The 71861-nt window shown below is 46.7% G+C and overlaps 1 protein-coding gene across 2 annotated transcripts; it reads right to left on the bottom strand.

Moving 5' to 3' along the window:
- Positions 1-2123: 2123 nt before the first annotated feature.
- DISP3 (dispatched RND transporter family member 3) lies at positions 2124-40470 on the bottom strand. Of its 2 annotated transcripts, none has more exons than XM_033159494.1 (20): positions 39543-40470; positions 37631-37850; positions 34511-34647; positions 32829-32963; positions 32120-32280; positions 30695-30834; positions 28210-28355; positions 22525-22686; positions 21090-21251; positions 19152-19277; positions 18132-18268; positions 17060-17241; positions 15761-15891; positions 11743-11918; positions 10053-10179; positions 7473-7618; positions 5591-5750; positions 4619-4732; positions 4252-4418; positions 2124-2531 (listed from the first exon to the last, which is right to left on the bottom strand). In XM_033159494.1, exons 1-20 carry the CDS (start codon positions 40468-40470, stop codon positions 2169-2171), a joined length of 4020 nt encoding a protein of 1339 aa, XP_033015385.1. In that variant the 3' UTR covers positions 2124-2168. The 2 variants fall into 2 exon arrangements, with proteins under 2 accessions (XP_033015385.1, XP_033015384.1); XM_033159493.1 differs by having other exon boundaries at positions 18132-18271.
- Between the last annotated feature and the right edge of the window lie 31391 nt (positions 40471-71861).

Raw genomic sequence — 71861 nt, forward strand, 5'->3', positions numbered from 1 at the left:
CTTTGCCCTATGTTGAGTTCTACAAAGGGCAGCTCTGGGACTGAAACTGGCAGGGCCACCCCCTGGACTGGGTAGCAGACAAACCAAGATTGGACAAGGGCAGATTGAGATGGGTAGGGGCACAGCCCCTTTTGCCCTGATGGGCCAGCTAACTATGCGCATCTTCCTTCAACCACGGCCACATTCACACCATGTTTCCACTTTAGTCAGTCAGGACTACTTTCTACAGAGAATCCTGGGAACTGCAGTTTGTTCTGGGTGCTGAGAGTGGTTAGGAGACCCCAGTTCTACCGTTCTTACAGCGGTTTAACAACCGATCCCTAGTCCCAAGGAGCTCTGGGAACTGTAGGTCTGGGAGGGAAATCGTGGGATTTTCCTAACAACTCTTTGGGGGAAGCCATGGCTGTTTATAGAGTGCATGTTTGGTGTGGATGTGGCCGACAGCATCCCCAAACTGACAATTCTCCCACCACCAGACACCGCATACGTCTCTCCCACATCCCTCCCAATAAAATTAAAACACAAGCAGGTTCAGAGCAAAGGTAAGAGCAGGTAAAGCGCAGCTCAAACTTGGGAGCCGGGGGAGAGCAAGGAGAGGAAAGTGGAATCGATTTTCTCCTGGACATACAAAAAAATATTCTTATAAAACTAGACACAGAAATCCAGCAAGTCGGACTAGAGTACAAAACTGGTTCAGAGCTGGAAAAGGAGACCCGTGTCCCCTAAACCCCACAAGAAAGGGGATCAGCATAATTCCACCCCCTGCCTCTCCTACCCCCATATCCATGGGGGAAGACCTATCCTGCTGGGGTCTGTCACAGGACAGGACAGGCTTGGTGGCCTTCAGATGTTTCGGACTACAAGAGGTGGCTGCTGGGAGTTGCAATTTCATGGCCCTTGCTCGCCATTTCCTGGATGTCATTTGTGCACTGAGAGTCCTGCCCTTAAACAGAATTATCGAATCGTAGTGCCGGAAGGGTCCGCGAGGGTCATCTAGCCCAACCCCCTGCAATGCAGGAATCCTTCACCCAAATGTGGGCCTCGAACCCACAAACCTAGGATTAAGAGTCCCATGCTCTACTGACTCAGCTATCAAGGGTTTGGTGATGACAGGCAAGACCCAGAGCAGCCTCCTCCAATCTCGTACCCTGCGGCTGTTCCTGGACTCCGAATCCCATCAGTCCCAGCGATGGCTTGGACCAATGGTTGGGGCTGATAGGAGTTGTGAGTCCCCAAAATCTGGAGGGTGCTAACTTGGGGAAGGCTGAGCCAGGGGTTCAGATCACCTTTCTTTTTTAAGTCTGGCGTGTCAGAGGGGAGAGCTGAACCTTACATTCCTGGCTATCCTTGCCCAACCTCAATATGCCACCAGACTTGAGAGTGGTAAAGTGGTTAGAGTGTCAGACTAAGACCTGGGAGACCTGGGTTCAAGTCCCACTCAGCCATACAACAGAACCTTCCTTTTCAAAGCAACCCACTTCCCAAGCCTGGCAAACCCGGAATTGGACTTGATAATCAGATAATGCTGATTATCTGAATATTATTCTTTATTTGGAGTTGTTATTTTAACCCTTGTACAACTGTACTCATCCTACGTGTCTGTTTTATAGTTTCGCTTTTCGTCCTTTAATTCCCATCTGTTGTTACAGCTGCTCTCTCTGTTTTATACACATTATAAAATGAAATTTGTGGGTTCCCCTCCCCCCAACTCCTCGGCTATGAAGCTCACTGGGTGGCCTTGGGCCAGTTGCTCCCTCTTGGCCTAACCTACCTACCTTGCAGGGTCCTTGTGAGGATTAAATGAAGAGGAGGAGAACTCTCTTCTCCGCCCTGAGCTTCTTGGAGAAAAGGTTGGGGAACAAATGCCACAAATCGAAGCAAACGCCCATCAGCCCTGGCTGTTAGGGAAGCCATCGCTGGTGCTGATAGGAGTCGGAGTCCTGCAAGGTTGGAGAAATCTGACCCGGGTGCTGCCCGCCATCCCCGCACCCTTAACCCACAGAAAGAGCAGGACTCTTGGGGGGCACGAGCGACATCCCGGAAACGGCAAGCGAGGGCTGCAATTGAAAGCACCCCTGGATATCTTCCAGGACTCCTGCGGGAAATTCCAGTTTGGAGGGAGAAGAAGAACAAAAGATATACAAAGAGGCCGCTGGGGAAACATGGAACTATAGGACTGTCCCGTTGGGCAGGGGGATCTTGAATCCGCTTCTGAGCAGCACCAAGCAAACGCACAGCCCCACCCCGGCGGCCACCAGCACCCCTGCCAGGGCCTTCAGGAAGGAAGTCCGGCTGCGGGTGAAGGAGGGGGGCCCCATGATGCTCAGCAGGGCGGTGCTCACAGTCAGCGTGTACACGATGGAGACCCCCGTGTTGAGGGCCACGATCTTGCCGAACTTGGCAAAGGGGGCGATGATGCAGAAGAAGAGGGGGACGGTGGCCATGACGGTGGTGATGGCGCTGGAGACGATAGCTACGCCCACGTGGCTGACCGCCTCGATCGTCCTCCACTGGCGGCTGGAGTTGGGGTCCTGAAAGGAGGAAGCACGAGGAGGTGGGGGGGGGAAGAGAGAGAGAGAGAGAAGTGTGTTACAAAAGAAGATAAAAGTGTCAACACTTAGCTGGGGCATCCCCTAAAGCTAAAACAACAGCAGACCAAAGCCAGATTTAAACATGCCATCAAATTGCTATAATAACAACAACAAACAACAACAACAACATTCATTCATTCATTCATTCATTCATTTCCTGCCCATCTGGCTGGGTTTCCCCAGCCACTCTGTGCAGCTCCCAACAGAATATGAAAAACACGATAAAACATCGAACATTAAAAACTTCCCTAAGCAGGGCTGCCTTCAGATGTCTTCTAAAAGTCAGATAGTTCTTTATTTCCTTGACCTCTGATGGGAGGGTGCTCCACAGGGTGGGTGCCATTACTGAGAAGGCCCTCTGCCTGGTTTCCTTTAACCTCACTTCTCACAGAGAGGGAACTGCCAGAAGGCCCTTGGAGCTGGGCCTCGGTGTCCGGGCTGAACGATGGGAGTGGAGACACTTCTTCAGGTATACTGGGCCGCTTAGGGCTTTAAAGGTCAGCACCAACACTTTGAATTGTGCTCGGAAACGTACTGGGAGCCAATGAGGGCCTTTCAGGACTGGTGTTATGTGGTCTCAGTGGCTACTCCCAGTCACCAGTCTAGCTGCCGAATTCTGGATTAGTTGTAGTTTCTGGGTCCCATTCAAAGGTAGCCCCACATAGAGCGCATTGCAGTAGTCCAAGCTAAACATCTGGATAGGTTTGTCCAAACGAGAATGTTTTTTAGAGCAGGTACCTGCCTGTGTATCAAGGGGTAGGGAGTTCCAAAGCGTGCCACATTTAAAAATGGAGTTCTTACAAATGTGCAAAAACAGGCAGTGCTATTTTTTTAATGGGGGGGGGGGGAGAGAGAGAGATGCTGGAGCTCACTATGAACGTCTCCCTTGTTATCTTAGAATGACAATGGTACCCACGTGAGCTGAACTCTGGCTGGAAAACAAGCCCTGGGAATAGGCACCTGTAACAAGCCTGATCAAAGTGGTTGAGTGGGCACTTATGGGGTACAAAGGTAAAGGCAAAGGACCCCTGGATGGTGAGGTCCAGTCAAAGGCGACTATGGGGTTGCAACGCTCATCTCGCTTTCAGACCGAGGGAGCCGGTATTTGTCCACAGACAGCTTTCTGGGTCATGTGGACACAGAACACCGTGACGGAAGCCAAAGCGCACGGAAATGCCGTTTACCTTCCCGCCACAGCGGTACCTATTTATCTCCTTGCACTGGCGTGTTTTCGAACTGCTAGGTTGGCAGTAGCTGGGACAGAGCAATGGGAGCTCACCCCATCATGGGGATTTGAACTGCCGACCTTCTGGTCGGCAAGCCCAAGAGGCTCAGTGGTTTAGACCACAGCACCACCCACGTCCCTATTATGGGGTAAGGTGATCTTGTTGGTAAACTAGCCCCAAGTTTTTAAGGGCTCTATATATTAATAGCCAAACCTTGAATTTGTCCCAGTAGTGAACCAGCGCAGATCTCTGTGCAGAGGGTCTCACTCCTTCAGCATTCTGCACTAACTGCAGCTTCTGGACCAAGTGCAAGGGAAGCCTTACACAGAGCACATTGGAGTAATCTATAGTCTTGAGACTTGAGCCATTTGTTGTCATAAAATCAAGAAAATGTATTAATTAATTTTTTTTATAAAAAAGGACAGCTGTCCTACCTCCGCCAGGTGAAGCGGCAGGTTCTCTCCTGCCAGAAGGAACCCTTCCACAAGATGGACGCAATAGTCCACAGAGGAGCCGACGAGGATGGAGAGGGAGATGGCCTCCACTGCGCCCATTTCCCAGCCGGACAAATACATGATGGTCACTACTAAGCATACGACCCCTGCAGGGAGGACACACACAGAGAGGTAATGAAATGAAAGTTTACTATGAACATTAGGAAGGTCTAGCTGGAGAGCTGCTGCCAGTCAGAGCAGACAATACTGGGTCAAATGGACAGATAGTCCAATCAGGCAGGCTCCCGCATTCTCAGGAATCTAGGCAAAGGAAGCCAAAGTTTCAAAATCACAACTAGGTACCTACCTAAAATGGTGAGCAGCACAGAGAGGAGGAGGAGGACGTGCGTGGTAAAGATCGCAACAGCAGCGACACAAATCACGAGTGAGAGGATGAGGCCATATAGGGCACTCTGCACACCTGGAAAAGAGAGGCGGGTGGGTGGGGAAGAGATTTTATTAATTATGTTTAAAACATGCACACAAACTGTTTGTCCAAAGAAGTGCAGGGAGGGCTGCAGCTCAAGTGGCAGAGCATCTGCTTTGGAGAAAGGTCCAGGCTCAGCCCCCAGAGGCACCTCAAAGGCAGGAATGGAAATGTCCTACAGAGCTGCTGCCAGTCAGTGTTGACATCAATGGTTGGAATCAGTGTAAGGCATCTGCTTCCTGTTCCTTAAGGGAAAGGCCTTGGATCTTTGGGGAAACAGCTTCTTGCATGCAGAAGGTCCCACATCCAATCTCCTGCTAAAGGGATTTTGTGGTGGGCTATGAGAAGGTGTCTTTTTGCCATTGCTGCATATTCCTGCATTTTAGGGGGTTGGACTAGATGATCCTTTGGACCCCTTCCTACTCTACAATTCTATGATAGCCTATGTTTTCTACAATCTCCAATTTATTCCTACAACAGCCCTGTGAGGTAGGCAGTGACCCAAGCGAGCTTCAGGGCTGAGCGGGGATTTGAAGCCTGGTCTCTCCCAGTTTCCATCTAGCCTGACGCTGGCTCTCTAGTATAGAAGTTAGACTAGGTCCACAGAGAGACGGGTTCGAATCCTCACTTAACAGGGCAGCCTCGGGCCTAGCCTGCTTTGGGGGGATAATAAAGGTGGGTGGAGCACAGACATGCAAACCACTCTCAACTCCCTGGGTCTGCAGCGAATGGATGCTCCCGATTTGCTGCCATTGACCCCATTCACAGCCACCCCTGGTTCTCCAAGTGGCTCTCTGACCAGGAGACAGAGGCAAAAAAAAAAAGAGAGAGAGAGGAAAAAAATCCACTTACCTATGATCTCCATGAAGATCTGTTTCCAGTGCTCACAGGTCTGGAAGCCCCGGCGCAGAGCTGAGCCTTCGGGGAACTGCTGGAGCTGATCCTGGAGGAAAGTTTCCCACTTGAGATAGTCAGAGTAGGTTTGAAAGGATGACTTCCCTTTGTAGGTTGTCTGAGAGAGACAGAAAGAGGTCCCCACTTCAGTCCTCAGGGTCCACCTTGTTAGACTCCAAACCGAGATCGGTCCAGCAGAAATCAACATTTCAAATATACTGGACAACATTTTTATAGAAGTCACTGTCCGATGATGCTGAGGACGCCCTGTTGAGGTACAGGCTGTGAGCCTGCGATATATTCTTTTTGGTCTGAAGTTGCATCAATTTTGAACTCCTTCCTAATGGACGTCAGTTTCTTGTGGGTACCTATCTGGACATCTGAAGGGCTTAGATGTTCGGCTTAAGATGCATGCACTAATGGTGACTGTATCTGCAATGATGGTGGGGGGCTTTTCGTTACTCATATTTTTGTGCTATTCATATATCCTTCCTTCCTTCATTTTCTTTGTTCAAGGCACCCATGAGGCACAGAGAGGCTCTGAGCCCTGGTATCTGGCGACTATGTCTCCCTTACCCAATGAGGGCTAGAAATTTTACTTGTAGAGCTCAAATGAAGAAATGGTTGGGGATAACTTTCTTTGTACAGAAAGTATTGATCTGATGTATTGATCTGAAAGTATTGATCTGAAAGTATTGATCTTTCCTATTCTACCTAATTCAAGAGGGTTCTGGAAGGTTCCTGATGTTTGGCTTATTCCTTTAGAGAGACTGATGACAGCTGGCTTAAACTGATTCTCTTATCTCTTCTGTCAAAGTCATACTGACTATAAAAGTAAGGCCAGAAGGAGCCTGGGTTTCATTTTCTCTTTCTATCTCTCTTCCTTCTGATGTGGTGTTCTGTACATAGTATACTTAGTGTTAAGGTTTAGACTTATTATAAGTTATTGTAAGTTTAAGTCTGCTGCAACTGGATTTCTCATGGACAGTGCCGATCCTGAATGTATTGGATTTGTGACCATTATGCTCATTTGCCTTCAGCAGCAGTAAAGCTCTGCTGGATGAAATACAATTGCCTCTGGTCTATTTTTGGGGAATCCTGCAACATGTTTAAGTTTTTACTTGGCTAAGTATACATTGGAATTCTGCTCTGGCTCGATACTGAGTAGAATTTCAACGACAATAACACACACAAAGGAAATAAAATAAAAAATTCCTTCCAGTAGCACCTTAGAGACCAACTAAGTTTGTTCTTGGTATGAGCTTTCGTGTGCATGCACACTTCTTCAGATACACTGAAACAGAAGTCACCAGACCCTTAAATATAGTGAGGGAGTGGAGAAGGTTGGTGGGAATGGGTGATCAGCTGATAGGTGTGGAAAACCTGTTGACTGTGCAATTTTTACAGGGTCTTACGGGGAAAGGCAAGGGGTGAGATGGCTAAAGATAGCTTTGTCATGTACACAAAAGAACAGAAGGTTGTCATCAGTGCTTGTCCTGCTCAGCGTAGACCCAACTGAAGTTCACAGACTGGGTGAATTCAGGTCCATTTATTTCAAGGAGTCTACTCTGAGTATATACAGTGGTACCTTGGGTTGTGGACACAATCTGTTCCGGGGTGCCATTCACACCCTGAAAAGTCCACAACCCGAGCAGCGATATCATGCATGCGCAAAAGTGTGATATTGCGCTTCTGCACATGCGTCGAAACACGGAAGTAAACACCTGAAAAACCGCAACCCGCAGCTATCGTAACCCGAGGTATGGCTGTATAGCTCAGCTGGCTCAAAATCCAAAGCAGCTGCAATGGGGGTGACAGAATTTGGGTGGGGAGTCCTCACCGACTCAAAGGCCATGGAGATCCACAGGACTTTGCCTTCCTTCACCCCCACCGCCCCGTGGGAGAGCTGTCCAGGAAGGAGGTTTGGCTCGGGAAGATTCTTGCATTCTGGGTGCAGCATCTGAAGGACAGTGGAGATACTGTATCCTAGAAAGACAGGGGGATAGATAGATAAATAGATGTACGGTTCCTTTTTGTGCAACCCAGAATACAGAACCATCATGGTAAGGCTTTCGATGGCTGCTAACCCTGGTTGGCTGTGTTCTAACTTGAACACTGGAGGCAGTAAATACCAGTTCCTGGAAACTGCAGGAGTGGAGAGTTGCTCTTGTGTTCGAATCCTGCTTGTGGGTTTCCCACAGGCATCTGGTTGGCCTCTGTGAGAACAGTATGCCGGGACTAGATGGGTCATTGGCCTGATCCAGAAGGCTTTTCTTTTTCTTTTTTTATATAATTTTTAAATTAAATTTTCTGTTTTACAATTTAGAATACTCATTTAAACATCCTTAAAATCTCAATGACTTCCCTTCTTCTCTTTCCATGGTTCATTTTGCATAAAACAAATCCCTGCATATTTTACATAAACTAAACCATTCAGTATTCCATTATTAAATCCACCAAAACTTATTTGCACTGTTGAATTTATCTTAATGCTGCCAACGTTTTCAAGTGCACACAATTCCCCCCCCCATATATTCAATAAACGTTTTCCAATCTTCTCTAAACGTATGTTCTTGTTGTTCTCTTATTCTATGTTAAGTCTGCAAGCTGCACGTATTCCATCACTTAAGTTGCCATTCTTCTTGGGACCTCACTCGTTTCCCATTTTTGGGCTAACAAAACAAGGGCCACAGCAGTGGCGTACATAAATAACATTTTTGGACACCTGGGAATTTCAGTCTGAATTATCCCCAACAGAAAGGACTCTGGGTTTTTTTGGGGGGGGGAGGAAGTACTTTTAAACATTTTTTTCAATTCATTATGGATTATTTCCCAATACTCTTTTACTGGTCCACCACATATGAAAGAATGTTCCCTCAACCTCATTGCATCCAGCAGGCTGTTCTTACCTTCTTCCGAACTCCAGCATAAGACTGTGACTAAAGGAGTATTGTTTGGCTTGTACATTCCTTGGCTTAAAAGTTCTTCTTCACACAAAGCATATTTAGACTATGGAACTCCCTGCCACAAGATGTGGCGATAGCCACCAACTTGGAAAGCTCCAGAAGAGGAATGTAAAAATTCACGGAGGAGAGGGCTTTTGAAGGCTGCGAGGCACGATGGCTGTGCTCTGCCTCCATGGTTGGATGCAGCAATGCTTCTGAGTGACAGCTGCTGGTTATCACAGGAAAATCTTGGCATTCAGGTCTTGCTTGTGGGCTTTCCATCAATGACATCTGGGTGGGCAATGTGAGGACAGAATGCCAGACTAGATGGGCCCCCTTCAGCCTGATCCATGTATATATAACCCACAGAGGGGCAATCAGAATAGGATCCACTATTTGACTATTGATTCAAAAACCTAAAATGTATTTTATACAATGGACTTTTTATTTCTGTTCTTTGTATATCGTATTGTTGTTTTATTGCTATGGCCGATGGATGATGCAAATAAAGATTCATTCATAATCCACATTGTGTGGATTACACAACTTGGTTGGATTCGCAGGGTGTTTCTGCTTATGAAAACCTACGAATTTGATGGTGCATAGTAAGTGGCGATTGTGCTGTCAAAGTGCACAGGGAGTTGGAAATACTCCGAGATGCCCGGTTCATGGCATGTTAGCAAGGCGTTACTCTGAATTGTGCATGCACTGAGCACACACACACACACACACACACACATGAATATATACATTTGGGGGGGAATGATATATATGCATTATTATTTTCTTTGAAATTCACAGATTTTACAATGGATGTCACAAGCAATTGGGCAAACAATTATACAATCGTAGAATTGGAAGGGACCACTAGGGTCTAAATCAGGGGTTGGCAAGGCTCCATGGGCTGCACCGGCACAGCGCAACACTGGAAATTGCATCTGCACATGTCCACGGCACTGGAAATCGCTTCTGCGCAGGTGCGTTTTTCGGCATCTGGGCATGCACTGGCGTGATTTCTGGAGTCTGGGCATGTGCAGAAGCGATTTCCAGAGCCATGGAAGAAAGTCCTTGTGCTGCGGTTTACTGCAGTGCGCAGAGACTCACCAAGCGTGCAGCTTGTGGGCTGGTTAAACGGCCTCCGTGGGCCGCTTCTGGCCCATGGGCCTTAGGTTTCTGACCTGACCCCTGCTCCAAATTTAGTCCAACCCCCTGCAACGCAGGAATTTTTTGCCCAAGGTGAGGCTCAAACCAACAACCCTGAGTTTAAGAATCTCCTGCTCTACCAACTGAGCTATCCTCACTTGAGACTACCGAGAAGGACAGAAGCATAGGCAAGGTAGCCGGTCTCTGGACCCCGGTAGTTTCCACTGGCTCCCTCGCCTTTCCTGTCGGTTCTGCGTAACTCTGTGATAACAAAGACACCCCCCCCCCACTCCAAATGGTGGGCCACAATACAGGAAGAGGAGTTGACATACCCGAGGGCAGGCACTGGGCTCCTCCCGGCTTTACCAGCTCCACGTTGCTGGCAATAGCTTTGCAGATTCTGCACAGGTTGCCAATCTCTTTGAAGAGGTCGAAGCCGTCATCATAGATGACGCTGCCCTTTCACAAGGAGACACAAACAGAAAGAGACAAACACATGAGGCAACGGGATCAAGTCGGGAAAGCAGGGACGTTGCCAGAAAGGGGTGTGCGTGTCATCCAGACTGGCCCTCAGTCCAGTACAGGACCTGCAGTGCGGGAAATGGTACGATGGCAGCATCCCAGGCAAAATGGCTGGTGAGCTCAGGGGTAGAGAATCTGGGTTTTTTGTAGGGTTTTTTTGACAAAGTAATAACCATAAATAAATAAGAATAAAAATGTGCACCCCACCACCGAGACCATTCTATTGTAACTATCCAACCTCCCAAAATTTCAACACCTCTTGCGATGGTTCGACTCGCTTCCACAAACACCCTCCCTATCATGCCTCCTGCATATTCCCCGTCTTACCTTAATGGCACATGTTAATTTATCATTAATAATAGCTGTATCCCACACCTCTTTATACCATCGTTACATTTTATATTCTGCTTTCCCCTTCCACTTCCTGGCTATCATAATTTGTGCAGCTGTCAATAAATTTGTGAGCAAGTCCTTCCTAGCCTGCGAATCTTCCACCCCATCGTAAATTGATAATAATGCTACCCTCTGGACTTTCGGTCAGTTTTAACCCAGTGATTTCTGTTAGGACCTTAAACACCCTTTGCCAAAGAAAAAAAAAAAGTACATATTTACACCCCCCCCCCCACCACATGTGAATGTAATTCCCTGTTTCCCAGCACCCCTCCAACATAACACCGAATATTCCTTGTCTATTTGACTTAACTGACTGGCCTTAAAGACCATCTCCAAATTAATTTATAATAATTTTCTTTTATTCTTATAGACAACATTTTCAACATATGTTTCTGCCATATTTCCCCTCAGCTTTGATCTATTTGCCCTGTTGTCTCCTTTTCCCACACCTCTTTTAACTGATCTTCTTGATCCTCCGTTTCTAGTAATATTTTAGAAATTTCACTGGTTTCCCCTTTTATAACTGTATTTTCTTCTTTAAGAGTATCTGCTTTGCATGCAGAAGTTCCCAGTTTCCATCCCCTGCAGCATCTCCAGGCAGCTTCAGATGTTCTGCGGGCATAAAGGTAAAAGGACCCCTGACCGTTAGGTCCAGTCGCGGACGACTCTGGGGTTGCGGCGCTCATCTCGCTCTATAGACCAAGGGAGCCGGCGTTTGTCCGCAGACAAAGCCGCTTCTGGCGAACCAGAGCAGTGCACGGAAACGCCGTTTACCTTCCCGCCGGAGCGATCCCTATTTATCTACTTGCACTTTGACGTGCTTTCGAACTGCTAGGTGGGCAGGAGCTGGGAACGAGCAACAGAAGCTCACCCCGTGGCAGGGATTCGAACTGCCGACCTTCTGATCAGCAAGCCCTAGACTCTGTGTGGCATATTGGACTGCAATTGCCACCATCCCTCACTGGCCTGGTTAATCTTCTTCTCTGCATTTGCAACCCACTTGTTCCAGCCTGGTCCCTTGTAGCAGCAAAGAACTAACCTGGGGAGAGCAGAGAAGGTATTGCATCCCTCCAAACCCTCCCACCCTGCGCAAGAAGGCAGGTGTACCATGTCTCCGATGACGTGGTTGTCCATGCGCCGGGAGCGGTTCACCCCTAGGATCCCGAACACCACAAACACCATGGCTCCTGTGTCCACTAGGGGGCGCACCGCTGGTTTCCCGCAGCTAGCATTCCCGCAAGGGTTGAATCCAGAAGTGATGGACAACTTGACTTTAGGGGAGGCTGGAGGAGAAGATGTACAGGAAAAAGGCTTTGATTAGGATCTTGTCAAGGATCACTTGTTTCATTTAAACATAAGGACTTATGAAGAGCCTGGTAGGTGGGCCAGACCAAAGATCCATCTGATCTATCATCATCATATATTTATATTCTGCCCATCTGGCTGGGTTTCCCCAGCCACTCTGGCTGGCTCCCAACAGAATATTAAAAACACGATAAAATATCCAACATTAAAATCTTCCCTAAAAAGGGCTGCCTTCAGGTGTCTTCTGAAAGTCAGAGAGTTGTTTATTTCCTTGACATCTGATGGGAGGGCGTTCCACAGGGTGGGTGCCACTACCGAGAAAGGCCCTCTGCCTGGTTCCCTGTAACCTCACTTCTCACAGTGAGGGAACCACCAGAAGGCCCTCGGAGCTGGATCTCAGTGTCTGGGCTGAACGATGGGGGTGGAGATGCTCCTTCAGGTATACTGGGTCGATGTCGTTTAGGGGTTTAACGGTCAGCACCAACACTAACGGCATTAATTAGAGGAGGTAGTAATCAGAAATTTTGTCAAAGCTGGGAAAAATTTGGTGAATATATGAAAAAACAGTGCCCCACTTTAATGTCCTGGATCTATTTCTAATAATCTGTACTGATATTCAATAAAGGAGGATTTATAATAAAATAACTCGTCAAACATAAGGTTTAGTGGTAATGGAAGTAGTATTGAAATGGTCTAATTAATTAACCCGAGAGGACGACAAGTGGAAGTTTAAGATTTGGATAGGATTGAGTGTTGAATGTACGTATGTTGGTTTATTTTATTTGTTTTGTTTGCTTTTGTTAGATTAGTATTTGGTTGTTTATGATTTGTTTTGTTGTGTTTTGTTGTGTTTGTCAGTAATTACCAGTAAGTTTGAAATTTTTATTCGCTTGGTTTTTTGTTTGTATGTTTTGATATAATTTTCAATAAAGATTATTTTAATTTTAAAAAACCAACACTTTGAATTGTGCTTGGAAACGTACTGGGAGCCAATGTACGTCTTTCAGGACCGGTGTTATATGGTCTTGGCGGCCGCTCCCAGTCACCAGTCTAGCTGCCACATTCTGGATTAGTTGCAGTTTCTGGATCACCTTCAAAGGTAGCCCCATGTAGCCTGTTCTCAGAGTGGCCAACCAGATGCCTGTTTGCAGGATCCAAGCACAAGAACCCCCTGCCCTCCTGCAGTTTCCAGCAACTAATCTTCAGAAGCATTTCCTGCCTCCGACAGTCGACAGCTGTCAGGATTCGAAGCCAACGGCAGCCTCACCGCAACGGCTATTTGTCCCGAGTGGAATGAAAACAAACTCTTTATCTGTCTCTCTTTCCAGGATGCGGTTTCTCCACCATCCTTTGAAGGCTGCACAACAGAGATAAGTGCCCCTGGTGGTGGTAGAAATCTCAGGCTCCATCCTGGCAGGTGAGATGCTACTGCCAGGGGCTCTCTCACAGAGGGTAGCCATTGGAAAACCCCTCAATATTCAGAAGCAGGTTTTTGCTGGGTGCAATGTCCGGAGGCTCCTCTGAGGGGCCTGATCCTCAGCTCCCTCACTTGCAACAGCATGGATCTGATGCAGGAAAAAAATACGCCTTCCGACTTCTTCCTGAGGTAGGAGTCAGCAAGACTTTGGATGTGCCAGTGAATGTGATACTCCACCAATCCCTTGCTAGGTCTGCCCCGGAAGCAAGTGAATCTTCGGGACCCATTTAAAAAAACATCCAGAGCAGCAGCGACATGAACCAGATCCCACGGGAGGGAATTCCACCGGCGTGGGGCCACCCCCCCAAAAGGCCAGTCTGGTATATATCAGTCTGATGCTTTTGCAAAACATGATGGGGGGGGAAGGGCACAGCTCCCGGGACCAATCTTAAGGTCTACGTGGGTTTATAGGAGCATAGGTGTTCCTTCAGATAACCATGTCCCAAACCACTTAGCGCTTTCAAAAGGTCAGGAGCAACACTTTGAAATGTGGCCTTTGCAACCGTGGGGTTGGGCTTCAGAAAAAGAACCAGGCTATTTCTGGTGAGGTCTTTAAAAAAAAAGTTAGTTCTGTTTCATTTCTGAGTCAATCCAATGTCTCTATTTTTATTTTATTTATGTTTTTCAGTTTTATACCATAGCTGTCAACTTTTCCCTTTTCTTGCGAGGAATCCTATTCAGAATAAGGGAATTTCCCTTTTTAAAAAAGGAAAAAAGTTGACAGCTATGTTTTATACATTTCAATAATTTTCCATTCCTTTTAACATTTCAAAACTCATCTTCCTTCCCCCCCCTCTTTCTGCGGTTCCTTATTATTATTATTATTATTTAGTATTTTCAGCCTATCCAAATTAACTTAATTTACTCATTTATCCGCCTGCTTTAAATATATACTCTTATGAAACTGCAGGTTATTACGATCATCTAATGCGGCACGACTCTGGCAACAAACTGAGGCTGTGTGAATTGCACCAATGTGATTTAAGGCATTTGCTGAATTGCCATTGACGGATCTTGGTCCTGCTAGTCCTTGACTGCTCAGGATGGGAAGCAGGAGTCAGGGAAGAGGGAGGGGGAGGTTTTGTAGCTGTGACCAGGAAACATGCTGATGCTTTGAGGGAACTGATGCTCCCAGTGTAGATGACATTAAAATAGGATTAAGTACAGTCATACCTCCGGATACGAACGCTGCATGTTGCATTCATCATGGTTTACGAACACGCCAAACCTGGAAGTACCGGAACGGGTTACTTCCGGGTTCGGCAGTTCATGCATGCGCAGAAGCACCAAATCGTGTTGCACACATGCGCAGATGCGGCGCTTCAGGATGCACGCTGCTCATGTTGCGAACGGGGCTCCGGAACGGATCCCATTCACAACCAGAGGTACCACTGTAAATCCATAGGAGGAGGAGATATTTTACACATCACTTGGGAAGACAGACGAACTACTGGAACTGGAAGAAGCAAAGATCCCCAGTGTCGAAGCGATGATTCTTCAACATCAACTTGGTTGGACTGGCCATGTTGTGCGGATGCCTCATTATCGTCTTCCAAAGCAACTGCTCTATTCCGAACTTAAAAATGGGACAAAATAAAAAAAATTTAAAAAAATCCTTCCAGTAGCACCTTAGAGACCAACTAAGTTTGTTCTTGGTATGAGCTTTCGTGTGCATGCACACTTCTACCAAGAACAAACTTAGTTGGTCTCTAAGGTGCTACTGGAAGGAATTTTTTTATTTTTTTATTTTGTTTTGACTATGGCAGACCAACACGGCTACCTACCTGTAACTTAAAAATGGAAAGCGTTAATGCTGGTGTTCAACAAAAGAGGTTTAAAAGACTCTCTCAAGGAAAATCTAAAAAAAAAATGTAGTATAAACACCAACAACTGGGAAACACTGGCCTGCGAACACTCCAATTGGAGAACAGCCTTTACCCAAAGTGTCATGGACTTTGGAGATGCTCGAACTCAGGACGAAAGGGAGAAACGTGGTAAGAGGAAGGCACGCTTGGCAAATCCACACCATGATCAACTCCCACCTGGAAACCAATGTCCCCACTGTGGAAGGACGTGTAGGTCCAGAATTGGCCTCCACTTATGGACTCACTGTTAAGACCGTGTTTAGGGAAGACAATCTTACTCAGCTATGAGGGATAGCCAAAGAAGAAAGAAGAAGAAGGTCTGCCTCTGGGGTCAGAGGGGAGAGGGCTCATGTGCTTGTATCCTGCTTTCCCACAGGGATCTGAGAAGAGGATGCTAGACTAGATGACCCACTGACCTGCTCCAACGGGGCTTTTCTGACTTTCTTATTGAAGCCACACAAACCCCACTGCGTCTCACCTTTCTCGCTCGGCACGTACAAGAAGCCTTTGTTTGGTCCATCGGGGCTCGAGCTAAGGAGGCAGCCGGGTGGAGCCATGCAGACTCGGCCGTGGTAAGGGGGCTTGTGGGACTGAGCAAAGTAGAGCTTCCTACAAGAAGGAAAGAGGAGAGCAATGAAGTTGGATGATCGATACGAGCGCTACAGAACATCACACCCATCCCTTGGGGCTTCAGGGACGTGCCAAAACAATTTCAGTGTCTGGATCTCCCCCTCTGTCCCAAAGAGTTGACCCAGATTTTGCAGCTTTGACAGCAGAGACCAACAGGTAAATCGTCTGCCGATAGGGCAACAAAGGACGGTGAATGTCCTGACTTGTCAATATTTTGCCACTCACATAGAAGCTTTTCTATGGGATTCTATGGGGATTATACAGTGGTACCTTGGTTCTCAAATGCCTTGGAACTCAAACAACTTGGAACCCAAACACTGCAAACCCGGAAGTGTTCCGGTTTGCGAACTTTTCCCGGAAACCGAACGTGCTCCATTTTGAGTGCTACGCTTCTGTTCACCAGATTACGAGTGCACCGCTCTTAAGCACTACATCACACTGGTATTAGCAGTGCTTTCCCCCCTAAAACAATGTTTAAGGCTACTCTCATTTTGACTCAATAAAATCACCATGTTATAGTTTTAGTACTTTGGCCACCTCATGAGAAGAGAAGTCTCCCTAGAAAAGACCCTGATGTTGGGAAAGATGGAGGGTACAAGGAGAAGGGGACGACAGAGGATGAGATGGTTGGACAGTGTTCTCGAAGCGACTAGCATGAGTTTGGCCAAACTACGGGAGGCAGTGAAAGATAGACGTGCCTGGCGTGCTCTGGTCCATGGGGTCACGAAGAGTCGGACACGACTGAATGACTGAACAACAACAACATACCAGTAGTTCAAATTGGGGAAAATAAATACAGTAAATGGACAAAAGTACAAAGGTTCTCAAAATGTTTAGGGGTATTCGTCCCCCTGTGTGTCCCCCAGAAAAAAAACCACTGGGTATTAGTAGTTATATTATAATTTGGTATTGTTATAATGAGGCTATTATTGGATTGCAATGGAAAAATTAATAAAAATTATTATTAAAAAAGAATGTTGCTGCTTCAGTGGGATAGCTCAGTTGGGAGAGCATGAGACTCTTAATCTCGAGGTCATGAGTTCGAGCTCCATGTTGGGCAACAGGTTCCTGCATTGCAGGGGGTTGGACTAGATGACCCTCCTGGTCTATTCTAACCCACGTCAGAGTTTAGTCACCGGGCGTTTACCTCGTGCGCTGCTGTTCCTTTGCAGCCACGTAGAAACTGAAGTCGAATTTCCACCCTCTCTTGGCGTCGCACGACAAGGTGGTCACCATCCACTTCTTGGGGCCCGTCTGTTGGACATGCCCTACTGTGGACATACAAGCGGTCAGCCTCTTGGTGAAGTTACCGTAAGGAACTCTATACACCTAAGCAATGGATTAATGAAAACAGAAGACTTCACTAACACATGTCTCGGAGCCAAGGAAAATGGGACGCAAAAAAAAAAAAAAAAGGGAGAGAGAGAGAGATATATTAGCACCGCACACTTTCCCCTGCATGAAGTGGCAACTACATTATAACCCAGATTGTGTGCTAAAACTATTGCAGAAGCCCAGCTCCCTCTAACCAGTAACCAATGGATGCAAATTGCAAGGACTAGACATTCGGAATGACTTTTGCATGGCCAAGAGCTGTTCAACCGTGGAACAGACTCCCTCGTAAAAAGATAGACTCCATTTCCTTTTAAACAGGGGCTGCTTGGGCCATCTGTTGGGGATTCCTTTGCAGCGATTCCTGCATGGCAGGGGGTTGGGCTAGATGACCCTCAGGGTCCCTTCCAACTCTACAACTCAATAATAATAATAATAATAATAATAATAATAATAATAATAATAATAATTTGTTTATACCTCACCCATCTGACTGGGTTTCCCCAGCCACTCTGGGCGGCTCCCAAAAGAATATTATAAACACGAGAGAGAGAGAAATCAAACATTAAAAACTTCCCGAAACAGGGAAAAGTTCCCTGCAAATTCCACAAGATAGCAGTGGGTGAGGCCAAATGTAGTTTAGTTACATCGGGAGGGGCAAACGTCCCCCTCTCCTGCCCTAAACAATGAACCTTGAGCGCTATCAGACAATTACTAATAATATACAAATAAAACCAGTCACACATATTGCAACAGGACTCCGGGGGAAAGGAGTCCACCAGAGATGTTCCCCATATCGCTGCTTTCCCTGCCTTGCATGGAGCTGCATTAATGAGAGCATTATGTCTTAGCCACATGGGTAATTGATTGGCGCTCTGGAAACTCACCAGGAAAGAGGGGATGTCCCCGTCTCCTGCTGACACCGTCTGCCACGGCGCTGGGACGGTGGCATTGAGAGAAAATCTGTAGACCACTGGCCGGCCTTTGCCTTTGGATTTGAAGATGTAGACTGTTCCCTGGGGGTCTGCTGCAGAACATGGTACAGTCAGCCTGAGGGAGCCCTGAATAATCCACCCACCCTCAACATCACCACAGACAATGGGGCTAGACGACCCTTCCAGACCTTCCCAGACCTTGGTGCCAGCAGAGGACTAAGAGAAAATCATTGTTTTTAGGGGTTAAAGGTTCTTTAAAGGCGGCATATTCACAGAGGAGGCTGACTTCCGCCTCTCTGTATGAGTCACTGCTATTGATCACATTCTGACACTGGGTGGGGTGGGGTGGGGTGGATTGTTGGATCCATTCCTTTTCAATGTGGAATATCCTAGGCATGCCATGAATCCAAAACACATTTAAATCACATGGCTCCCCCCCGCCCAAGAATCCGAGGAACTATATTTGTTAAGTTGCAGCTCTGTGAGGGGTCGGCTACGGTTCCCATCAGTCTTTGGAGGAAGCATCATGCTTTAAATGTATGTGTGGATGTGACCTGCGGATGAATGGTTCAAATCATTCCACATGCAGAAATGTGACATCAGCAAGAGGAAGAGGCTGTCTGTCCCATCTCTGTATGACTACTTGTTCTGAGCCTAAATCAGTGACACATGCAGAAAAATAGAAGGCTTATACCAGCCTTCTCCAACCTGGTTTCTTCCACATGTTTTGGACTACAACTCCTTATCATCCCCAACCAGAGGTATGAAAAGACTACTACATTTCTCAGCCCAAGATGTACCCAGCAAGGGAACAACCTGAGATAAAGAAATGGTGCCTATGTTTGCATATTTTCCTCTTCCCTCCTCCTCTCTCTTTCCTTTTGTGTAGTGACTTTTAGATTGCCCTGTTTCTATTAATCTTATGTGAGCTGCTTTGGGCACCTTTGCGGCTGAAGAGCAGACTTAACTCACCTTGTACGATTCCATCCCCTGCAGCGCTCCCTCGGCTACCCCACACAAGGCCAGGTCCCCGCTTCTTCTTCTCCAGAGAGGTGCGGATGTTATTCTGCAGATTGCGGGGTTTTTCCTGAAACAAGCCTGTCGCACAAGGTTAGTCAGGGACAAAAGGATCTCCAGCATCAAGAGGAGGACAGCGAGGCTGGCCAGCCCACTGCCATCTTGGACTCTTATCCCAATCCCACCTGGAAGTCACAGGGATCAAACCTGGGGCCATTTGCATGCGTACCTTGTACTCTGCCACTGAGCGACAGCCCTTCCCTTAAGACACAGGAACACCAGAAGCTGCCCTATACAAAGTGAGGCCACTGGCTCATTAGTATTGTCTACTCTGACTGGCAGCGACTCTTTCGGGCTTCAGACAGGGAGCCTTATCCCAATTCTGGAGGTGCTGGGCTTTAAACTTCTGCACACAGAGCAGATGTTCTAACCACTGAGCTATGGCCCTTCCCCTTCCTATGTACTTATTTATTTTTCCAAGGAGCTCAAGGTGGCTCTCCCCAACTCATTTAATCAACCCTGTTAGGCTGAGAGGCGGTGACTGGTCCAAGGTCACCTAGCCAGCTTCACGAGCGAGCATGAATTCGAACCTTGGTCTCCCACTCCTTTGCCTGACACTCGAACCCAGTGGGAGTAGTAGTCCAAAAACAGCCAAAGACCCCGGTTTGGGAAACGCTGCTCAAACCATTACACCACACTGGGGAGGAGTATCTTTCACCCTTTGGTCATGATCTTGGGAGAGGCTGACGGGAGCCTAAGTCATAGTGGCTTCTCCCACAATTTGATGCAAGTTCTGCACCACAGCCAGCTCCAAAACACAGTCTTCTAAAGATCTACATGCCTGGCATCCTCAATAACCCTACTGACTTGGCCCAAGTGGAATATCTATATTTCAACGGACTCCTTGCTAGAGCGGTGGTCACATTTTGTGACGGGGGACTGGCAAGATTGGTGTATAAATGCAGAGAACATCTGATCACAAGTGGTGTAAGAATATCAAGATATTTTAAAAATGAAGCACCCCCAACTCCACTTTTTCTTCAAACTGTAATTTTGCCAAATTCTCTCCGACACAAGGCTGACCAACACGCTCTAATTGACATAATCTCGGCTGATGACATCTCTAACCATCCCACTGGCTTGGCCGCTAAGGTCCCTCAAAAGTTGGATTCTTCTGAACCTATGTATGCGGTGAATCAGGGAATCGTCCTTGACAGTTTTGAAAATAATTTACTTCATTCTTATAGTGCTCTTCCACAAGAAGCCCAAAATGAAATACTCTACAAAATTGATACCCTTCGTTTCTGTTTGGCAAAACTGACGAAGGAACAGCTGGAATTACCCAAACAAAACATCCCTGACTGTGCTCCAGATCCTGCCTCATTCTTATACCATCATGAGCTGGACCTGTGGGTTGGGAAGGTGTCTACTCCACCCTGCCATCAGGTGGCTGCTGAGGTGAACCCACTTTTTCATAACCAGGAGGCGATAATCTCTCCACCAGACCCAAGCTCCATACATCCTTCTGAGGCCAATGGGGCCACAACATCCACTTGGGACAAAATGAGAGAACTTAATGATGTCAAATTGGGCTCTCCATATAAAGTGCCCCGTATGGATGCGTCTCCTTGCAATCATATTTATCCACTCTCTTCAAATGTGAGCAGGCTCAATATATCCATAGACATCATCGAATCGGCAACAGAAGCAACTGAACCAGCCCAACCACTGAAAGAATCTTCGTCCACATCAGGAAAAGTGCTGAATAATATACCAGTGCCTATGCAGAGAGCTCCTTCTAAGCAACCAGTACAGCCAACAGACCTCAGGGCAAATCTCTTGACCAGCAATCTCCAGACCCAGCTGGGTCTCTAGCCGAGAGGCCCGACTCACCTGAGCAGGTGATGCAGGAGATGCCCTCAGCGCTCAGGTTGTACTTTAGGTCCAGCAGGACCTGAATGTTGGTGTCGGGCCTGAAGAGAAGGGGAGCCCGGCTTGCTGGGCGGAGGCGGCTGGCGAAGAAGACAGACAGAAGGAGAACGGAGAGGAAGAGCCCTGGAGGAAGAAAAGGGGAGAGGGTCAAAGATGGACCATGCCAGCATCTTCTCACCTCGCATCCCACTTCCGAATAGGAACAATGTCAGCATTGTGGACCCAGCAGGGAATAAGGAGATGAGGCACAGCAGGTTGGATCACTACTCAGAGTAGACCCAACTAACGTGTTAGACATGACTAACTTAGGCCCCGTTTATTTTGATGGCTGTGCTCTGCACTGGATCCAACCCCAGGTGCTCAGGATCATCATGACTCGCTCGATGCAAGGAATGGAAACAGTTTCCACCCTGAGGGCCACATTCACACCCTGGGCAGGCTTCTGGGGGGCCACATGCCAGTGGGGTGGAGGTAGCCAGATGGAAGAGCTGGCAGGGAAACAGCTAGGGCTCTCAATTTTGTTCCAATCCTGCAAAACAGAGGAGGGTTCTGGACACACACAGAGAGCTTTCCGTTCTCCTTTCAAGCAAGGAAGAGGCATTATCACAGTTCACATTCCTGCCAGAGAGGTGTGGCCATGGGAGAGTGGGTGTGGCTTAGGGGAGGTGGGTGTGGTCTGGGGTGGACAGGCGTGGGCTGAGGAGGGGGGCGTGGCCTGTGGAGATTCCTGAAGCCCCGACAGAGAGACCTGTCAGGTGCCACGTGGCCACCAAGTCTGGAGTCCCCCACCTCTGATGTTGTCCGAACTTTGAGTATTTAAGTGATTTCTGTTTTGAAAAACCACATAAGCCACTTTTGGCAGGTGGGGGGAGGGTAGTTGCGCCGAAAAGCATACCTGAGTCTCTTGTTCTACAAATTGTAATTACAGAAGTTTACATTTGAACCTTTCAATGGAATTGCTCTTATCTGTAGTCCAATGGATTTGTTTTTATATTGCTTTAATTTTATTAACGTTTAATTACTTTTAAATAATTATCTTTTACATGTTTTCAGCTCTTTGTATTTTATCTGTGTACAGTAGTTTTAAGCTGCCTTGAGTCCTGCTCTGGAGAAAAGCCAGGATATGAATACATTGATTATGATTAATAATAATATAGTTTATTTTGTGCATTTTGATTATATTAATAATAATATAGTTTACTTTGTGCATTTTGATCACGTTTTATTGGATTTGAAATACAGAAGTCCTTCTATATTTCATTGGTTGTGTAACTGGTCTCTACAGTTTGCAAACTGCTTTGGAACCTAATTGGGCATCAAGCAGAATATAAATTAATAGATAATCATATAGCAATAAAATATTGGATCCCCACAAAAAAGATCCAGGAATGCTTACCGACAATCACCCATCTGCTCTTCACGGCTGACCACAAAACCCAGACCTGGAGGAGCTCCTGAAGGTGAGCGATGAGATGCCCCTGGCTGTTATTCTTGGTGGGGAGTTGAAGACTCTCAGGCAGCACTGAGACCAGCGGAACATCTCCCATTTCCAGAGTCACTAGCAGAGGAGCAAAGAACACTTTTAAGGAGAAAGGCTCCTTTCCCTTGCTTTTTATCTGTCCCAAATCTTCCAGTATTCACCTCTACTGGGTTAACCTCTGATACTGCGAGGGAGGAAAGTCCTTCTTCACACAGTGAATAAGTTAGACTGCGGAACTCTCTCCCACAGGAGCCAGTGAGGGCCACCAACCCAGATGGCTTTAAAAGAAGGTTGGGCAAGTTCATGGAGGCGGATAGGCTTGCTGTCAGTGCCAACTACCCACCAATACTTATCATTCATTCATTTTCTTTACATCCCACCTGGTCCTTTAAGAAGCTTGTGGTGGTGCACTTTCCCTTTTTATTCTCATAACAATCCTGTGAGGTAGGTTGTGCTCAGTGCCACTGGCCCAAGGTCATGTTGAGATTCATTCCCTGTGTGCAGCCATGGGTTTATTATCTATCACATGACTGGGTATGTGTTTTGATTCCACAGGAATGGGATCTGACGTAGACAGGATGTTTGTCTTACTGTGTTCCCTGAAGTGGGACTATTGTCCTTTGTTCTTTCTCTTTGCCATGTTGAAGAGCTCCGTGTATGTTTATATGTAAATAAAGTAGATTAGCCTAAATGCTGAGTTGCTGAGGTCTGTTACGCAACTGTGCACACTCTGCGGATCAGTAAGTGTGCTGATGTTTCTTGGCATCAGTCGCTATGGTGTTCGGGCAGAGGAATGCTAATGAAGCTCCAGAAGGATCGCCCAGGAGGGAGGGAACATGCCAGTCAGGCATGTGTCTCTGCCAAGGTCCTACTTGTGTGTAGGACGAATCCTGACAGGTCGCACCCAGTGAGCTTCACGACTGAGTGGGGAGATTTGAACCCAGGTCTCTAACCACTACACCAAACTGACTCTATCTTTTATGAAGCGCAGCAACCAGACCCATACACAGATTGCCCACTGCAGTTGCACCATGGATTTGCACCAATGGGTGATATAATATCTGCAGCTTTATTTTCAATCTCTCTCTCTCCCACCAATCCCAGGGATGAAATTTGCAAAGCTTTACAATAATCCTCTTCGTCCCCCCTCCCTAAAAAATTCTGAAATGATGACCCCTCTATTTAGCACCTCCCTATTGTTAGTCTTGTTTCCCCCCCAAAAAAATAATAATCCTGAAAGCATGGGTTTAGCCAGGGAGAGTCAGGGGGTCAGCAGCTGCCCTGAAGTCAAGTAAAAATAATAATAATACTTAACTAAAAGTAGAAATTGTCAGCATCAATGTCCCAACTAAAGGTCCCAACCAAAGAAGAATGGCAACTTAAATTGACGGAATATGTACAACTTGCAGAATTCACAAATAGAATAAGAGAACAAGAAGAACACACGTTTAAAGAAGATTGGAAAGCGTTTATTGAATATATGGGGAATAATTGTGTACAGCTGAAAATGCTGGCAGCCTTAAGATAAATTCAACAGTGTAAATAAGTTTTGATGGGTGCAGTAATGGAATACGGATAACCAACCATGAGATACCCAGAAAAGATAGAGTGTTTTTTATGTATGCCACAACAGCTGCTAGGATTTTGATTGCTAAAAACTGGAAAGGTGAAGAGCTCCCAACAGTAGAAGATTGGCAGATGAAGTTGATTGAGTATATGGAACTCGCAGAACTGACCGCAAAACTCCGAGACCAGAGGGAGGAGAAGGTGCAAGAAGAGTGGAAGAAATTTAAAGAATATTTGAAACAACGTGAAAAGTTGGACATTTGAAGTGAAATCAGTGAATATAATAGGTGATAGCTATGTTAGGTTAAAATAGTATATAAGAAGTTAAGATTGTGATTTTTATATTAGATATTATGGTTATGAATAAGTTGATAGAGATAAGATAAGATGTTAGCTGATTAAGATTAAGAATAATGGTGAATGAGTGTTAAAATAGTTACAAAGTTACTAAAGTAAATTAGAATTGAACGCAGAAGAGAGAACGTGAGGAAGTCCCCCAAGTAAGATTCGAAATAAGGTTATAATAATAATATAGGTGTGTTCCTGTGTTCTGGTGGGGTGATAGGTATGTATTAGTTTTATTTGATTGTTATTTGTATTTTGTGATGTGTTTGTTTTTTGTATGTAGTATGTATGCTATCATTTGTTGTTTTGTGTGGAAATACCAATAAAAAAGGAATACGGATTGGTATAGTTTTTTTAAAAAAATATATGCAGGGATTTTATGATATGTAAAATGAACCATGGTAAGAGAAGAAGGGAGGTCATCGATATCTTAAGGATGTCAAATGTTTATCTTAAATTATAAAACAGAATATATATATATATACAGAGAGAGAGAGAGAGAGAGAGAGAGAGAGAGAGAGAAATCGTAGAAAAATTCTGACAGATTTTTCTGAGCAGTTGGGGTCAAAAGAAGGTAATTTAAAACAACTATTGTGGAGACATTTCATTCAGAATCTGCTAGACAGAGCCAGACAGAGGATGATGAGGTGGGTGTTCTGCCCCCCCCCCCATCCCGAAACATAAATCCTGGCTATGCCCATGGCTGAAAGTATGGTTCCTCCTCGGTTTAGCATGTTGGAGAGAAACACTCTCTTCCTTCATTATAATTACAGCCTCATGCATGCAAACACTGAACTACCTTCCCTGCCCCATTGACCTGAGGGGGTCCCTGGAGGAAATTGCCCTCCTGTCTCATATTATTCCAGAAACGCTGCAAAGAAGCCATTTCCATAAATTACCATGCATGGCAGGGATGGCATATCAACGAGGTGAAGCGCCTGGCGAAGCAGGAATTTCGAGCACCCGGGGGCTGTTTCCTGAGAGGCACCTGACCCTGGATTGCAAAGGAGCGCTTTGCGGGAAGAAAGGTTTGTGCAGAAAAACAAACTCTCCATCTGAGCAAATGCTCTTGGTGAGGAAGCCGGTACCCCAAGTCGGCTCTGAGAGTTTCAGGGGATGGTTGGTGGGGAGATCATAGGGATAAAAACGTAAAGGAGAGCCCGGCTGGATCGAGCTAACGGCCTGTCTAGGCCAGCATCCCATTCTCTGGGTTAAAGGTAGAATTGCAGAGTTGGAAGGGACCCCGAGGGTCATCTAGTCCAACCCCCTGCAATGCAGGAATCTTTTTGCCCCATAAGGGTCTCAAACCCACGACCCCGAGATTACGTCTCATGCTCTACAGACTGACCTATTGGGATGGAAGAATCTGGCAATCCCAGTTCTCTGCATCTCTCATTTTTTTCCAGCCTTAAATTCAATTTTCCACGCTTTTCTCCAGCAAAAGAGAATAATTCTTATGCAAATTCTTCAGCATTTTAGTGCTGATACATACATATTCACTACATACTTTTGACTTTTGCTATGCTTGCAGACCCCCCCCCCCCCCAAGTGTAGCTATTTTCCAGGGACAGTCCTGGATTTACAGAAGCCATCCCGGTTTCTGATTTGAACCCGTAATTGTCCCACTTTTCCTTAGGACGTCCCTATTGTCGTTGGAGAAATGTTGGAAGGTATGTGTTTGTAGTTATGCAGTTTTTTTATATGTCGTAAGCACCTTCAGCATGGCTTTGCTTCGGAAAGGCAGCAGACAAATAAATTGAATGATTGATTGATATATATTTTTTGCAAAGCATTTCCCCTAATTATAACACATTTCTTCATGTTGTTTTCACTAATTTGCAAGGACCTTATGATGGGAGGATGGGTAATAAATAATCATACCTGTACTAGCAACAAGGAAATAAGGAGAGCTTGCTGGGTCAGGACAGTGATCTATCTAGCTCAGCATTTTGGAATCATAGAATTGTAAGGGGCACTGAGGGTCATTTAGTTCAACTACCCTGCAATGCAGGAATCTCAGCCCCAAATCATTTTCATGTGTCCTTCTGACAAGCCAGGTGTCCTGCTGTATTTATTGTGCATGTGAATTCTCTCTCTCTTAATAAAAAATACAACAGAGTCTGCACAGAGCAAAGAATATACCGGCACCATATTTTTCATTCCATAAGACGCACCTGAACATAAGATGCACCTAGTTTTTAGTGGAGGAAAGGGGGAAAGCCCTGTTTTTTGAGGATCAGCTCAAAGTGGTGCAGCTTCTTTTGCAAAGGGAAAAGCCCTGTTTTTTGAGGATCAGCTCAAAGTTGTGTAGCTTCTTTTGCAAAGGGAAAAGCCCTGTTTTTTTGAGGATCAGCTCAGTGGTGCAGCTTTTTTTGCAAAGGGAAAAGCCCTGTTTTTTTGATGATCAGCTCAAAGTGGTGCAGCTTTTTTGCAAAGGGAAAAGTCCTGTTTTTTGAGGATCAGCTCAGTGGTGCAGCTTTTTTTGCAAAGGGAAAAGTCCTGTTTTTTGAGGATCAGCTCAAAGTGGTGCAGCTTCTTTTTCAAAGAGGAAAAGCCCCATTTTTATGGGGTTCAACTCACAGTTCTGCAGCTTCTAGTCCTACAGCCATTTCTACAGTTTCCAAACAGATAATCTAATCAGCCAGTCACATGTTGCTGGGGAAACAAACAGCCTCTCTCTGCATTCAACAATGGAGGCCTGGGCAAGGGGGCGGGGCTTGAAAGGGAGCCTTATCTCTCTCCCGATCACTTGCTGAACAGCTGTTCAGCGGCTTCCTTTCAACACCCCCTTCTCTCTTTGTAAAAAAAAGAGCACGATCTGCTTTTGGCCCCTAGGCAATTCGGCTCCAGGGACCATGCATTTGCTCCATAAGATGCACAGACATTTCCCCTTACTTTTTAGGAGGAAAAAAGTGCATCTTATGGAGCGAAAAATACGGTAGCAATAAGATGATGATGATGATGATGATGATTAGAATTTATATACCGCCCTATACCCAGGGGTCTCAGGGTGGTTCTCAGAATAAAATAAAGATATAAAACCACAAAATACCTAAAAAAAATAAAAACAACAACCCAGTAGGTCCCACCCCCACAAAAAAAACACATTTTAAAAGGGAATAGGATATAAATCGGATCGACCTAGGCCTGGTTAAAATGGGACGTTTTTGACTGGCACCCAAAGGTGTATATTGAAGGCACCAGGCAAACTTCCCTGGGGAGAGCATTCCACAAATGGGGAGCCACTGCAGAGAAGGCCCTGTTCTCGCATTGCAACCCTCTGGACCTCTTGAGGAGGAGGCACAGGAAGGAGGGCCTCAGAGGAAGATCTCAGGGTCCAGTTAGGTTCATATGGAAAGAGGAGGTCCTTGAGATATTGCGGTCCTGAGCCACTTATGGCATCATTTTACATGGCCTTAAAACACTGGCAGTCCCTATAGGTTCTCCGCAGACAGTTTTGTGAGGCTGGTGGGAAAGCTTTACTTTCTCCCCCCCCCCTTACGTATGAAAAAGAGGGAGGCAAGGTTTCATCCTAGGTAGGTATCCCCATCTGCAACTCTGCTAAGTGAATCTTCGAAGGAAACCGGTCATTGTTACGGTTATGTTACAGCTCTTTTGTATGATCATGTATTGTATGGATTTTTTTAAAAAGGACACTGAGCTCAGCCCTGCCTCCCAGGGACTGCCTACCTGGCTCGTCTTCCACACTGAGCAAGGGGATGTCGTCATCCAGGTAAGGAAGGCCGCCTGGCCCTGGACCACCTGCAGCCTCCGAGGAGATGAACAGCCCGTCTGAAACGTGCAGTGCATTCGGCTTCACGCATTTCTGGCTGCAGCTGCGGGAGAGGGAGGGATAGGTGCCGAGTGAGCATCACAGAGCACTCTCCCCCTTGCAAAGCACCTGCGGTTCGTTATTGTCAAGGGCAGATCGAGCAGATCGGGAAAGGGTCATGCTCAGAGCCGGGCATCAGGTGCATTTGATGTGCAAACAATTTCCCCTGCTGTTGCGCCAGAGGGTTTGAGAAAGAGACATGCAAAAATGCACACATACTCGCTGGGTCCCTGCAGCACCGATGGGGAATCTGTGATGCTCCCGAGGTGTTGCTGGACTCCAGCTTCTTTCAAGTCACCCCTCCAGCCTGCAGCCAGCCTGGCCAAGGGCCAAGTGGGATGAGGGAAGGTTGTAGTCTAGCAATATCTGAAGCGACACAGGTTCCCCGGCATGGGCTAATTGGAGCTGGAGTCCAGCCAGTTGGAAAGCAGGGATGGAGAACCCACAGCCTTCCTTATGTTGTTGGACTCCAACTAAGAACATAAGAAGTATTAAATCAGGCCAATAGCCCATCTAGTCCAGCATCCTGTTCTCACAGTGGCCAACCAGATGCCTGTGGGAAACCTGCAAGCAGGATTCGAACCCAAGAGCACCCTCCCCTCCTGAGGATACCAACAACTTGTATTCAGAAGCGTCACTGCCTCTGACCATGGGGGTCTCATCAACCTCAGCTGGCAGTGCCACTATTCAGGGATGAAAGGAGCTGCAGTCCAGCAACGGTTGTCTGGGGTGAGCCGGCAGCAAATCACACTGTGCAAATTGGAGTTAACTCTTTATTAGCAAGAACATGGTCTGCACCAACTTGATGGAGTGTCAGGCCTAATAAGCACAGCCTGGTAGGTCTTGTCACATGGATAGGTTGCCAAGATTAAAAATCCCTGCCTCCCTGCACCCATCTAAGTCCCCTCCCGTCCAGGACTTTCCCCAAGCAATTGAAGACTACACCTGCAGGCAGCCAGCCTCTCCTCTGCCCTTTTCATGCCTCTTCTGGTTCTGGGAGACAAGGAGGGAAGGGAGCTCATTGCAGCAGGAGGGGGAGACACCAGCCTGACTCATCTCTGCCTCTTGACCCCGTTCCTCCTCTGCTTCAGCTTCTGTCTGAACTTTTCCTGCTACAGACTCTCCCAGCTCACTAAGCTCTGCCACCTCTTCATCTTCCGACACCTCCTCTCCCCAGACTTCTCCACCTGACCACTCAGCATCATCCCAGTACCACTCCCCGGCTTCTGGGCCTCCTTTCCCTTGGTGGTTCCCCATCTGGTTTCTCCTCTGTGTCCAACCAATCCCTGACAAACATATGGAGTGCCACCAGCTCCCAACCCCTGCCTTACAACGACCTTGCAGGGAAGGCCAATATTATTACATCCTCTTTTTCAGACAGGTTTTTGAGGCTGAACAGGTGTGCTTTCCTTAGGGCTCTAATACTAATACAGTGGTACCTCTGGTTGTGGACGGGATTCATTCCGGACGTCCGGACGGATCCCGAGGTTTTCGCAACTGGAGAGACCGCTTCTTTGCACACACACGCAGCAAAAACCCAGAAATATATTTCCGGGTTTGCCGCTTACATATCCCGAAGTTTATGTACCTGGAGGGATACGTAAGCGGAGGTATGGCTGTACTAATACTAGTACTAATACTAATACTTTATTATTTATACCCTGCCCATCTGGCTGGGTTTCCCAGCCACTCTGGGCAGCTCCCAACAGAATATTAAAAACACGATAAAACATCTAACATTAAATCCTTCCTTAAACAGGGCTGCCTTCAGATGTCTTCTAAAAGTCAGGGAGTTGCTTATTTCCTTGACGTCTGATGGGAGGGTTTTCCACAGGGCGGGTGCCAGTACTGAGAAGGCCTTCTGCCTAGTTCCCTGTAACCTCACTTCTCGCAGGGAGGGAACCACCAGAAGGCCCTCCAAGCTGGACCTCAGTGTCTGGGGCTGGACGATGGGGGTGGAGACACTCCTTGAGGTATACTGGGCCGAGGCCGTTTAGGGCTTTCAAGGTCAGCATCAACACTTTGAATTGTGCTTGGAAACATACTGGGAGCCAATGTAGGTCTTTCAGGACCCGTGTTATATGGTCTCAGTGAAAACCAACCTGAGGTTCCTTTTGTTACCATGCCTCTTCCACGGGGTTAAGCTGAGAGGCGGCGAATGGCTCCGTTCCTGAGTGAGGATTTGAACTCTGGTCTCCCAAGTCCTAGTCCAACACACCCTAACCACTATGCCACACTGGCTCTCAGATATCACAATTGTTCAGCCATTAAGCCATGCGACCAGCTCCCCTCTGCAAGCATTTACCCCCCCCCTCCCATTACAGCTCAGTCAATAAACTTCACCTGGCTTGGCAGGCATTCTCCAAGGGCGACAAGTAGAGGGACCAGACCCCAAGGGCTGCAGGCATGATAAAGAGGACTGCCACCCAGCAGCAGGAAATGATCAGGGACATGAAGAGGCCAAAATCGTGGACAGCGGGGATCTGCAGGAAAAAGGAGAGATGGAGGTGGATTTCAATTCTGTTTGCATTTAGGGGTGAGTCTACTTAATTGACAGGAACAAGACCTTCCCAAAAGCCATAGTTGGTTAAGGCAGTGTTTTTCAACCTTTTTTGGGCAAAGGCACACTTGTTTCATGAAAAAAATCACGAGGCACACCACCATTAGAAAATGTTAAAAAAATTAACTCTGTGCCTATATTGACTATATATAAAGTAATTCTCTTGAATTTTTCAATTTTTCCCACGGCACACCAGGCAACATCTCGCGGCACACTAGTGTGCCGCGGAACAGTGGTTGAAAAACACTGGGTTAAGGGTCACTCATCTCTCTCACTCTCTCTCTCATGTGCACACACACACACACAGAGAGAGAGAGAGAGAGAGAGAGAGAGAGAGAGAGAGAGAAATCATCTCACACCGAAGCAAGGAAGAAAGGGAGGGGAGGAGAATAGAAGGGATGGTTTGTTTGTTTGTTTTGGTAAAAGGACACAGTAGGGGTCAGCAACCTAAGGCCCATGGGCCACACATGGCCCATGGGGGTCGTTTAACTGGCCCCCGAACCCAGCCACCCGCTCGGTGAGTCCCAGCATGGTGTGGGGACTTGCTTCCATGGCGCCAGAAATTGTGTCTGCGCACGCACAGATGCTGAAAATCACATTTGTGCAGATTCAGACGCCAGAAACTGCATCTGCGCAGACACTGGAAATCACGGGCCTGCACATGATCCGGCCCACGGAGGAATCTCCACTGGAGTGAACCAGCCCAGGCGCCAACCCCTGCAGTAGACATTGGATCTAGTGGAGAGGGAAAGGGGAAAGGCTTGATGCAAAGGATCTGGAAAGGGAAAAGGGGGCCGGGGAGGAGAGAGAAAAGTTAAGGAAGAAAGAGATTAGAAGGATCTGGCGAGGGAAAGCAGGTAGGCAGAGGAGAGGGAAAGGAAAGGCAGAACTGGGGGAATCTGGAGATGAAAAGGAGGGCGGGGGAGAACGGAGCTCATTTTCAATGTGCCAGAACTGAGGAGGCAGACCAACGCCTCAGTGCATTTGCAGGGGAGCTAGATGAAGAAAAGAACCGAAAGGAAAGCAGCAGCCTGAACAAAACACAGGCTGTTGACTTCAGACTAATCGTCAAATCCTTAAGCCTTTATCCTTTATGCGAGGGGCGGTGATGCTTGTGCTGTATTATTTCCTCATTGTGGCAATGCCACGGGCAAGCTCCAGGTCCTTGGAAGTTTTGTTATAAGCAAAGCTCTCCCGAAAATGCTTACCTGGGAGAAAATGTTGGCTGCGTACGCCGCAGCTGTGGTCAAGGAGGTAAAGAAGGTGGCTTTGCCAGCTGTCTGGATGGTGTGGACCATGCGGAGGTGGAGGTCTTTCAAGTGTGTGGCCTGCCGGTAGGTGTTTATGAAAACAAACACGTCGTCCACACCTGAGATCACACAGAGAAGAAGGGATCAATCAGAACCTGCTCAGAATCAACCAGCACGGTCTTCAGTTGATGTCAGGCTCCACAATATTAAAACCACCTCCTACCCCACTATGAATGTTTATCTCCCAAGTGAGCTGTTGCCCAGGTCCTGAGTTGAGTGACCTTATGCCAAGTTAGACCCTTGGGTCCATCTAGTTCAGTACTGTCCACACTGACTGGCAGCTGCTCTTCTGGCAGGGGTCTTTCCCAACCCTACCTGAAGAAGCTGGGGGTTGAACATGGGACCTTCTGAATGAAAAGCAGGTGCTCTGCCAGTGACCTACAGCCATCCTCTTAAGACACTGGGACATATGAAGCTGCCTTATCCTGAGTCAGGCAAATTGGTCCATCTAACCCAGTATGGTCTACACTGACTGGCAGCAGCTCTCTAGGGTTTCAGGCAAGGGGATCCTGAGGATTGAACCCGGGACCTTCTCCATGCACTGGAAATGCTCCGCTATTGAGCCACAGCCTGATTTTTGATATCTGGGTAGGTTTAGGGCACTTACCAATCCCCACAATCACAAAAGCAGCCACTCCGTTCAGGATTCCTAGGTACTGGATCCCAAAGACGACATGGTAGAGGAAAAGCGCCACAAGGCAACTGAGCCCGATGCTAGCGATCCCAAAGAATGAGAGGAACACTGGAAGAGGAGGAAGAGAGACAGAAAGATCAAGCAAACCACCTTGCAGAGGGAACGCCCCAAAAGCGGATTCACACATGCATGCCCACAAGTGTCACAGTTGGTTTTGTGAACAGACACACAGCTGGAAAGCCTTGTATCTGAGGTGATGGGGAACTATATTGTTACAGCTGCTGGCCAAGCGTTTCTCTGTCTCCCCAGTTGCTGGTTAACAGTCCAGAAATTGCCAGCTTCATCCACAGAAGCTCATGTTAGGAGATGGTCTCCTGATTGCTGTCTTGCCAAATGCAAGGTGGTTCCTTTGAAATTAGATTCAGAAGCAATACAAAACACAAGTGAGTGAGAAGATTAAATATTTTATTCTAAAGAGCAAGCAATATATACACACCAAGCAAGCACTTCAATCTGCCACTTGGAAGCCCTCAAGAAGTGGCAAAGTGACTCCCCCAGGTAGCCTTTAGTTTGCACGGCCCTGCGGCCGATCAGTCCGCGCAACAGCTTCTTAGAAACTGTGCCCAAACCATTCAATTTATAGATAGGTAGATAGCTAGCCTATGGCTTGCCTTTCATTACTGGCTACTTGCAGATTATTCATTAGCCACCTCCTCCCCCAATGCTTCAGTTTCTCAAAACAATGTCCAACATCAAAGAAGGTACTCATCACTGTCTCTTCCTCCTAACTGATTAGGACATTATAGGCTGTTCTCATGCCATCAAAGAAATTAAGAGACAAGGAGAGGGGGAAGGAACAGGGGCAGGAAGGGCAACCAATGTCAGATCACTAACTCCTTGATATACAATTTATCTTCCGGATAGATTGACCATACAATTGCTGAGGCTCTCTCTGGGTTTAAGAATGTGTCACCATCAGAACTTGGAGCAGTGGACACATCACCGGCCCAGTGGAGGAGGCGGGTGTATTAAGTCAAAACTACAAGTCCCATCAGGGATGTGGGTGGCGCTGTGGTCTAAACCACAGAGCCTAGGGCTTGCCGATCAGAAGGTTGGCGGTTCGAATCCCCACGATGGGGTGAGCTCCCGTTAATCGATCCCAGCTCCTGCCAACCTAGCAGTTTGAAAGCACGTCAAAGTGCAAGTAGATAAATAGGCACCGCTCTGGTGGGAAGATAAACAGCGTTTCTGTGTGCCGCTCTGGTTTCACTAGAAGCGGCTTAGTCATGCTGGCCGCATGACCCGGAAGCTGTGTGCTGGCTCCGTCGGCCAGTAAAGTGAGATGAGACCATAACCCCAGAGTCGTCCGTGACTGAACCTAATGGTCAGGGGTTCCTTTACCCTTTACCTTTACAGGTCCCATCGTCTCTGACCATTGGCTATACAGACCATCGTTCCACGGTGTTGTTCTGGGACTGGGCAAATTCATGCAGGAGAAGACTACTAATGGCTACCAGGTATGCTGGCTATGCCACAGGAAAGGAGAAAGTGCTCTGGAGCCCCGGGGTCCTGCTTGTGGATGAGCTGAGTCATTGGCTTAATCCAGCAGGGCTCTCCTTGTGTTCTAGGTTATCCTTGCCCCCGACATAGCTTACCTGAGCAGGAAGCCAGGATGTAGACCAACACTGCAATGCAGCTGCTGCTGATGAAAGCCAGCAACATGTCATTGTTGAACGTCTTCCTCACTTCATAGTCAAACAAATCCGTCCCACCATACAGCACCTGGACTTTGCTAGGAAGAAACCCAGGGCCGGGGGAGAGTTATGATCATCATCTTCACTTTTGAAGATATATTCATAAATGCACACATATCTAAACATACGAACCATGTGCCTGAAATAGGGCGGGAGAGCAATCCTGAAGCCATTTTGACTCTCCCAATGACCTCAAATATTCCTCTTTAGTAAGGGGGGGGGGCAAATGGGGAAAGCCTTCTCATTGCCTTTTCGCTTGCAAATCCTGTCTCAAGTGCGTATTTGTGTATGAATAGGGTGAACCTGTGACCTAGACTCAGGAACAAAAGTATTGACCCATCACAAAAGATTAGCCAGACTGCCCAGGTAATGCATCAGTGACCATTGTCAGGTATCCTGGCAGGCAAGATTTCTGCTGGAGACCACCTCCTTCTGTGACATATGCATGATGGGTTTTTTTTGGGGGGGGGGGGGGGTCCTTGGGCTACAGGGTGGTCAATTTCAAAAGTGCACATAAGGGCTTGCGCGCCATTGTTCAGGGTTCTCCTCCTTCCTGCGTGTGGTGAGTGAGGACCCTGTTGCAACAGTTCCTTGAATAAAGATCAGGCTTATTAGCCACTTTGCTTCTCAAATATACTCTGGTTGGCCTCTGTTGTTTCCTCTTACCGATAGGGAACCCTCAAGGACTCTATACGGGCTCTGGAATACCCCATAAGGGAAAGGGAGCAGCTTTTCCTTATACCAACCCCACATCTTCATCTCTAGTCAGCCTACAAGTGCTAGAAATTGGGGCCGTGTTGCTCTCGCTCGCCCATTTCTCTACCTCCCGCAGCTAACCCTTGACTGGTGGGTCAGAGGAAGATCTCAGTTAGCAAGAGAAAACCTGTGGGAGGTTGCCCCCCCCTTGTGGCAAATGGAGCACTGCCTCTCCCATCTCATGTCTGCCTTCAGCCAACCCCACCAACCTACTCTATTTTTATTTCTTTATTAAAAACTGCCCCACCAACCTCAGTTGGTTCTCAGCCGGCCCCCAGCTCCTGAGCCTTCCAACTTACACCCAGCCCAGTGCAGTAGTTGCCCTCCCCGGCTTCCTCTCCCTCCTCAAGTCTCAATGTTGCCCTTGGAGAACCCAGCAAGGATTTCTGTCGATGGCTCTATCTCCGCTCCCTGCCGGCCCTCTCTGCCTTCCGCCCGTGGCAGAGAGCATCCCTCCCCAGCTGAGAGCAGCAGGATTGCACTCTCAAGAGAGCGACTGCTGAGAGCAAGAGAAGAGCCTTATTGCTTCTTTTCCCCACTTCCCTCTGGAGCTTAGCTTGCTGACTCCCAAAGCCATGGATCCCACCTGGAATCCTAATTGGTGTTTTCATTATATTAAACCGCACGGGGGAGGCAGGAGGAAAATAAGTGAGAGGATTCAGGAGATGGAGTGGCCGACGTCGAGAGCTGTGATACACACACACACACACACACACACCGATTGCCCAGCTCGCCTGCAAAAAGAGTCCTCAAGCAAAGCTAATCTCAGATAATTAAAATGAGAGAGCTGATAAAGTCTGAACGGCAGGAGAGCAGGGGAGAGAGAAGAGCCGATTCCCTTGCCTGTTCCCTTGCCAAACCTGCCTCAAGCACTGTGCCCAGCCTCAATCCTCTTTCCTCCATCCCTCTCGATCCTCCATTCATGGAAGCAAGAAGCATTAGCGGAGTTCAAGGGTGCATCCCAGCCACCCAAAAGCCCCCGAGGAAGGGCCAAAAGAGGGCCAGTGAGAGGTATGGCTGGGGAGAGTCCTGCGGGCCAGACAGAGAACCCTGGAGGGCCACACTGAGCCAGCAGGTTTGAGGATATCTGCCTCTCAACTGTTGTGTTTGTTCCCACTGCCCTCCATGGCTGCTACCCATGATGACATTGCTCTTTCTCCCTAGTCAGAGGCAACTGTCAAAGGCACTCCCCAGCCAAAGGAATGCCCACAGCAGATAGTTAGCTGTTCATTGTCAAAAGCAGACACTTTGGAGTTCTACGGCTCCAAATAGCCACTCACAGAACAGCTATTCCCAGGTCTGAGCTCTATGCAGCAGTTGTAGCAACAGGGGGCTGCATCCCCTCCCCTTGTTTATGTACCTCTCCCCAAACAGGCTGCATGCACCCAGGCAGTGCCAAACCGAGCCGCTTGGATGCCAGGAGCAGCAAGTGCAGCAGCACCCCCCAGGGACGGGGCATTGCTCCGTAGCGCACATGCATCGTGACGAAGGTTCCCTATGCCTGGTCTAGGGTCATTCTGCCCACCTTCCAGCAGCTGCCAAAAGGCAGGGCTCATCCTGATGGGGCAGGAGGTGGGCAAGATGAGTGGTCTACTCTGTCCAGAGAGAAAAGGACCTCAAAAGCAAGGGTGGCTGGCACCCTCCCTAATGGAGCAGCTAACACTGCCTGCTACTCTCAGAAAGTCAAAACAGGCTCATCTCAAGAACACCCACAGGAGAGGCTCTGTGTCCTTAAATCTGGAGTCTGTATGTCTCCATGAGGACTAGACACTTCACTTTTTGAACTCCGAAGACTTAATGGACCCTCCTCTATCAGACAAAGGGCTGCATCATCATCATCATCATTTATTTATACCCTGCCCATCTGGCTGGGTTTCCCTAGCCACACTGGGCGGCTCCCAACAGAATATTAAAAACAAAATAAAACATCAGACACTAAAAACTTCCCTAAACAGGGCTGCCTTCAGATGTCTTCTATAAGTCAGATAGCTGTTTATTTCCTTGACATCTGGTGGGAGGGCGTTCCACAGGGTGGGCGCCACTACCAAGAAGGCCCTCTGCCTGGTTCCCTGTAACCTCGCTTCTCACAGTGAGGGAACTGCCAGAAGGCCCTCGAAGCTGGACCTCAGTGTCTGGGTTGAACGATTGGGGGGGGGGAGACACTCCTTTAGGTATACTGGTTCCTTCCGGCCAAAAAAAGCAGAGTGGGTTGGGGAAACCTTGGAAGTGCTTTGCACTCGCGGGCGAAATACCTTCCTTGCTCACCTGGTGGATTGTTTGGCCAGCAAAGCCACGTAGGTGACCACGAAGCTCTGGAACTTCCTCCGCTGTTCTTCCCACCGGTCCTCCACCGAGTAGTAGCTGGGCAGCGGAGCACCAAAGAGGATCTCACTGCGCAAGAGGGAGCTCTTCCGGTTCTCCACTGACAGACCCTCATCCACATACCAGTAGAATTCTGGGTGGGTCATTGCAAGCTCCAGGGAACCTTGGGGCAGGTAGAGAGAGACCAGATGTTCAGAGGGAGACCATGGCTCAGTTTTAGAGCACCAGCATTGCATGCTGGAGGGTCTTGGGTTCAGCCCCTGCCATGTCCAGTTAAAAGGACCAAGTGGCAAGTGATGGAGGATGCTTCTGTATGAGACCCTGGGGAGGGGAAGGGCTCAGGGGTAGAACAGAAGGTCTCTGGCAACTCCAGGTAGGTTTGGGAAAGAGACCTGTCCCCAGAGCCCCTGCCAGTCAGTGTAGACAATATTGAACCAATGCTCTGGTTTGGTTTAGTGTAGCTTCCAGGGGTCTTATGGTGCCAGGCACACATTTCTGAGGGGGCACAACCAGGTGCCCCCACAACAGGCTCCCTCATTGATGCTGGGGCTGGTAGAGTCCAACAACATCTGGAGGGCCACAGATGTTCCCCCACCCCCTGCTGTAAAGGTTAGGGCAAAAATCAAGCCCTTGTGTTTGCAGGGAGCAAGAGAGATATGCTAGCTGTGCCAAGTGCATTATAGTGACACCAAGTGGCAGAACACAGTCACTTGGAGTAGCACAGTTTCCTCACCAGGAAACCAAGAAAGATTTTAATCAGGGCATAAGCACAGCAGGAACCTATAGCCGGGCGAGCTGTTATGAACTTATTTGCAAGGCCATTTGAGATCCCAAGAGCACCAACAACTGGCCTGATATCTCAAAGCAAAGCATTTTGTCTCCCCAATGCAGGCGCGTAGCTAACCGCTGGGCTGCTGGGGGCGGCAAGCCCAGCGGCACCCATGGGGGCGGGGCGTCGCTCCGTGCGCATGACGTCATGACGCATGCGCACGGAACAACGCCTCCGCGCGGGCCAGTTGGCCTGCCCCCTCTCCCGCTGCGCTCCGTGAGCGGAGCCGTCCCAGGGAAAGGAGAGGGGTTGGGCCAGCTGGCCTGCCCCTGTCCTTTCCCCCGGGCTCCGCTCCCTGAGCCCAGCGGGCAGGGAGCGGAGCGGCGGCGCGTGGGAATGGCGGAAGGGGCCGCCGCCCGCCACCCCATGCGCCGCTGCTCGCTCCGTCGCCCCGGGAGCAGCAGCACCGCACACACTGTGCGCTGCTGCTCCCACGGTGACGGAGCGAGCGGCGGCGGCACGCGGCGGCCCCTCCCACCACTCCCCACGCACCACCGGTCACCCCGGGAGGAGCAGCGCCGCACGAATGGGGCGCTCAAGTGAGCGCCCCGTCCGTGCAGCGCCGCTGCTCCAGGGGTGACGGAGGGAGCAGCGGCGCGTGGGAGCGGTGGGAGGGGCCGCCGCCCGCCACCCCACGCGCCGCCGCTCGCTCCGTCGCCCTGGGAGCAGCAGCACCGCACACACTGTGCGCTGCTGCTCCCAGGGCGATGGAGCGAGCGGCGGCGCGCGGGGGTGACACGCTGCGGCCCCTCCCACCCCCCACGCACCACCGGTCACCCCGGAGGAGCAGCTCCGCACGGACGGGGTGCTCACTCGGCCGAGCGAGCACCCCGTCCGTGCAGCGCCGCTGCTCCCGGGGTGACGGAGGGAGCGGCGGCGCGTGGGAGTGGCGGGAGGGGCCGCCGCTTGTCACCCCTACCCCCCGCCGCTCACCCTGTCACTGGGGGCGTACCGCCCCTAGCGCCCCTCCCCAGCGACGCCCCTGCCCCAATGGTTGGGCCGGGGCCCTGACCCAACAATTCTCACCTTGAATGTCAGCCAGATCCTGCCCTAGGCCATCGTAGTAGATCTTCCCACCCCTCTCCGTGGGAAAGAAGTAAGTCATGAGAGAACTAGGAGGGGAACAGTAGGAGTAGGAACCCAGCGGGAGATCCTTGAGGACCTCATGGGGCTTCCAGCAGAAGTCCCGGAAGTGAGGGTGGTCCATGATTTTGCGCTCAATCTCGTGGATGGTGACCAGGCGCTCAGAGGTGAAGATGTTGTTCTCAGCATCTCCACGGGCCAGGAAAATGAGCTCGATCCGCCAGTGCGCATGGGTTTGTGTGTTGGTGCTCACAACCGCATTTGAGTATTCCCAGTGGGACAGGGCGCTCCGTGGCTGGCGGGAGGTTTGGTTGGCTGACCCGACCCTCGGGGAAGGGCTAGTCCTCTCTTGGTTTAGGCTGCTGCGCTTCCGCCTGGCTGTGCCAGCCGGCCGCGAGGCATTGCGGTGAAGGTGCTGCAGCTGCTCGAAGATCAGCTTCTGCAAAGTCTCTGAGTTGAAGTCCGTCAAGTCCCGGCGGTTGCGGCCCCAGGAGCCGAACTGGGACTTGAGGGCCGAGGCCAGGGCGTCAAAGCGCTGTGAGGACTCATGGTTGCGGATCTCGAAGGCGTTGTATGAGATGTCGATGTCCAGAGCTGGGTAGTGCAGGAACATGACAATGGCTAGGGTGGTTGGGATGGCACAGCCCAAGAAGAGGATGAGGCTGGCTGAGTAGGGGTTGGTGAAGATCCAACCCACGGCATTCCAAAAACTAGAGGTAGGCACAGCTGTGGCCGGAGTCCATTGCCTGGGATTCCACTGGCACTTCCCACAGAGCTGGAGCCCTTCAGTTCTCTTGCAGGGGCCGGCGGTTACCTCCTCTTCCTCATTCACCCAAGCATCTTGCAACAACATGTCATCCTCAGCGTCCATCCTTGACACCTGGAGGCCAATAGGAAAGAGAAAAGGGTGTGAGCTTAATAGGTTGGAAGTAATGGTTCGCACATAACTGGATAGCTGAGTTGGTTAGAGCGTGGGGCTGATAACTCCTAGGTTGCAGGTTCGATCCCTGTATGGGACAGCTACATATTCCTGCAATGCAGGGGGCTGGACTAGATAATCTTTTTACACACACACACATACTTAAATTTTCTGTTTTACAATTTAAAATACTAATTTAAGCAATCTTAAAATCTCAATGACTTCCCTTCTTCCCTTTCCATGGTTCATTTTACATATCATAAATCCCTGCATATTTTACATAAAGTAAACCATTCAGTATTCCATTATTACAGCCATCAAAACTTGTTTACATTGTTGAATTTATCTTAATGCTGCCAATGTTTTCAAATGTACACAATCCCCCCCCCCAATATATTCAATAAAGGTTTTCCAATCTTCTCTAAACCTATGTTCTCCCCCTTCTCTTATTCTATATGTTAGGTTCACAAGCTGCACATATTCCATCTAGAAGGGCACTGGTGGCGGGAAAGTGCGCCTTTGGTTTAAGAATGGCTTTGGTTTAAGAATGGACTTCCGGAACGGATTAAGTTCATAAACCAAGGTACCACTGTACTTTTAAACATTTTTTTCCCCAGTTCATTATGGATTACAGTGGTACCTCTGGTTAAGAACTTAATTCGTTCTGGAGGTCCATTCTTAACCTGAAACTGTTCTTAACCTGAGGTACCACTTTAGCCGCCGCCGCACAATTTCTGTTCTCATCCTGAGGTAAAGTTCTTAACCCGAGGTACTACTTCCGGGTTAGCGGAGTCTGTAACCTGAAGTGTTTGTAACCCGAAGCATTTGTAACCCAAGGTACCATTGTATTTCTCAATATTCTTTTAACCTTCTCGGTAGTGGCGCCCGCCCTGTGGAACGCCCTCCCATCAGAAGTCAAGGGAATAAACAACTACCTGACATTCAGAAAATTCCTAAAGGCAGCCCTGTTTAGGGAAGTTTTTAAACTGTGACTTGTATTTTGGTATTTGTTGGAGGCCGCCCAGAGTGGCTGGGGAGACCCGGCCAGATGGGCGGGGTATAAATAATAAATTATTATTATTATTATTATTATTATTATTATTATTATTATTATTATGCCTTTTCAGCTCCACCACATATGAAGGAACATTCCCTCCACCTCTTTGCATCTCCAGTACTGATCTGATTCAATCTTATACATCTTAGCAAGCCTACTCAGAGTTAAATACCAACTGAAAATCATTTTCAAGTAGTTCTGTCCCTTCCAACTCTGCAATTCTATTATTCTAATGCAAGACCATAGCTTATCAAACCGCAGTGCATTCGAATGTAGCTTAGCATTATGTATGAACATTGCCCAGCAGCTTAAGCAAGGGTTGTTTCCTGCTGACAAACAACAATCTGAAACCATGGTTTGTTTCTGGCTTATGAGCCTTGGGTTATTTTAATTAGGACTCACGTGAACCTAATACCCATTTTTAACTGTGGTGTGCCTCACCATCCTGCCTCAGACACTCACCAAACTAATAAGGAATGAGGCAAGAACAGCTGGAAAACAAAGCAAACTTTGGAGAAACAAGCCATGGTTTGTTTCGTAGGCCCGGGGGACAAACCATGTTTTAAATCAGGGATGCAGAAACAGTTGGCCCTCCAGATGTTGCTGGACTACAACTCCCATCAACCCCAGGACTAAAACTCCAAATCTTTGATGTCTCCCAGGTACAGTATCCTCAGTAGAACCCAATAAAAATCCTGCTGAGGGCAATGGCAATATATACTAGATTATAGCCTTAATAACCTCATCACCAGTAAAAAAATATTACTCAGCTATAGAAATAGCACAAGGAGAGGAGAGAGTGTCATGTCAAAAGCTGCGCATTATACATAAATAACTCTGCAAAAGTGTCCAAAATTGTCTTCTTAATTGAGTCTTCAAATTGCAGTTGGCGCATCTCCCACAGCCAAATGTGATAGGATTCTAAATCTGCAATCATGCTTTTATCTGCTGCTTTTGGGGGTATATTTCTGTATCATTGTCAAACAGTTCTTTTTTCCATTTGTGTAAAACCACCTTGAAGTTCCAATTTGATGTGGGTGGTAGACCAATTTAAAACAAACAGCAACAAATAAACAAGAACCTGGGAGCCTTTCTGAAAGTTGCTGGACCAAAGAGCACATTTACTTTTACTATTGGCCATGCTGGATGGGGGTCAAGGCAGCTGGGGGGGGGTCAAACAATATCTGGAGGGGCAGAGGTTTCCCATCCCTGAAACAAACACAATGAATATCAAAGACCGCAACTCATCAGTTACGTGATCGAAGAAGAAGAAGAAGAAGAAGAAGAAGAAGAAGAAGAAGAAGACTTGATAGTGCTGCCTTGTGCTGATGGGAGTTGGGGCTCCATTAACATCTTAGGGCCCCAGATCCCTGATCCTCAAAGGCAATTCTCATATGTCAGACCCTCCAAGTGTCCCTATTTTCCAGGGACAGTCCCGGATTTACAGAAGCCGTCCTGGTTCCTGGTTTGATCCCGGAATGCCTGCCTTTCCTTAGGACAACCCTATTTTCATTGGAGAAATGTTGGCATGTATGGAGTTATGTGACCCCTGAGCTAAGGAGATAAGTAACTATACAATCTTTAGAAGACATATGAAGGCAGCCCTGTATAGGGAATGTTTTTTATGTTTTATGTTTTATTGTGTTTTATTTATGTTAGAAGCCTCTCAGAGTCGCTGGCATGACCCAGTCAGATGGGCTGGGTGTAAATATTATCATTATCATTATCATTATCATGTTGGATGCTATGATATACTGTATTTTTTATTATTATTTATGTTTTTCAGTTTTACACATTTCAATAATTTTACAGTCATTTTAACACTTCAACACTTTGAATTGCGCTCGGAAACGTACTGGAAGCCAATGTAGGCCTTTCAGGACCAGTGTTATAAGGTCCTGGCAGCCGCTCCCAGTCACCAGTCTAGCTGCCGCATTCTGGATTAGTTGTAGTTTCCGGGTCATTTTCAAAGGTAGCAACAAACTGGAGGGCTACAGCTTCCCCAGCCCTGAACTAAACCATCACTTGCCCTTACTGCCCCTACTTATCACCATCCTAGTCACCACCCCTGCCTGGTAGAGGCAAGAATGCCCCCATTTAAAACCCTGGAGAGCTGCTGCCTGTCAGTGTAGAGAATACTGAGCTAGGTAGACCAATGGACTGAGATTCAGTGTTAGGCAGCTTCTTGAGAGAGAGGCAGTGTGGTGTAGTGGTTAAGACAGAGCGGTAGACTCGTAATCTGGTGAACCGGGTTCGCGCCTCCGCTCCTCCACATGCAGCTGCTGGGTGACCTTGGGCTAGTCACACTTCTCTGAAGTCTCTCAGCCCCACTCACCTCACAGAGTGTTTGTTGTGGGGGAAGAAGGGAAAGGAGATTGTTAGCCGCTTTGAGACTCCTTTGGGTAGTGATAAAGTGGGGTATCAAATCCAAACTCCTCCTCTTCTTCTTCTTCTTCTTCTTCTTCTTCTTCTTCTTCTTCTTCTTTTCCTTTATCTTAGAGCAGCTGCTTTGCACGCAGAAGCTCCCAAGTCCAATCCCTGGCATGAAACCCTGGAAAGCTGATGTCATTTAGTGTTGATAATTGCAAACTGGGTGGACCAATGGCAGCTTCCTATATTTAAACTTTTGTTTGTTTGTTTCTATTTTTGTCTGTTTAAATTATACTTTTCAGATTTATACATTCCACTGATTTTACCATCATTTTGACATTTTAAAAACTTGACTTCCTTCCCCTGCTTACTGCGGTTCCTTAAATTTATTTTTAATATCTTCTGCATATCCAGGTTAACTTAATTTACTCATTTATTCATCTTCTTTAAATATATACTCTTATGAAACTGCAGGTTATTACAATAATCCTGCCAGTGTTTTTATCTGTTTACAGTTTGTTTGTAAATATTCAATAAACCATTTCCATTCTTTTATAAAAAAAAATTAATCTTGATTTCTTATTCTCCCAGCAAGTTTTGCCATTTCTGCATATTCCATACGTTTTTGTATCCATTCTTCCTTTGCTGGGACTTCTGCTTCTTTCCATTTTTGGACAAGTAATATTCTTGCCACTATAGTCGCATACATGAATAAATTTCTGTACAGTTTGGATAGTTCTGTCCCCAAAAGGAAAGCTTCTGGGTGGTTTTTAAAAAACAAAAAAACCACGTTATTTTAAACATCCTTTTCAATTCATTGTATATCATTTCCCAGTAAGCTTGAACCTTAACAAGACCACCAGATATGATAAAAAAGAACCTTCTTTCTCTTTACACTTCCAACACTTACTGTAAACCACTCTGATCCATGGATGGAGGGTTGTATATACTTTAAATAAATAAATAAATTTAATTTAATTTTTCAAAGGTACCCTCGCTATGCTCCTCCACAAACTGTCTCAGTACCACAAAGAGGAAAGCTCTCAGATCCAGGCAGCAGCCCTGACTCTTCTGCTCTCTGTCCTTTTCTAAATTGACTCCTTTTCTGAGCCCTTTCCAGAGGGAGCCGTCAATCATTCACCCAACCATCCCTACAGGCACCGAAGTGAATCCTTTCTCCCCTCCCCTTCGCGGCTTGGATCACCATCCCATCGAGGCATCTAATTTAGTGGCCTTGTCCAGCCTGTCTGGCACGGAACGGGTTTTATTTTTTTTATTTTTTTACGCTGCAGGATGAAATACATCAAGGCTCCTTTCTCCCTCTCATTAAGGCCGAGAGAAGATCTTTCTCTCCTCGTCCCCTCCCCACGCTCCCCTTCAGTATTTATAACCTCGTTATTTATTCTCCATGCTGGAACAAGCACACACAGGCAAAGACCACAGCTTTCTCCTTCCTGCACCAACTGCCCCGCCATGGCTTGTCACCGGGTGGAGAGCAATGCTCTTGAAAGACGGCAGGGAATGGGTCTCGCCTGTTAAAACCAGGAATGGTGGGGTAGTTTAACGACCCCCCCCCAAAAAAACACATCCCAAGTCCCCACCACAGCTTCTAACTAAGGCCAGGGCAATGACCATTGACACCATACATACACAATAGCAAAGAGGCTCAGAAAAGCAGTCCATAAAATTGTAGCAATGAGCAGATACCATTATCATCATTATTATTATAAGGGGGGAACTGCTCCCTTTTCCCTTTTGGGGTACCCAAGAGCCCGTATAGAGTCCTTAAGTAGGTTCCCTATCAGAAGGAGAAAATAACAGAGGCCAACCAGAGAATATTGAGAAGCAAGGCAGCTAATAAGCATGATCTTTATTAAACTGTTGCAACAGGGTACCCCACTCCCCCCCCCCCCACGAAGAGAGGAACCCAGAACAATGGTGCGCAAGCTCTTAAATAGACTTTTGAAACTGTCCACCCTGTAGCCAGAGACCATCCCCCCAAAACATCATACATACATCACAGAAGGAGGCAGTCTCCAGCAGAAATCCTGCCTGCCGGGATACCTGATAATGGTCACTGATTGCTCTACCTGGGCAGCCTGCCCCTTCTTTTGTGATGGTAAATGCTTTAATTCCTGAATCCAGGTCACAGGATTCATACACACATACACCCTTAAGACAGGATTTGCAAGCAAAAGGCAATGGAGAGGCTTCCCCCATTTCCTTCCTCCTTGCAGAGAAATATCTGAGGTCAATTTGGGAGAGTCAAAACGGTTTCAAGGATTGCTCTGCTTTACTATTTCAGGCACGTGGGTAAAAAATACTTATGCATGTGTTTGCCTTGTAAATTTATGAACGTATGATTTATATATATGAGACCTTAGAATTCCTATAACACCATGTACCGTACTGTTTGCTCTGGCTATCCAATATCGAAAACTGTAGAAACTTCAAATAATGTCAAAGATTTCCTTGGTTCCAATGGCTAATGATTCCACTCTCCATAATCAATGGACCACACAGATATATGTTGATGGAGTTTGCTGAAGCCAGGTATTCACAAAGCCCGGAGGGCAAGGATAGGTTTAAATAGTTTCATTGTTCTCTTGGTGGTGGGTACTGAATCTGATAACGGGGATGAATGATGGACTCATGTTACCACACGAGATCCCTTTCTTCTTGGCGACATCTTGGTGATGTATCAATGAAGTGTCTGGAAATGTAATATGGGAAAGGGGGGAAGGTCTTAAAAGTCCATGCAACCTCATGCTCGGGGTTCCTACTCCATGTGTGTGTGAACCTTGTTGCAATAACTAAAGACTGGGTCTACTGGCCACTGATTTGCTTCATTACTAGGCTGGAGATTCCTTCTTTTGCTGAGTGGCACCCCGACAAACTGGGCAGCGGAGTATCATAGAATCATAGAGTTGGAAGAGACCACAAGGGCCATCCAGTCCAACCCCCTGCCAAGCAGGAAACACCATCAAAGCAAACCTGCACCCAGGATTTTTCTGTAACCCAACTTAACACGTGCGCTTGTGCTGGGGGAACGCATCTAATTTCTGAGCCCTGATTGCAAAAGCGTTCACCTGGAGGGCGTATGGGGTCACTGGATGCGGGAGATCTAAGGTTCGATCCCCAGCATCTCTCGGAAAGCCTGGGAGAGACCAATGTCTGAAAACCCAGAGAGCTGCTGCCAGTCAAGGTTGACAATACTGGGCTAGGTGGAGCATTGGTCTGATTTCAGAGAAGTCCCATGTTCCTACCTCTTAAGCAAAGGGATGTGGCTCAGTGTCAAAGCATCCATACCCTCCAAGTGTCCCTGTTTTCTAGGGACAGTCCTGGAATTATGAAAGCCATCGCAGCTTCTGATTTGATTGGAATGTCCCTATTTCTCCCTCCAATGCCGCTGCTGCCAATCATGGGGAGGAGGATGGACTACTCCCTGTCCTGAGTGACAGCAGCTGTGGATGTGAGGAAGAATCCAATTCTCTTTCCTTGGCAGCTCCATGACCTCTCCATGGTAGCTGCTGCCAGCCTCCTCCCTTGGGCAGCTGGTAGCAGCTGCCCTGGGCAGGAAGAAAGGGGGAGTAGAGAGTAGAGAAGAGCACAAGAAGTCTTGATTTTTTATTTCATTTTTTAAATGCTTTGTGTCTCCCTATCTAATTTTGCCCCTTTCTAAAATTTATTTATTGGTATGTTTTTCTCTCTCTGTACATCTGCCAAAGAATAAAATAAAATTGGGATGAAGGGGTTGTTGTTTTTTTCCAGGATGGGTGTGTATGCTGTGCCCCTTGGTTAAGTGGTGGTGGGATTTTTCTGCATGGTGGGGGTGGACAAAAAATGGGGGGGGGGGTCGAGGAGGGTCAGTTGGTCCAGGGAGTGAGAAATGTCCCTCTTTTTATCTGAGGAATGTTGGAGGGTATGTGCATCTCCTTTGCATGAAGAAGGTCCCAGGTTCTACATTGGCTTCTCCAGGTACAACTGGGAGAGTCTCCTTTTTTTAAAGTTTGTACTCCTTTTCGAGTTTGTACTTTTCATTAGTTTTACCATCAATTTAACATTTCAAGGTTTGACTTCCTTCCCCCTCTTTCTGCCATTCCTTAAATTTATTTTTCAATATTTCCTGCATATCCAAATTCATTTAATTTGCTCATTTCATTATCTACTTTAAATATATACTCTTATGAAACTGCAGGTTTTTACAATAACCCTTCCAATGTTTTTATCTGTTTGCAATTTATCCGTAAATATTCAATAAACCATTTCCATTCTTTTATCAAAAGTTTGTTAATACTGATTTCTTATTCTTCTGGTAAGTTTCGCTATTTCTGCATGTTGCGTAATTTTTTGTACCCATTCTTCCTTTGCTGGGCCTTCTGCTTCTTTTCATTTTGGGGCAAGTAGAATTCTTGCTGCTGTAGTAGCATACATACATAAATTTCTATTCAATATATGTAGTTCTGTCCCTATACTTCCCAAAAGAAAAGCTTCTGGTTTGTTTGTTTTTTACAAAAGTTATTTTGAACATCCTTTTCAATTCACTGTATATCATTTCCTAGTAAGAGAGACTCCTGTCCCAAAGCATGTCTGTCAGGAATATGGCAGGTTGGTGCAAGTTTGGGGAAAATAGCCCCATGGGCCAAACGGACAGGCTTAGCGGTCCTGATTAGACCCACAGGCCAGAGGCTCCCCACCCCTTCTCTAAACAAACAGCTCAGGACTCCCAGCACCTTATTTGTAGACCAGACCGACAGACAGCACTCTAACCACTGTGCCATCCTGGGCTCTTCCCCCAAGCAACTGCCTTTGCACAAATCCAGCTCTGCAAGCCTATGACCACATATTCTGAGTCCTGCAACCTCCGTCCCTCCAAGCTTGAAAACGGAAGAACTTCTTCCACCCTCCGAGAGCCTTCCTTTCCCCAAAGCAAAATCCTTTATCTGCTCCCACCCCCCAACAATTTCCGTGCCAGAGAAGCCTGCTTTGTAGCTTGACCCTGAAAGTCACAAGCAATTTCAAAACACAGCCAAGAAGCAATTTGGAGCTTCACCTCTTTTTTTCACCCCCTCGGCAGAGGTGCCTGTGCATGTAGGCGTTGGGGAAGGGGGGAGCCTCCACTTTGGATGCGACTCAACAAAGGAAACGCTTCTGCCAGATCCTGCTCAAGGGCTCCTGAGAAGCACTAAACTAAAACACAATAGAACGCTCCAATATTCTGCTTGGAGCCCTTCATTGGATTCATCGAATCTTGGAATCAGAAGTGTAGTGTTGGAAGGGACCTTGAGGGTCCAATGTCTAGTCCAATGCCTGTAGGAAACTCGCAAGCAGGATTCAAGAGCACTCTCTCCTCCTTTCCAGCAACTAGAATTCATGAACATGGCTGCCTCTGACCGTGAAGGCAGATATGGTGATTGTAGCCATTGATCGCTTTATCCTTTACAGTGTTTCTCTCTCTGATCTAGTGAGGCTCCTCTTAAAATTATTAGGAACACAAATAAATTAGAAGAGCTCTGCTGGATCAGCCCAATGACCCATCTAGCCCAGTATTCTGTTTTCCCAGTGGCAAAATACATGCCTATGGGAAACCTGCCAGCAGGATCCAACCACAAGAGCATGTCCCTATAGCCTTTAGCAAAGGTGTCATGGGCTTTGAAGACGCTCGAACTCATGATACAAGGGAGAAACGTGCTAGGAGGAAGGCACACTTGGCAAGCCCTCACCATGGTCAACTCCCGCCCAGAAACCTACCGTATGTCCCCACTGTGGAAGGACATGTGGATCCAGAACTGGCCTCCACAGTCACTTACGGATTCACTGTTTAAACCGTGTTCATGGAAGACAATCTTACTCGGCTACGAGGGATCGCCGAAGAAGAAGAAGCATGAAGAAGTCCTTTCTCTTATCTGCCCTGAATCTGCTGACGTTCCCACTACCACTCCCATCATCTCTGACCGTGCTGGGACCAATGGGAGTTGGAGTCCAGCTATGTTGAGAGTGCTGAACATTTAGAGCACAGCCTCCTTCAACTTTGGGTCCCTGCAGGCACGCCAACTCTAGGGGGCAAAGGTGTTGTCAGGCCCCTCAATATTCCTTAGCAGGGGGCTCAACTCCCCCCCCCCGCTAGTATTGACAGGGTGGAGGAGGCCAAACCAACAGGCTAAACAGAGCATCAAGGCATGCTCCTCCTGAGCACAAGAGAGGAGCTGCAGTCACTGAAGCTGCACAGCACTGGGCAAGTCCTCCTCCCAGTGACACCCATTGCATGCATGATGTTAAAGACACAAATGTCACACTGCTGGGCCCCCAGTCTTCAGCCCAAGGCTGTGCCTCTGGGTCCCCAGAAGTTGTTGGACTACAACCCATGTCCTCCCTGACCACTGGCTAAGCTGGCTGAGGATACTGGGTTTTGTAGTCCAGTGACATCTGGGACTCAAGCTTGAAGAGCACTGTCTTAGCACACAGCTGGGGGCAGCCATTTTTTAAAATTATTTAAGATCACAAAGCTATCACTATTTGTTTATGCACACATACGTACACAGGCATAAGAAATAAAACAAAAATGTTTGACGCCAAAACAAAACAAATGCAAAATCAATATCCATAAACACCACATGGATATAAAGTCATAGAGCATTACGAGGTGGCACGATGTAAGATTTCAACCAACATAAAGCACATTATTTGCATAACCACTCAACCAACCTTACTCATTGTTCATGCCACATAACCACTGCTATCACCTCCTACCTTAGACATCATCTCCATCAACCAACCACTCACGCTCCAGATTAATTATGGTTAAAGGTAAGCTGCTAGTGGTTAAATGGAACCTCCAGTTCAGAGGCAGTCTACCTATGCAAACTAGATGCTGGAGGAGGCTACAGGAGATGTGTCAGGGACTGGGCAGAGGAGGAATGGTGGAGACTGCCTCCCCAACCTGGTCCTTCCAGGGAGGAGGAGGAGGAGGAGGAGGAGGAGGAGGAGGAGGAGGACTACAGTATAGATCAGGCATAGGCAAACTCGGCCCTCCAGATGTTTTGGGACTACAACCCCCATCATCCCTAGCTAACAGGACCAGTGATCAGGGATGATGGGAATTGTAGTCTCAAAACATCTGGAGGGCCGAGTTTGCCTGTGCCTGGTATAGAGTTACAACAGGGGGTCGCAGGTCAGAAGCAGATGAGGGGGGAAACTGGGAAATCATGGGAGAGCCAGAACAACACCCAGCTGACACGTTGTCATTAGAAATCATTCCAGACTCTCCATCTCTCAGAACCCTGCGAGCCTTAAAAGTAGGAGAACAAAGAGCTCAAAGACAGAGGGCATGTAGAAGCACCCGTAGAGGAGATGATGAGAATGATGGATGAGGAAGTGGGAGAGACAGGGGGTGGGGTGGGGTGGAGATTCACTCAGGAGAATGCCATTATCCAAGAGGGTGTGTTCTATAGTCTCTCTCTGTAAAGACTAAAATAAAAAAACAACTGTAAGAAGACTTTTCCTAGTCTTCATACTTTCCTGGGCAACCAGCCAGGAGCCACTGGCAGCATCCTGACAAGATGGCTGCTGCTTTGAAGTCCTACTGCTGGGCTTTCCTAAAGCATCTGGTTGGCATCTAAGTTGGGATGGGGAATATGTAGGTGTTGTCAGATAGGTTTGGGAATGTCACAGCATGCTGATCCATGCAATATAGTGGAGGGTGGTTCATTAGGATGAATGGGGCACTGCGCTCCTGCCAAATCTCAGCCTGCCCTCATTCAGCTCCCACCTGTCTGCCAGCTTTCTCACTTACAGCCACCCCTGGGGGGGATGGGGGTGGCCCTGCCTGTCAGCTTCCTCCTCCTCAGTCTCAATGTTGCCCCTCATAGAACTCAACCAGGAGGAAGGAGAATCAGTTCTCCTTGTCACTGGCTCTGGCTCCACTTCCTGCTGGCCTCTCTGCCTTCCATCCTACTGGTCTCACTGGTATATACATCACTGTATATACATATCCGCCTATATACATAAAAGGGTAAGGCTGTCGTCATGCTGCAGATTATGTGGTTGCCAATACCATGACCAGCTTCCTCCTCCTGTTGCCCCTTGTAGAACTTAGCAGGGTAAAGTATAGGGTTAAAAAACGAGAATGAGTCATCTCTGTTTATCATTGGGCTCTGGCTCAGTCAATTCTGCCCCACCAGTCCAAACCACCAGCAGCCACCACCGTCTAAGAGTGGCTTGAACAAACTCCACCCCCACCCGAAAAGCAGCACTGTGACTGTTCACAACCCCTCCTGGCCTTGCAGGCGCCTGAGTCCTTGGAGACTTTAAATAAACCCACCCACTCACTCACCCACCCCTCCTCCTCCTCCTCTTCGCTGGCAAAATTGACTAAGTCATCATCCCTGCAGCCTTGTTGCAATTTCCCAGACTGATTGGAATAATTGCTTCATTAGTTGTTTTTAAGGCTCTGCAGAGCCAGGGAAAAGCATCTCACACGTGCACACACACACTAAGAGAAATTATTTGTGCAGACCTGGAAGGCAACTGGGTCTGGGGAGGGGGCGGCACACCAGCTGTAGAAAATCCAGAAGATTCAGCTTCCACTGCCCCCCCCGAATCTCTACAACTTAACCTTCCAGAGAAATGAAAGCCACACACAGAAAAATGCCACCCCTTTCCCTGCTTCTCTGTCCCCTCCACCTCTTTCCCCATTTTCCCAGTTGTCCTTTCTCCTATATATACCCTATCTATATTCATTATTATTAATAACTATTGTTATTATCCATGCTGCCTGGAAGATCGTATATCCCTCTGCAAACCTGTCCAAGTACTAAGATTCTCAGGTGAGCACCATGTCTAGGTCCTCACAGGATGAGAGGCACAGTTGGTGAGGGAGAGAGGGAGAAAGAGATATGAGAGAGAGAGAGAGAGAGAGAGAGAGCCTCTCTTCTGTGGCTGCTCCCATATGATAGGATTCCCTCCTGAGAGAGGTTACATTGATCACTGTTTGCTATCTTTCCATGGACAGGCAGAGACCTTCCCATCCAGAAAGGCCTTTAATTATGCTGGTTCTAAATGTGCTCCAATATATTTTAATTAATTGATTCTAACCAGTTAATTTTTATGATTATTCTGTATTTTACAATTGTGCATTTGCTAACGTCAACATGCTTCTGGCCAGTTCCGAGCTCTCCAACCCTGTTTAAGATTCAGATGCTGCGATTCCTGCATTGCATGGGGGCTGGACTAGATGACTCTTGGGGTCCCTTCCAACTCTACAATGCTGTGATTCGAATGCAATCAGTCGACAAAATTGCAGGTGTCTAACAAAATGTGTCCATATTCTGTTCATCTATTTAGAACTCATTATATAGGCATCTTTCTGGTACATTTGTGAGTGTAATAGAGCTCCGTCACTCCCTAGAGAAAGTGTCTTTCAGGTTAATTATCTTTTAACACCAGCCAAGTTGTTCATGGCTGGATCAGGCCAGTGGCCCATCTAGTCCAGCATCCTGTTCTCACAGTGGCCAACCAGATGCCCCAATGGGAAACCTGCAAAGAGCACCCGTGCACAAGAGCAATCTCCCCTCCTGCAGTTTCCACCAACTGGTATTCAGAAGCATTATTGCTTCCAACCACGGACACAGAGCATAGCCAGGCTAGTAGCCCTAGATAGGCTTCTGCCTATGAATTTGTCTAATCCACATTTCATAGAATCATAGCATTGTAGAGTTGGAAGGTACCCTGAGGATCATCTAGTCCAACCCCCCCCCAAAAGTGCAGGAATCTTTTGCCCAACATAAGGCTCGAACCCCTGACCCTGAGATGAAGAGTCTCGTGCTCTACCAATTGAGCTACCTGCCAAGGCAGATTTCAAGTCATCCGAAACAGTGGCCATCATTGCCACTGTTCCATAGATTAAATGCGCGTGGCACGAAGTTTTGTGGATGTTTTACATATAAAAGTATTTTTAATTGGGTTTCTTAGCAGAAAAGTTAGGATTGTTTTTCTTATATGTAATTGTTCCCTCTCCCCCCCCCCCCATGGCTGATGCGTTTATTGCAAAATTGCTTTTGAAATACTTTACGGGAAGAGATTTCTAAATGGCATTAAATAAACAACAACAACTCTTCCATTCCAGCTGGTAACGAAGATGGGTGGCTCCTTGCCAGACAGGGAGAAGCATCCGCCAGCCTTCTTGGGATAGAGACGCACATCTGATAGGGTTCACGTAATCTTTCTAGAAGCAGCGGCAGCACCATGCCCTACCTAGCTCAAGTGTTTACTGCTGAAGAGGATCCTTCTGTTTTATAAAATCACAAGCGCAGCGTCCAAGCTCACAGCAGCTGAATGCTGCTGGCCAAGTGAGACTTCTGAAAGAATCACGCTCAAGAATTTCTTAGGCATTTGCTCGAGACCCAGCTGATGCATTGCAAGGGATCGTTGCGAGGTCCTTTGATGGACCTCCAGGCAAACAACCTCATAAGAACCTGAAAAGAGCCTTGCTGTTGCTAAGATGTACAAGACTGAATCAGATAAGTGCTGGAGATGCAAAGAGGTGGAGGGAACGTTCTTCCTATGTGGTGGACTTGTCAAAGGGTAACAGAGTACTGTATTGGGAAATGATCCATAATGAATCGATTTTTCTTTTAAAAAAAGTACTCCCCCCCCCCAAAAAAAAACCCCAAGTCCTTTCTGTTGGGGATAATTCAGACTGAAATTCCCAGGTGTCAAAAAAGGTTATTTATGTGTGTCACTACGGCGGCCCATGTTTTGTTAGCTCCAAAATGGAAAACAAGCGAGCTCCTAACCAAAGAAGAATGGCAGCTTAAGTTGATGGAATATGCACAACTTGCAGGCTTAACATATAGAATAAGAGAGCAAGAAGAACATACATTTAAAGAAGATGGGAAAACGTTTATTGAATATATGGGAAATAATTGTGTATGGCTGAAAACGCTGGCAGCATTAAGATAAATAAGTTTTGATGGATGCAATAATGGAATACTGATTTGGCATAGTTTTTTGTAAAATATGCAGGGATTCATGATATGTAAAATGAACCATGGAAAGAGAAGAAGGGGGGTCATTGATATCTTAAGTATGTAAAGTGTTTATCTGAAATTGTAGAATGGAAAATGGAATAAAAATTATATTTAAAAGAAAGAGAGAAGAGAAGAGAAGAGAAGAGAAGAAAGAAGAAGAAAACCTCAAAGCGAGGAAGCCTGGCATAAGAACATAAGAACATCCTGCTGGATCTGGCCAATGGCCCATCTAGTCCAGCACCCTGTTCTCACAGTGGCCAAGCAGATGACCATTAAGGGATATCTGCAAGCAGGACCTTAGTTCAAGAGCACTCTTCCTTCCTGTGGTTTCTAGCAACTGGTATCCAGAAGCATAAAGGATCGCAATCTTGGCTGGTAGCCATCAACAGCCCTTTCCTCCATGAATTCATCCAATCTTAAGGATGTAAAATGAGTATTTATTGATTATAGCTCAGCTTTTAATACCATCCTTCCGGACATTCTTATCAAAAAGCTGATGGAACTAGTCCTTTCTTCTACCATCTGTGATTGGATTAAAGACTTTCTGAGGGATCGGACACAAACAGTGAGGATTGGGCTTGTTACATCTACCTCCCTGAAGCTCAGCACTGGCACCCCAGTACAGTCATATGTATATACCTGTACTCATTGTATGCATATGACTGTATTTCATCTGACCCATCTACTGCAATTATTAAGTTTGCAGATGATACTACCATAATGGGTCTAATTACAGGTGGAGATGAATCAGCGTACGGGGGGAGGTTCAAAAAGTATCTACATGGTACCTAGAGAATAACTTGCACCTAAATATTAGCAAGACAAAGAAGATGGTGTTGGACTTTCAGAGGAAGAGAGGAGAACTAGCCCCATTGTATATGCGGGGGAGAGGGTTGTGTGGAGAGAGTCTCCTCCTTTAAATTGCTGGGAGTTTACCTTAGTGAAGACCTCGCTTGGAAAAAACAATATAACTCAGTTGTTTAGGAAGGCCCAACAGAGACTCCATTTCCTCAGGGTCTTGCGAAAGAACAATGTTAAACAACAATTGATGACCTCCTTCTACCAGCCCACAATAGAAAGTGTCCTCTCATATTGTATCACAGTGTGGTACATTGGCTTGACAGCCACGGACAGAAAGTCTTTACAGAGGGTGGTGAACACAGCACTTGATATCATGGGCTGTCCCCTGAGCCCGCTAGATGACATCGCAAGGGATCGATGCCTTAGGAGAGCGAGAAAAATTCTCAGGGACGATTCACACCCTGGCCAGCACCTCTTTAATCTTCTACCCTCGGGCAGGAGATATAGAAGTATAATCAGTCGTACCAACAGGCTAAAAAACAGTTTCTATCCATTGGCTGTTAGGCTGCTGAATGTAAAATAATCTAGTGCAACTGACTTTTGGGGTTGGTGTGTTGTGCGACAAGCACAAAGGGTGGAATGAGATTGAGTGTTTGTGGGGGGGGAGGGAGGCTCGGTTAATTTCATTGTGCACAGGTTGTACATTGACAATAAAGGTATTATTATTAATAATAATAATTTTAAATTGTAAAACAGAAAAATTAATTTGAAAATTTTGTGTGTGTGTGTGTGTGTGTGTATGAAGAGCCCTGCTAGCTCAGACCAATGGCCCACCTGGTCCAATAACCTTTTCTTACAGTCGACAACCAGACATCTAATAGGAAACTGGCAAGAAGGACCTGAGAATGATAATATCATGATCACTTCCTGTAGTTTCCAACAGCTGGTGGCCTCATTGGGGCAGGGGGAATTATTTCAAAGCTTGAGTTTCCAACCCTACTTAGAGCAGACCCATTGAAATTAATGACGAAATGGGCTATAGATCTTGGGCATAATATCCAGTATAAATCGTGGTCAAAATTATGGATTTGATATATATTAAAGGACAGAAACTGACATTAGAAAGGCGTGTATAATTTATGAGGAATTAGGAAACCAGTCAAGAGCTGGGCGGGGCAAATGCATTTGATTGATTATTGTAATGTGGTTATATTCTATGTTTCATTAATGAAAATAATAAAAAGTATATTATAAAAGAAATTAACATACACAGCTAGGAATGAGTGAATCTGTCCATTTCAGTATTTCCACATCATAGAATCCTAGAATTGTACAGCTGGAAGGGAACCTGTGGATCATCAGATCCAATCCCCTGCAACACAGGAATATGCAGTTGTCCCATACAGGGATTGAGCCTGCAACCTTGACATTATCAGCACCACACTCTAACCAACTGAGCTATCCAGGCTGTTAGCAGTTTGTGAAATTTTTGTTTCAAAATCCTCATGAAAATCCACACATTCATATGCAATTTTTGCCTAAGATACTTTTTTTCTTTCCTTTTTCTTTTAGCAAACTAATTGCATTAAAAGAGCACATCTTTGCATGTTCCTTTCACTAATATATGCATTTTAACAGACACTTTGCTCCCAAAGATATTCAGTTTTGTAGATATTGCTTCATTGGAGAACTACGTTGCAAAATTCGGAAAGGTGTGGATTTTGAAGGATGGCTATTCTGGGTCTCATATCATTTTGGAAAGTGTGGATTGGATTTGGTTTGCTTTTAAATGTGCACCCAATCAAATTTGCCCCCATCCCTTGACATAACTATGGTTCATGAATTTCAGTGGGTCTACTCTGAGCAAGGCCGACACAGCATACAAGCCTAAAAATCCCAATGTCAAATATACCTTCATGGGTTATTTTTTCTCTATTCCTAATGCCCAGCTCATTCCTTGATCTCAATGAGAAGTGAGTTATGTATTTATTTCAATTCTGAATTGTCTCCTATAGAGAGCATCTTAAAGCAATTTCACAATACAATAAAAACACACAGGGTGTGTGTGTGTGTGTGTGTGTGGAACAATTATATAGATAAAAACAATTTTCACCAGTTCCGCTGAAAATATGACCAATTCGCACACATTATCTGAATCACTGCCTGCATTGGCAGTGCATGCAGCCATGTAAAAACACCTATGCATTAATATTTATAAAATTATGCTGCAGAAATATGGTGTTGCACGAAGCTTGACTCTTTTTATAGGCTCTCTTTTTTGGTTATAATTTTGTTAGTAGGGCTTTCCAGTAGCAAAAAGGCACAGTAGCTCAGACTGAAGAAAGAAACGGTGCAATGCAAGCAAAGATCAATTGCATCAGAACCACCAAATTCCATGTATACAGTAAATCCTTTTTAAAAATGGATTTCTCCTCCGTCATAGGGACAACCCTGCTGGGTCATTTAGTCCAGGGGCCAATCAGAAAAGTCACCCCACTCCAAAGCCCACATGCATGGTATGAAGGCAACAGCCCTCCCTCTCTGATACTCATAAGACTGTAAGAAGAGGGCTGCAGTTGGATCAGGCCAAAGGCACATCTAGTCCAGTATCCTGTTTTAACAGTGACCAGCCACAAGCCCCTCAATGGGAAGCCTGAAAGCAGGACCTGAGTGCAGCAACTTGTCTCAACTTGTGATTCCTGTTTACCTTCCCACCACAGCAGTACCTATTTATCTATTTGCACTAGCGTGTTTTCAAACTGCTAGGTTGGCAGGAGCTGGGACAGAGCAAATGGAGCTCACCCCGTCATGGGGATTCAAACTGCCGACCTTCCAACCAGCAAGCCCAAGAGGCTCAGTGGTTTAGACCACAGCACCACCTGCATCCCTGCCATCTAGTCCAACCCCCTGCAATACAGGGAATATGCAGCTGTCCCTTATGAAGATTGAACCCGAAACCTTGGCGTTAAGTAGATTGCTGAAAAATTAAGTATTTTTTTTAAAAAACGTCTTGGAAGCTAGAAGGCATCCTCTTAGGGCAAACCTAGCAGGGCTCTTCCAAGGCTCTGGGCTTGGGAATCCAACATTTTCAAATCAGCGTAATTCACTCCAGCCATGGAGTCAGGGACACCTAACTGCAGAATATTCATTTTAAGAGCAAAAACGGTTGTAGAATCCCACAGCCCTGTCCTTTTCACCACAGAGAGATACACGCAGAGAGCAGTTCCACTCCTTGGGTCCACTCTCGAGTATCACTATCCTTACGTGCAGAAGTTTAAACATAGGTTGGTGGTCTTGTAATAAGGTTAAGGCTTACTGGGAAATGACATACAACGAAATGAAAAGGATGTTTAAAATAACGTTTGTAAAGAAAAGCTGCCTCATACACAGTCCGGCCATTGGCTCAATATTGTCTTCACTGACTGGCAGCGGCTCTCCAGGGTTTCGAGTGTGAGCCTTTCCTAACCCCTCCTGGAGATGCCAGGGATCAAAACAGGGACCTTCCGCATGCAAAACAGACCTGCTGAGCCACAACCCTTCCCCGTCTCCAAAATCCTATTTGTGAAATGCTAATACCTGAGCTTTGGAAGGGATGAGGGAGATTACCCAAAGAGAAAGAGGAGGTTTTGAGGCTTGCTACAGCTCCTGAGGGAGAATCAGGAAAGCAAGTGAATGGATTCCCCCCCCTCGTATACCCCAAACAGTCAAGGAGGTTGGGCATGTGTGTGTGTTTTAGGGGAAGGAGAGAAAAAGATGTTGGAAGATGAGAATGTCGTCTGATCTGAAGCGGAGGATTCTGGCTTCCTGCTTCTTGCTAGGGGCATCAGCCAAGCAAGAACAGGGGAAAAGCATTAAAACATTAGCTCGCCTCACTGAGCAAAAGCCTGCGCCATGCCAGGGAGAAGAAAAAGCAGGTAGCAGGCCGGAAAAGGAGTGGGGAGGAGGAGGGGGGTGGCTTCCCAGAGCAAAACACGCCTCACTGGCAAATTCTATTTTGTGGCTGAGGTCTTGGTGACCCCAGGCCTTCCTACTGTGCCAAGGTGCCAGTAGGCACCAGAAATCACACCGTTTAAAGGGGCCTTGGGGGATCTTCAAGTCCATCTTCCCCCATCCTTATACCAAGTCGGATACTGGTCATAGAATCATAGAATTGCAGAGTTTGAAGGGACCCCCAAAGGTCATCCAGTCCACCCCCCACAAAGTGGGGATCTCAGCATCTCCCGTCTGTTTGAGTCAGGCATAGGCTAACTCGGCCCTCCAGATGTTTTGGGACTACAATTCCCATCATCCCTGACCACTGGTCCTGTTAGCTAGGGATCATGGGAGTTGTAGTCCCAAAACATCTGGAGGGCCGAGTTTGCCTACGCCAGGTTTACGTATCGTCTACATTCTCGGGCAGCAGCTTTCCAGGATTCCAGATTGGATCTATTCCCAGGCTTATCTGAAAATGCCAGGGAAATGATATATAATGAAATGAAAAGGATGTTTAAAATAACCATTGTAAAAAACAAAAACAACAACAACAAAACCAGAAGACTTTCTTTTGGGAATTATAGGGGCAGAACTACCCAAACTGTACAGAAATGTATTCATGTATGCGACTACAGTGGCAAGAACGTTACTCACCCAAATATGGAAGAATGGAAAGGAAGAATGGATACAAAAACTTATGGAATATGCAGAAATGGCAAAACTTACCGGAAGAATAAGAAATCAAGATAACATTTTTTTAATAAAAGAAAAGAAATGGTTTCTTGAATATTTACAGATAAACTATAAACAGATAAAAACATTGGCAGGATTTTTGTAATAACCTGCAGCTTCATAAGAGTATATATTTAAAGAAGATGTATAAATGAGCGAGTTAATTTGGATATGCCGAAGATATTAAAAATAAATTTGAGGAACCGCAGAAAGAGGGGGAAGGAAGTCGAGTTTGGAAATGTTAAAATGATTGTAAAATTTGTGAAATGTGTAAACTCAAAAAGTATAAATAAATAAATATGCCAGGGGTTAATCTTTCCCTCGATGGCTGAGTTGGTTAGAGCGTGGTGCCGATAACACAAAGATTGCTGGTTCGATCCCCGTATGAGGCAGCTGCATATTCCTGCATTGCAGGGGGTTGGACTAGATGATCCTCGGGGTCCCTTCCAACTTTACAATTCTAGGATTCCACTGAAAGGGTTTGTGGCCCTTGGGAGGGCAAAGCCTCTCTCCACCGCTGCCTTCACACAACCCTCCGCCGTTGCCCCCTAAAATAAGATCAAAATGCTTGCGACAGGCCTACTTCCACGGCACATAGTTGGGAGGAAGTGAGTTAACGAACTCCCAGGCTAACTGGCAGCTGGCTTAACTGAGGAATCTGTTCTGTACATGGAAGGCATCAAATTTCGGAGGAGGGAACATCTTATCTTTGCTCTAAGTGGATCGTCTGGGAATAAAGTGTTCACCTGCTGATGATCTTGCTCCTTAGCTGTCATTGAACGCTGCCAGGTCTGATACAGAGGAAAGTCTGTCTTCCCTAAGCATCCCGGGCAGGTTGTTGACAATTGGGGGGAGGGGGAGGCGGTAGTGGGGAAGAAGAGGGAGGCAGAAAACACAACACATTAAAGCTCCCTTCAAAGAATGATGTGTGGCAAGGTTTAGAAGAGGCAAGGAAAGAACAGAGGAGAAGCAGCCTTCAAGTTACCTGTTATGAAGGGTACACAAATGGAAAAAGGCGGGTAACAGATGCAGGTCCCATCATGGCCCTGGAGAGGTGGTGTGTGTGTGTGTGAGAGAGAGAGAGAGAGAGAGAAAGAGAGAGAGGGAGGGAGGGAGACCAATACCATAGACACAGATTTGAATCTCGGGGGGGGGGGGACTTTGGAAGAGCGATTTGAAGTTCAAAGCATGTTATTCCTTGAAGAAGAACTACCTGAAAATGGTATTCAACTCCGAGTAGACTTGCTGAGATGTTTAAGTCCGAATCAGATAAGTGCTGGGGATGCAAAGAGGTGGAGGGAACGTTCTTTCGTATGTGGCGGACTTGTAACAGGGTAAAGGGGTATTGGGAAATGATATATAATGAGCTGGAAAAAAATGTTTACAACCCCACCCAGAGTCCTTTCTGTTGGGAATAATTCAGAGGGAAATTCCCAGGTGTCAAAAAATGGTTATTTATGTATGCCACCTCTGCGGCCCATGTTTTCCTAGCCCCAAAATGGAAAACGAGTGAGGTCCCAACCAAAGAAGAATGGCAACTTAAGTTGACGGAATATGCACAACTTGCGGACTTATAGAAAAAGAGAACAAGAAAAACATACATTTAAAGAAGACTGGAAAATGTTTATTGAATATATAGGTGAAAATTGTGTACATTTCAAAATGCTGGTAGCATTAATATAAATTCAACAGCGTAAATAAGTCTTGATGGATGAAATAATGGAATACTGAATGGTTTAGTTCGTGTAAAATATGCAGAGATGTATGGTATGCAAATGAACCACAGATAGAGAAGAAGGGAAGTCATTAATTTAAGGTTGTTTAAATGAATATTTTGAGATGTAAATTAGAACAATTTAATAAAAATTAAAAGAGAGAGAGAGAGAGAGAGAGAGAGAGAGAGAGAGAGAGAGAGAACTTGTAGGGTCAGATGGAGACCTTGATAAATGACCTAAGTCAGGTATGTCCTAACCTCAGCCCCAGGGGATGAATGTGGCCCCCAGACCTCTGTATTTGACCCATGGGACTCTTTCCCGACCACACTCTTCATCAGTCTCAAGTGCTTTGTGCCTGGCTGCAGGGTCTGACTTGGTATAATGCAGCTTGCTATATGGGGAAGAGCTCAGTGGTAGAGAATCTTGTGCTGCATGCAGAAGGTCCCAGGTTCGATCCTTGAAGACACCTCCAGATAAGACCGGGGAATCATAGAATTGTAGTGTTGGAAGGGACCATGAGGATTGTCTAGTTCAACCACCTGCATTTCAGGAAGCTTTTTGCCCAATGTTGGACAAAATCAGGAGTCTCAAGGCACAGGCGGAGGAAAGGGGGGTGGGGGGAGCGCATCGCCCCCAGCAACAATGGGGAGGGGGGTACCATCACAGCCCACCCCCTGACACGCACCTCCCCTTTCCTGTTTAGCCTGGAAAAGAGGAGATTGTGAGGCGATATGGAGATTGTGAGGAGATATTGTACGTCATCTTCAAATATCTCAAGGGCTGTCAGAAAAAGAAGGCACCTTCTACCATATGTGGTGGACGTGTAAGGTAATAAAATCATTCTGGGAAATGATATATAATGAATTGAAAAAAATGTTTAAAATAACCTTTGCAAAAACAAAACAAAACCCAGAAGCCTTTTTATTAGGAATTGTAGGTATTGATATCCCAAAGGAACAGAAAAAGATTCTTTATGGATGCTACTAGCTCAGAGATGGGAAGAAGACAAAGTCCCAACCAGAGAGGAATGGCAAACCAAGCTGTTGGACTATGCCAAAATGTCAAAACTGACTAGAAAGCTCAGGAACCAAGATCAAAACTTCACTAAAAAAAATGGGGGGAATTTATAATTTATCTAGACTACTGTAAGCAGCTGGAAACATTTGTGGGATTCTAATAGCACTTGTAATGTAGCAAATATTACGGACAATATGGAGAGATATAAGATATGGATTATGAAATAATATGCAGTTGAGAAGGTGTACAATAGGACTCATGGAGGGGAAGGTGGGAAGTCCAGAGATTCGAAGATATCTCTAAATAGGGATATGTAATTTGGATTGTTATAATTCTATATTTGTAAAATCAAATAAAATTACACACACACACACACACACACACACACACACATCTCAAGGGCTGTCACATGGAGGATGGAGCCAGCTTGTTTTCTCCTGCTCCAGAGGGTAGGGCTCAAACCAATGGCTTCAAGTTATGGGAAAGGAGATTCCGACTAAACCTCAGGAAGAACTCTCCGACAGTAAGAGCTGTTTGACAGTGGAGCGGTCTCCTTCGGGAGGTTGTGGGCTCTCCTTCCTTGGAGGTTTACAAGCAGAGGTTGGATGGCCATCTGTCTCAGATGCTCTACAATGAGATTCCTGCATTGCAGGGGGTTGGGCTAGATGACCCATGGGTCTCTTCCAACTCTACAATTCTATGATTCTCTGCTCTATGGACAGAGCTACTTGAGAGCCTCTGCCAGCCAGTGTAAACAGTACTGAGCTAGATGGACCAAAGAGCAGCTTCTTATCGCAGGATAGCCATTTAAAAAAGGTTATTGTGGATGTTAAAAAAAAAAGACAAAACAAAACAAAACAGGCTTCATTTTAAAGGGGGGTGGGCAGGAAACTCACTTTTTACTTAGTCTTTTTTCATGCTCTCCCGGGTCTGCCCATCTTTCCGTTTCAATTCGGCTGTAAAAATTGGCTGTCAGATTCGACTTGGCGTGCCGAGCCAGGAGCTGAGGAGTTGAAGGAAGTAAGGAGAGCATTTCAAGAGCACCGCATTTTAGGCTGGTTTCCATTTCCAAGTATGGGCGAAGATTGCTTGGAGGGTTTCTTCCCACGCATAGAGACCTTCCAGGTACACCTTTTTATAGCTACACTTCTCTCTTGGTCAGGGAAGCTATGGGACATGTTTTTTACAAAAACACAACGCGCGCGCACACAGACACACACACACACACAAGAGCACATAGAGATATTCCTTTGATTGCAGGAGGAATCTTTGGCACTCGAAAGACTGGAAATTGCCAGGGACTTTTCAGAAAAAAAGAAGGGGCTTAACTAAAAAGGAGGAGAGAGAATTTCTTTCAGAGGTGGGAAGGAGGCGAGACAATTGAATAACAGCCTCCTGATCTCTACCAGAGTCAATAACGGGCTCCAATTGATGCTGCCTGCCTTTCAGCAGAAAGCTCTTAATCCCCCTCCCAGTCTATCCAATTATACTTGAGTGACATGTGTTTGCCAGAAAGGAGAAGACCAGATCAACACACACACAGCATTAGTGGCTACTGGTCATGATGGTTGTGCTGTGCCTCCACAGTTAGAGGCAGTAAATGCTTCTGAATACCAGCTGCTGGAAACCACATGAGGGGAGAGGGCTGCTGTGCTTGGAGGCTTCCCATTAGGGCATCTGGTTAGCCACTGTGAAAACAGGATGCTAGACTAGCTGGGCCACTGGCAGGATCCAAAAGGATTTTCATGTTTTTAAGTATTCCTAACAACAACAACAACAATTTATTATTTATACCCAGCCCATCTGGTTGGGTTTCCCCAGCCGCTCTGGGCAGCTCCCAACAGAATATTAAAAGCACAATAAAACATCACACATTCAAACCTTCCCTAAACAGGGCTGCCTTCAGATGTCTTCTAAAAGTCAGAGAGTTGTTTATTTCCTTGACATCTTTTTTATTTTTTTTATTTTTTTATTTTTATTTTTTAATATTTAAAATAGCTTTATTTAATTTCAGACTTCTATTTCCTTGACATCTGATGGGAGGGCGTTCCACAGGACGGGCGTCACTACCGAGAAAGACCTCTGCCTGGTTCCCTGTAACTTCGCTTCTCACAGTGAGCGAACCACCAGTAGGCCCTCAGAGCTGGACCTCTGTGTCCGGGCTGAACGTTGGGGGTGGAGACGCTCCTTCAGGTATACTGGGCCAAGGGCTTTAATTTAAGAGAAGCCTCCATGGATCAGAAAGAGGATAAAGCTATCAGTGGTTACTACTAGCGATGGGTGATGTCTGGTCTTTAATGTTGTGATATACCACCAACGAAACATCATGGGATAGTGATATATCACAATGCCTGAATTAAGGATGGAGCTATGTAATTTTTTGTACCTATATGCAGGAGCTGGTAAAGGGACAACTAAAGGATGAGTGATTTGCTAGGAAATGGGTGTTAATTAGAGATAAATTTGTAAAAATAAGCAGCATGCAAAAGGGAATGAATTTGAATATATCAGAGAATGGGAAGCCAGTTTTTGAAGAAAATTTGTATTACACCAATTTTGATTTGGTTTGGATGTGCCATAAATTTGAAAATGAATGAAAATTAATTGGCAAAAGAAAAAAGAAAAAAAAAGTTATGAAACTGATATCATTATATGGACTTCGAAATGGTTTTGCATGATATACTGATATACTGGTTGCCATCATTGCCTGCCCAGCCCTACTAGTCATCCTGGCTATGGTTTGCCCCCACAGACAAAAACAGTAATGCTTCTGGATACCAGTTGCTGGAAGCTGCAGGAGGGGAGAGGGCTCTTGGGCTTGAGGGTTTCCTACAGGTTTTCCAGGTGGCGCCTGTGAGTAACATGTTGGACCAGAGCATCTTACCAGCATCCCATTCCTGTAAGGGGCCAGTGAGTTTGTGATATCTAGTGGAGCAATCAAAATGCTCCAAGGCTATCAGAGTTGGGAGCCATGGAATTGGACAGTGGGTTATAAATCTAGTAAGTTGAAATAGAAATACTGCTTCTGATACTGCAGGTAGCACACATCTGTCAACACCAGCAGCCATGGACGGCCTTGCCCTCTATGAATTTGCCTAGTGCTGTTTATTTCTTTGACAAATCTCTACCCCACCTTTCCTTCCAAAAGAGCCTGGGGTGGCAAACAGCAAGCGATAATATATATGAAAAAGAATTCCAGTACAGATGTCGACCAGGAAGATCTCAACTTAAAAGGGTTTTGTGTCCCCCCACCCCAAAAGAGGAAGGTCTTTGGTAGGTGCTGAAATGACAACAGTCTAATATTTACCAGGAGAAGTTTAATTCAAAGGGTAGGCGCCACAGTGTAAGTAGAGCCTACTGGATCAGGCCATTGGCCCATCTAGTCTGGCATCCTGTTCTCCCAGTGGGCCCCCAGATGCCTGTGGGAAACCCCTAGACAGAACCCAAACACAAGAGCGCTCTCCCCTTCTGTGGTTTCCAGCAACTAGTATTCAGAAGTTTAGCACCTTGGACAGCAGCCACTGATAGCCTTCTCCTCCATGAATTTATCTAATCCTCTTTTAAAGGCATCCAACCTGGTTGCCACCACTCCCTCCCCTGAGAGTTAGTTCCATAGTTTAGGTGAAAGGTAAAGGTAAAGGACCCCTGGATGGTTAAGGTCCAGTCAAAGGCGACTATGGGGTTAAGGAGCCGGCGTTTGTCCACAGACAGCTTTCTGGGTCATGTGGCCAGCAGGACTAAACCACTTCTGGCACAACGGGACACAGTGATGGAAACCAGAGCGCACGGAAACGCCATTTACCTTCCCACCGCAGCGGTACCTATTTATCTACTTGCACTGGCGTGCTTTCAAACTGCTAGGTTGGCAGGAGCTGGGACAGAGCAACGGGAGCTCACTCCGCCGTGGGGACTCGAACCGCCGACCTTCTGATCGGCAAGCCCAAGAGGCCCAGTGGTTTAGACCACAGTGCCAACCCACATCTGCACTGCATGAAGGACTTCCTTTTAACTATCCTAAATCTTCCAACGTTCAGCTTTATCAGATGTCCCCCAATATCTGCAGACAGCTGAACTAGCCTGAAAGCCTCTCTGGTTTTGCAGCCTAGATCTGCTTGAACTCACGTCCTCAGCAGCTTGGCTAGGTATTCCTCTCCCCTCCTCCTCCTCCTCAAGATCAGGTGTGTCAAATGCCAGCCCTGATGCTTCTGAAGCATCCAGATGGCCAGAGCACATCGCCCACCCTTGGCACACCTACCATCCTCTGCCAACAATGCTTAGCGCAGAGAGCACAGCCCACCTTTTTGGCTGCAAGGAATGTTCTCCATTAACAAGGCCTGGCAAAGTTCGAGGCCTTCATTGCGCCAGCTCACAGAGTGTGCGGCCCCCGGGCAGATGGCGAGGGAAAGGTGTGGAGAAACTGTGTGCTTAGCAAAGCGGCATTGCTGTTAAATGTACAAACACACAGCACAACCCACAGATGACCAGGTGTTCAAAGGGGAAGGCATAAGAACCTGAGAAGAACCGGCTGTATCCAGCCTATGGACCATTTAGTCTAGCATCCTGTTCTTACAGCGGCCAACCAGATGCCTCTTCTGGGAAACCTGCAAGCAGGATTTGAGCTCTCTCTCCCCTCCTGTGGTTTCCAGCAACTGGTATTCAGAGGCATTGCTGCCTCTGACCGTGGAGAAAGAGCATAGCCATTCTGGCTAGTAGCCATTGATAGCTTTGGTGTCCGTCACTGCTTCCTGTGGAAGCGAATTACACAGGAACTCAGCAACTTGGAGAAAAAAGTGGGATAGAAGTGCAATAGATATAGGGCACAATATAGATTTTAACCTCTGGGGAAAACTCTGGAAAAGCGACTTGAAGTCTACAGCATGCTATTCTTTGAAGGTGAACTACCTGAAAATGATTCACAGATGGTATTTAACTCCGATTGGGCTTGCTAAGATGTATAAGACTGAATCAGATAAGTGCTGGAGATGCAAAGAGGTGGAAGGAACATTCCTTCACATGTGGTGAACTTGTAAAAGGGTGAAAGAGTACAGTGGTACTAAGCCGAAACTGTTCTTAACATGAGGCGTGCTTTCGCTAATGGGGCCTCCCACTGCTGCCGCTCCTCCGGCGCATGATTTCCGTTCTCATCCTGGGGCAAAGTTCGCAACTAGGGGCATCTACTTCCGGGTTAGCGGAGCTCGCAACCAGAAGCATTTGTAAGGAGGACGGTACGTAACCCAAGGTTCCACTGTATTGGGAAATGATCCATAACGAATTGGAAAACAAATTTAAAAGTACTTTCCCCCCAAAAAACCAGAGTCCTTTCTGTGGGGGACAATTCAAACTGAAATTCCCAGGTGTCAAAAAAAAGGTTATTTATGTACGCCACTACTGCAGCCTGTGTTTTGCTAGCCCAAAAATGGAAAATGAGTGAGGTCCCAACTAAAGAAGAATGGCAACTTAAGCTGACGGAATATGCACAACCTGCAGACTTCACATATAGAATAAGAGAACAAGAAGAACATACGTTTAAAGAAGATGGGAAAGCGTTTATTGAATATATGGGAAATAATTGTGTACAGCTGAAAACGCTGGCAGCCTTAAGATAAATTCAACAGTGTAAATAAGTTTTGATGGATGCAATAATGTAATACCGATTGGTATAGTTTTTGTAAAATATGCAGGGATTTATGATATGTAAAATGAACCACGGAAAGAGAAGAAGGGAAGTCATTGATACTTTAAGGATGTAAAATGAGTATTTTAAATTCCGAAACAGAAAATTTAATAAAAATTGTGTGCGTGTAATAAATAAATATTAGAATCTGTGTGTAATGCTAGTAAACCCACTGATGCTAGCAAACATGACAAGCCTAGGTTCATTAAGTTACAAGTGCCTACTCTGAGTAGGACTTCCGCCAGTGTGACCATGTCCCAGTGTGGGGTAGTCGGTTTTTAATATTTCATTGTAAGTCACCCAGGGAATGTTTATGGCTGAGATAGCCGTATCAGTCTGAATAATAATAATGAAGCAAGCAGTGCCTCATATTCCAAGGGCAAGATGAAGACCTTTGCTCTTCACAAGGCTCTTACAGAATAAAAGCCAGACAACAGGTGCATCAGGTGAAAAAAACCATACGATGAACTATTCATGGGCAGTGGATGCCAGGGCAGCCGTTCAACATTAATTGGCTCACTGGACCCCAAACAAAGATCTATCAAGACCCATTATTCAGCATCCAACAGAGCAGGGTTGGAAAAACAGTGCCCCCCCCCGGGTCTCCCCATCTGGCCCATGGCCTCCCTGCCTCGCCCGCTCCTACTCATTATCCAGCACCGGAATAAGTCTTGGAAGAAAACCTCCCATCGAAAACAAAAAGGAGCTTCCGCCAGCCTAACTGAAATATGTGAAGATTTGGGAGGTGTTTATGGTCGAGGAGGGAAAGGTTAACACCTCCACTCAAAACCAAACCCATTTAGGTTCCCCCACGCCCAACACACACATTCAGACACACTTTCTACTGTTTCAATGGAAGGCTATTTCTAAGCCTTATTTGCAGTGGGAGTGACTCAAATTGATAAAGCGTTGAATCCAGTGCTTTTTTTCTTCTTCCCTGGGGGTACCCAAGGGTATGCAGTGCCAACACACACACCCCCAATGACAAAAGTGTGGCATTTACTTTAACAACTTAATGGGGAGTAGTGACACCTTTTTCTTTAAAAAGAAAAGAAGAAAGGAACTGGTTGTATCCAATTAATGGTAGATCCAGTCCTTTTTTCTGGGGGGGGGGGACACAGGGGTACACATACCCCTAAACATTTTGTAAATGTTTTGTCCATTTACTGTATTTATTTTTCCCAATTTGAACTATAAAATTGTGATATTCTTGAGTCAAAATGAGAGTACCCCTAAACATTTTTATTTTTATTTTAGGAAAAAAGCACTGGGTAGATCAGGCTTCCTCAACCTCAGCCCTCCAGATGTTTTGAGACTACAATTCCCATCATCCCTGACCACTGGTCCTGCTAGCAAGGGATCATGGGAGTTGTAGGCCAAAAACATCTGGAGGGCTGAGGGTGAGGAAGCCTGGGGTAGATCCATGGAAATTAAACTATGGAACTCACTGCCACAGGAGGCAGTGGTGACCACTGTCAATGGCTTTAAATGAGCATTAGACAAATTCATGGAGGAAAGGGCTATCAATGGAAACTAGCCATGATGACTGTGCTCTGCCTCCACAGTTGGAGGCAAGGATGCTTCTGAATACCTATTGCTGGAAGCCACAGGAGGGGAGAGGGCTTTTGTGCTGATGTCCCACTTGTGGGTTTCCCACAGGCATCTGCATGGCCCCTGTGAGAGCAGGATGCGGGACTAGATGGGCCTAAGGGTGCCAATTAACTTCAATGGGTCTTGTTATAAGGTGCGTAGCAAGGTAAATTGGTACCCAGGGGCAAAAAAAAAAAAAAATTCACCCCCCCCCCCCCAAGCATGGGAAGGTCAGGTGGTACCCGGTGCAGAAAATTTCTTGTCAACACCGCCCCATTGATCTCCCCCCCCCCCCCCGCAAAAATGGTTTTAAGTTATTTCATATTTTCTTACAAAGGAATAATAACAAGTAATAATAAAAAACTTTTTTTTATATCCCACCCTCCCCGGCCGAAGTCGGGCTAAGGGTGGCTAACATCAGATACATAACATTGGTATAAAATCAAACAATAATTAAATTACCTCCTAAAAACATCTCAAAATCAAATTAAAGTCTAATTAGATGGCTTTCCACAGGGTTAGGGTTGGGAACAGTAAGTGCTCCTCTGAACTGAAATTTCAGCCTTCGTGACATAGGAAAACACACAAGTGAACAGCTATTTTGGTGGAGGAGGGTCAAGATATGAACTGATATGCATGAAATTTCATATATAGCTATATAATCCCTAGTATAGTAAGATAAGACCTTCGGAGCAGGCATTTTAAAATAATAATAAAAATAAAAATAAAAATTCCCCCCAAAATTGTTCCTTGGTAATTTGTCACCCCCTCCATTATGGAACCCAGGGTGAGCCGCCCCCACCCCCCTTGCTACGCCCCTGCTCCCCTTCACTTACGGGGTATTCTGGAGCACGTATAGAGTCCTTAATTGGGTTCCCTATCGGTAGGAGGTAACAGAGGCCAACCAAAGTATATTGAGAAGCAAAGCAGCTAGTAAGCCTGATTTTTATTCAAGGAACTGTTGCAACAAGGTCCCCTCTCACCACAAGCAGGAGGGAGGAGAACCCTGAACAATGGTGCGCAAGCCCTTATATAGACTTTTGAAATTGCCCACCCTGTAGCCCAAGACTACCCCTGCAAAAAACATCATAAATACGTCACAGAAGGAGGCAGTTTCCAGCAGAAATCCTGCCTGCCAGGATACCTGACAATGGCCACTGGTTGCATTACCTGGGCAGTCTGCAGGGGTGGAGAAAGGGGGTGGGGGTGGGCCGCCCCAGGTGTCACCATTGGAGGGGGTGACAAAATGGCAGGAGGCACTCACCGCGGGGCCTGCAGCATGCCCAAGCCATGTGACTCTCCTGAGAGTGACGTGGTGGCTTGGGCACCTGCAGGCTCCGCGATGCCCCAAATGGTCCGCACGCTGCCTCCCCCCCCCCAGCTGTAAG

This window comes from Lacerta agilis, chromosome 8 (assembly GCF_009819535.1).
Source record: "Lacerta agilis isolate rLacAgi1 chromosome 8, rLacAgi1.pri, whole genome shotgun sequence".
NCBI lineage: Eukaryota > Metazoa > Chordata > Lepidosauria > Squamata > Lacertidae > Lacerta > Lacerta agilis.

What these genes read in the sequence shown, in the direction of transcription:
- DISP3 (XM_033159493.1), bottom strand. Translation starts at nt 40,470, where the DNA reads ATGGACGCTGAGGATGACATGTTGTTGCAAGATGCTTGGGTGAATGAG. An exon ending in CTGGCCAAACAATCCACCAG is followed by an intron (nt 34,648 to 37,630) that starts GTGAGCAAGGAA and finishes GTTTCTTCCTAG; the next exon opens with CAAAGTCCAGGTGCTGTATG. An exon ending in CAGTGTGGAAGACGAGCCAG is followed by an intron (nt 22,687 to 28,209) that starts GTAGGCAGTCCC and finishes CTCCTCTGCTAG; the next exon opens with TGACTCTGGAAATGGGAGAT.